Source organism: Rhinoderma darwinii, chromosome 7, assembly GCF_050947455.1.
Source record: "Rhinoderma darwinii isolate aRhiDar2 chromosome 7, aRhiDar2.hap1, whole genome shotgun sequence".
NCBI classification, from domain to species: domain Eukaryota; kingdom Metazoa; phylum Chordata; class Amphibia; order Anura; family Rhinodermatidae; genus Rhinoderma; species Rhinoderma darwinii.
In genome coordinates this window covers 114,678,349-114,750,437 of record NC_134693.1, presented here as the reverse complement: position 1 = coordinate 114,750,437, position 72,089 = coordinate 114,678,349, and positions in this window count along the sequence as shown.

Here is a 72,089-nt window from a genome sequence, read left to right as displayed (position 1 = left end):
TTATTTTTTTTGCAAGGTATTTGTGTTTTAATTAGAAAACTATGTATATTTTGTCATTTCTGTGTCATGACTTCATACATGCACACCATTCTTATTGTTACCATTGATATTTGTCACCTATTTAGAGGATAGGTGATAAATATCTGATTGGTCGGAGTCCATCCGCTGGGACCCCCACCGATACCAATTATGGGCTTTCCTGGCCATCCCTGTGTGCCCCATATGAATGCAGCGGTACTGCGCATGCTCGACCATCAACCCATTTATACTTATGAGGCTTACGAGCGCTATCTCCGGCAGCCCCATAGTAAGTGAATGGAGTGATGGCCGAGCATGCATAATACCGCTGCATTCAATGGGGTGCACAGGGACGACCAGGTGAGCCCGTTCTCAGGACCAGTGGGGGTCCTGATGGTCAGACCCCCACAGATCAGATATTTATCATCTATTCTTTGGATAGGTGCTAAACATCGATTATGGGAAAACCCCTTCAAGGCCTTATTCACACTAACATGTTCCTCGCCTGTGTGCTGTCCATTTTAACACTGACCGATACAAGTCAATGGACCTATTCACACATCTGTTTTACGGATCAGTTGCTAAAAAAATGCTGAAAAATTTAAACCAGGAAGTGCTTGCCGATGAGAAAAACAGACGATAAAAACGGATGAGACAATTGAAATGACACGGACGCAACACGGACAGTCATATAGATGAAAAACTTTCACATTTTTGCAGATGCAAAATCCAGTGGCTGCATGTTATAGAGCAGGGGGAGATGAGCAGATTAAGAAATATTTTTTAGCAAACCGACTAATGCCCCGAATGATACTAGTGGTCCTAGTGACTAATTAAAACTAAACCAGAATAAGAAACAAGTCACGACCAGGTGTTTGAAAAAATACAAATAATCTTTATTAAAGTCAATTAGACACATGGAGACAACATATAACACTTAGACATAATAAAATGCCATGGACCCTCGAACACAAACGGAATCCGAACGTAAAAGCAGAGTAGCCCCCCAGAAGTAAAAATGGTCTGACAAAACCTATATATAGCTAAAGTGCATACATACATATTGATAAGCAGGTACTAGGCATGGTACGCTTTGCACAGATGAACACACAAATAAGTATAGAGAATATATATAAGGTACAATCTAAGTAAAAACGACATGTAAAGTAGTATACCTACACCTGCGTATAAGAGGATAAATAGGAGATCAAGACCAGGAGGGGGACCTCTGCTTAACCCAACGCGCGTTTCGCTGGTGCTTCGTTGCTTCGGTGCTTCGTTTTAGCAAAATATTAAGTATAACATGTAATTTATTCATCTAAACCTCTGCTCATTCTGGGCTTAGGAGTCCAGTGGGCGGTCCTAATCACTGACAGCTGCTATCTCTGTATTCACACTGATAGTCTGTCAATCACTGAATAGGACCGCCCACTGGACTCCTAAGCCCAGATGAATACATTGCAAGTTATACTAAGGCCTCATTTACACGAGCGTAATATACGCGCGTGCGACGCGCGTGCTTTTCACGCGTGTCGTACGCACCTATATTACTCTATGGGGCTGTGCAGACGATGCGTGAATTTTGCGCTGCGCGAGTGCGTGGCGTAAAACTCACGACATGTTGTATAATCGTGCGTTTTTCGCGCATCACGCACCCATTGAAGTCAATGGGTGCGTGAAAACTACGCATGCCGCACGGAAGCACTTCCGTGCGAACTGCGTGATTCGCGCAAGAGCTGTCAAACTGAATGTAAACAGAAAAGCACCACGTGCTTTTCTGTTTACAAACATCCGAATGGAGTGTCTAAGACATGAGCGAACCGAACTTTACCGGGTTCGGCCGAACTCGTTTTGACCGAACCCGGCAGGAGACAGTCACTGTGCAGGGTGCTGAAAGAGTTAAACTGGTTCAGCACCCTGGACAGTGACTTCCGATTCCAATATACGTGAACGTGTCAAAAAAAAAAAAAGTTCTGACTTACCGATAACTCCCGGCTTCTTCCTCCAGTCTGACCTCCCGGGATGACAATTCAGTCCAAGTGACAGCTGCAGCCAATCACAAGCCAAGCACAGGCTGCAGCGGTCACATGGACTGCCGCGTCATCCATTGAGGTGGGGCCAGATGTCAAGAGAGGCGCGTCACCAAGGACGCGTCACCAAGGCAACGGCCGGGAAGTTCTCGGTAAGTACGAACCTCTTTTTTTTTAAACAGGTTACGCGATATTGTGTTCGGCATTCACTGTCGAGGGTGCTGAAAGAGTAACTGCCGATCAGTTAGCTCTTTCAGCACCTTGGACAGTGACGGGCGTCAACTAGCCTCATCTCTATGATGGCGGCTGCGCGAAAATCACGCAGCCGCGCATCATACACGGATGACACACGGAGCTGTCAAGTGCCTTTTGCGCACGCAAAACGCGGCGTTTTTTGCGAGCGCAAAACGCACACGCTCGTGTAAATGAGGCCTAAATCTTTTGCTACAAAAATATATATCAATCTGCTCACCTACTCCTGTTCTATAACATGCAGCCTGTCTTTAGATTGGACTGCACTTTTAACAAGACAGGTTCCCTTTAAAAAGGTTTTCTGCATTTTATATTAAACTTTCTAATGTTCTAAAATACAATAATAGTAATAGACTATGTAATATACTTACTTTACCAATACTCACCCCTCCCCGTTCCTTGTTTCCGTGGTCCCCAGCCAAACCTTGTTGATAATCTTTTACGATAACGTGTTAATACTTAGGACACAGCCTGTTTTGGCCTTCAGGACACAGCCTATTTTTTCAAATCTGACATGTGTCACTTTATGTGGTAATAACTCCGGAATGCTTTTACCTATCCAAGCGATTCTGAGATTGTTTTCTCGTGACATATTGTACTTTATGTTAGTGAAAAAATTTGGTCGATAAATTCAATATTTATTTGTGAAAAACTTCAAATTTTAGCAAAAATGTGCAAAAATTAGCATTTTTCTAAATTTAAATGTATTTGCTTGTGAAACAGATAGTAATACCACACAAAATAGTTACTAGTTACCATTTCCTATATGTCTACTTTATGTTTGCATCATTTTTTTTCACGTACTTTTATTTTTCTAGGACGTTACGAGGCTTAGAAATTTAGCAGCAATTTCTCATATTTTCAATAAAATTTCAAAAGGCTATTTTTTCAGGGACCAGTTCAGTTCTGAAGTGGCTTTGAGGGCCTTATATATTAGAAAGTCCCCATAAATCACCCCATTTTGAAAACTGTACCCCTCAAGGTATTCAAAACCACATTCAGAAAATATTTTAACCCTTTAGGCGTTTCACAGGAATTAAGGCAAAGTAGAGGTGAAATTTGCAAATTTCATTTTTTTTGCCGAAATTCATTTGTAATAAAATAAAATCTGTAACACAGAAGGTTTTACCAGGGAAACGCAACTCAATATTTATTGCCCAGATTCTGCAGATTTTAGAAATATCCAACATGTGGCCCTAGTGTCCTAATGGACTGAAGCACAGGCCTCAGAAGCAAAGGAGCAGCTAGTGGATTTCGGGGCCTCCTTTTTTTAGGAATATATTTTAGGCACCATGTCAGGTTTGAGGAGGTCTTGTGGTACCTAAACAGCCGAAACCCCCCCCCAAAGTGACCCCATTTTGGAAACTACACCCCTCAAGGCATTTTTCTAGGGGTATAGTTAGCATTTTGACCCCACAGTTTTTTTGCAGAATTTAGTGGAATTAGTCTGTGAAGATGAAAATCACCTATATTTCTGTGGAAACATAGAATTTTTTCATTTTTACAAGGAATAAAGGAGAAAAAGCCGCCCAACATTTGTAAAGCAATTTCTCCCGATTACGGCAATACCCCATATGTGGTCGTAAACTGATGTTTGGGCCCACAGCAGGGCTCAGAAGGGAGGGAGCGCCTTTTGGATTTTGGAAGCAGATTTTGCTGGATTGGTTTTCAGTGCCGTGTCGGGTTTGCAACGCCCCGGAGGGACCAAAACAGTGGAAACCCCCCAAAAGTCACCCTATTTTGGAATCTACACCCCTCAAGGAATTTTTCTAGGGGTATAGTGAGCATTTTGGCCCCTCAGGATGTTTTTTAGAGCTAGGGTGACCAAAAAACAGCGATTTTGGCGCTTTAAATTCTTTATTTATTACAGCGTTCACCGTGCTCAATAAATTACGTTTTAATTTATTCTGCCGGTCGGTACGATTACGCCGATACCATATGTGTATAGTTTTTTTTAAGTTTTGCAGCGTTTGCACAATAAAATGAAGTTTCTATAAAATAATTTATTTTCTGGGACACGCTATTCTGAGCCGTAACTTTTTTATTTTTTCGTCAAAAAAGCTGTGGGAGGTCTTGTTTTTTGCGGGACGGGTTGTAGTTTTTATTGGTACCATTTTGGGGTAAATGCAACTTTTTGATCACTTTTTATTCTATATCTTGGGAGGGGTGGTGACCAAAAAATAGCGATGCTGACAGTTTTCAGTTTATTTTGTTTGTGGCGTTCACCGTGCGGAAAAATTAACATTATAGTTTCATAGATTGGGTCGTTACGAACGCGGCGATACCAAATATGTGTACTTTTTTTTAACGTTTTCATTTTTTCCCTATAATAAATGATTTATTATAGGAAAACAAAACCTTTTATTTTTACACTTTTATAAAACATTTTTATTAACTTTTTTTTACTTTTTACACTTTATATTTTTGTTTATTAACTTTTTTTTTTACTTTTTACACTTTCTTTTTTTGACCTGCAGCTCTGATCGCTGCTAGAATACATTACACTACCTCGGTAGTGTAATGTATTCCAACTGTCAGTGTGACGTCACAGTCACTCTGACAGTTGGTCTACGAGGATCAGCAGAGGCTGATCCTCATAGGCTGACATACATGGCAGACCTGGGGGCCGTTGTCTGGCCCCCAGGTGCCATCACAAGCATCAGAAGCCCCCACGATTGCATGGGGGCTGCTGATGCGCTACAAACCCGCTACATGCGGAGATTGCAATCGAGCCCCGCATGTAACGGGTTAATTGCCGAAATCAGCGGCGATGAGCCGCTGATCGGCAACACTGGAGAGTGTCCGCTGTCGGGGACAGCTGATCTCCAAGTTCCCGATGCACACTGTCGCCGACAGTGTGCATCGGGAACGACACAGTGACTTCCTGTCACTCTGACAGGAAGCCTATCAGGACCAGCCGAAGGTTGGTCCTGATGGGCTTCTGTCCATGGCAGACCCGGAAGCCATTGTTTGGCTTCCGTTTGCCATACTAACTATCGGCAGACCCCGCGATTTCGGACGGGGGTCTGCAGATATGTTAGAAACCCCTAAAATTCGGCGATTGCACCCGATCGCCGAATTTAAGGGGTTAATGCGCCGAAATCAGCGGCAAAGGACCGCTGGCCGGCAAGAGGGGAGTGTCAGCTGTCGGCGACAGCTGACCTCCTGGTTCCCGGTGCACACTGTCGCCGACAGTGTGCACCGGGATTAACTCAGTAACTGTACGTCCTCGTTCGGGAAGTAACTTCCCGCAACGACGTACAGTTACGTCCTGGTGCGGATAGGGGTTAAATCCTCACAGTGGACTGTGAGTAGCCACCTTGGTCATCCCTACTGTACATGTCATCCCTATGATCAGGCATCGCACAGGATCGTTAACATGGAGAAGCAGGAGAATATTAAGATATATGTAAATGTCCCACTATTTTAAGATCTCTGTTACCTGTTAGCGAATAGAAACATTATTGACACAGGGGCAGGACTCAAAAGCAAGAGTGAGCTCTGATAGATTTAACAGGCAGAGTTCCCCCATTTCTGTTAGAAATGATTAGAACAGGTTTTTAGTCTCTGCATGTAAACATTCCATTCACTGACTACAAGTAGAGATTTTGAAAATGTTGTGGAATTTGAGGACAAAGTGTATTAAAAAGTTGCATACGTTTTAACAAATCGAATAAACTTTATTTACAGAAAACTAGAATATCTATTTTAAATTATTTTGTGTTCAGTCGATAGAACCTTAATATCAAGTACTGTAACTGACTGTGCTGGTCAATCTGAATACAGAACTGTACAAACTGTACGCTATACAGCCAGGCAGACAACCCTGCCAACATCATGCCACTTTTCTTACTTCAATGTTTGGTCTTATTGCGCCCTCTTGTGGTATAAGTTAATAACAACAGAAGTGACTTTGAAATGTTTGTTGAGGGCACTTATAAAAGCATTTTTGTGTTGTCACTTGTAATAAAATGTGAACTTGTTGAACACTGCGGCTGTATTCATAGTTTAGTGCACATTGAATATATACTGTATGTAGACATTTTCCTCAGATGTGTTTTTCGACATACTGGGAGCAGGGGTGTACGGACATAACATATGTGCTGCACAGGGCCGCAGCAGGTAAGGGGGCCCTCTGCCACCTTAAAAATAGCTTGTAGCATTCTACTATCTATTAAATTGCATGTAAGGGACTGAGCTAATGAGTAGCTCACAATTCCTATTCTGAATGGTCCCCGGTTATAAGTGGTGTACCCCAGGGTTCAGTGCTGGGACCACTATTATTCAACGTATTTATTAATGATATAGAGGATGGGATTAATAGCACTATTTCTATTTTTCCAGATGACACTAAGCTATGTAATATAGTTCAGTCTATGGAAGATGTTCATGAATTGCAAGCTGATTTAAACAAGTGTTTGGGCGTCCACTTGGCAGATGAAGTTTATTGTAGATAAATGTAAAGTTATGCACCTGGGTACGTACAACCTGCAAGCATCATATGTCCTAGGGGGAGCTACACTGGGGGAGTCACTTGTTGAGAAGGATCTGGGTGTACTTGTAAATCATAAACTAAATAACAGCATGCAATGTCAATCAGCTGCTTCAAAGGCCAGCAGGATATTGTCGTGTATTAAAAGAGGCATGGACTCGCGGGACAGGGATGTAATATTACCACTTTACAAAGCATTAGTGAGGCCTCATCTAGAATATGCAGTTCAGTTCTGGGCTCCAGTTCATAGAAAGGATGCCCTGGAGTTGGAAAAAATACAAAGAAGAGCAACGAAGCTAATAAGGGGCATGGAGAATCTAAATTATGAGGAAAGATTAAAAGAATTAAACCTATTTAGCCTTGAAAAGAGACGACTAAGGGGGTACATGATTAACTTATATAAATATATGAATGGCATGTACAAAAAATATGGCGAAATCCTGTTCCATGTAAAACCCCCTCAAAAAACAAGGGGGCACTCCCTCCGTCTGGAGAAAAAAAGGTTCAACCTGCAGAGGCGACAAGCCTTCTTTACTGTGAGAACTGTGAATCTATGGAATAGTCTCCCGCAGGAGCCGTCACAGCAGGGACAGTAGATGGCTTTAAAAAAGGCTTAGATGATTCCCTAGAACAAAAAAATATTAGCTCCTATGTGTAGAAATTTTTACCTTCCCTTTCCCATTCCTTGGTTGAGCTTGATGGACATGTGTCTTTTTTTCAACTGTACGAACTATGTAACTATGTAACTATGTAAATGTCACAATTACTGGTGGATCATTGGAGAGACATAAGGGGGCGCTCTATGATGTGATGCTTTGTAGATAGAATGCAACGGGCCCATATATTGTTTTTGCAAGGAGGCTCTCTTCTGTCTCTGTCTGCCACTGACTGGGGGATCTTATGGTACCTGAATAAACTTTTCCGCATAATAATAAGTTGCTTTGGCAGCAAAACATACATGAAAAAAAAACAAAAAGAAAAAATCCACCTGGTGTTATCCGGAGAGATAAAATTGAGAGATAAATTCCGTAGAGATAAAATTGATCGCCTATCTTCAAGATACACCATCAATTTCTGATCTGTAGGGGTGGGAATCTTGGCTCAGCTGTTTGAAGCGGCCGCAGTGCTGCCGAAGGCTGTAATACTGTGAACCACTGCTACAAGCGTGTCAGCATTTGACAGTCTGGAGTAGTGAAAGGAATAAAAAGGGAGCAGCACTCACACGAGAGCCGCTTAATACAGATGACGGCCTTCAATTTTATCTCTCCGGATAATCCCTTTAAGGGGAAAACAGGAGTTCCCCACTGTAATTATTCATAAGAGAGTGAATCATTTTTTGGTCCTTTTAGAATGAGCCCGAAAACCTTTTGGACTGTAGCACAGCACCACAAGCTGGAGATAACACTTCAAGATCTCCACAGTCTTATGTGAATCAATATGTGTCACTAACGTTCAATAGAAGTTCTGGCAACACTTAGGGTATGTGCACACACACTAATTACGTCCGTAATTGACGGACGTATTTTGGCCACAAGTACCGGACCGAACACAGTGCAGGGAGCCGGGCTCCTAGCATCATACTTATGTACGATGCTAGGAGTCCCTGCCTCGCTGCAGGACAACTGTCCCGTACTGAAAACATGATTACAGTACGGGACAGTTGTCCTGCAGCGAGGCAGGGACTCCTAGCATCGTACATAAGTATGATGCTAGGAGCCCGGCTCCCTGCACTGTGTTCGGTCCGGTACTTGTGGCCAAAATACGTCCGTCAATTACGGACGTAATTAGTGTGTGTGCACATACCCTTATTCTCATCCTAATCCTTGCCAGCATTTCTGCTCCAGCAGCGGGCAGAGGACAAGATGGCTGAATCTTCACAAAGCTGGGGCTTTAAGTTTGCTTATTTTTTTTAAACACTGCACATTTGAAGGGTTGGGAGAATTCATACCTTCCTGGTAGCGTTCCCTTTTAAGGGTCCACATACATGATAAAGACACACGCACAGGCCTTGTACAGCGGCACAGAGTCACTTCACTCCTGACCCATAGACATCGCATGTGCCGCCATATGGTGCCTTCGTGGAGCGCCGTATTCTCCCATACATGCTTCTAGCTGTAATACTTCATGTGATACGGATTCAAAATTGATCTGTGAGAAAAAACCTCTGTGTGCCTCCATGTAAAATTGAAGGTACACGGAAGTACAGTATGGACCTATAGAAGGCTACTGGCACTGAAGTACTGATCCACACAACATGGAATCATAATACAACTGTATGAATGAGGACCTAACATAGTATTGTTACTACTACTACCATTATTACATTTGTGCAAAATTTGTTTCTATTACTCTTAAAGGGGTTGTCCAGGAATAAATTTTATTTAAATTTTAACTTAGACATATTTAATAACATTTCTAATATAGTGTCTGCTTACCTGTGCCAGCGTCATCCTGTTCTGATTCACGTGACCGCACCCAGGGTAAATTTTTTATTTCCTGTGACATACCGTGTCTTTGCTCAGCCAGCACTTCCGATTGAGAAAGGCACGGCGCGTCATCAACTACATTTCCAGGCAGTGGGCCAGGCGGATGTTTCATGAGCTCTTCAGAGCTCCGCCTCCTCTGGTCCCGCCACCTGTAGACCTAGTTGATGACGCGTCGTGTCTTTACACAGCAGGAAGTGCAGGCTGAGCAAAGACACAGCGCGTCATCAATCATAGTACACACCCACCTCCCCCTCCTCCTCATGTCTCGTCGTCCACGCCTCCTCCTCCTCCTTCTTTACTCTTGGAGCTCCCTCACTGAAGTGCATGTGAGAAGGAGGAGGAGGAGCGGAATCCCTAATCCCCAGCTAAAGCGCTGCCGAAGCTGTGGCCGGGGATTACGCTCCAGGAGAAGTCCCTGACTTCACTGTCCATATATGGTCATACATGCTCAACCACCGCTCCACTCAAGCTCCTCCTTACTGCAGGGGGTGCTGTGTGGAGAATCTGGGGGGTTCGGGACTCCTGTTCTCACAATTGCTGGGACTCCCAGCGATCACAAAAATTGTCACCTATCCTGTGGATAGGGGATAATTTTTGATTCTGGCTAAACCCCTTTAAGGATGCAGCAAATTTTGGCCTTGAGAACAAACTTTCCTGACATTAAACATAGGCTGGGACGGATTCCTATTTATTATTATCGGATCTTATTAACATATATGTCATGAACTTTCATGACCTTTTCATGATGTATTTGTTAAAAGGATCCCATAATAGTCTATGAGTGACGGATGCCACTGTTAGGCATCCGTCAAGGCGCTCCGTCACCCATAGACTATTATGATATCTGTCCAACGTATATGTCATGAAAAACTATTGAAAAGCCCATGATGTATATGCCAGTGACATATGCCATACAGTGGCATACGTCACCCATTGGCTCCCATATAAAAAAACTTATACCGCGCATTTTACTTTTTTTTTGCGGGATCCAGTTGTATAGAATAGCAGTCTTCACAACTGGATACCATATCTCAAAAAAAGGTATACTGCCGTATACCAGAGAGACAGAGGCCAAAAGGACACTCTTTTGGCCTCTGTCAGGCTAATAAAACCCTATGAATATGTTTAGCGTCAACGTCAGTAGCTTACCTGGCTTACACCCTAATGAACAACACAAACATAATATACATCACAAATGGTGTGAAAGGGGCCTTATGGAATAACTTTATTCTGTCGGCCATTACTTTTAGGGTATGTTCACACACAGTGGTTTCAGATGTAATTTGGGCTGTTTACGCCTCGAATTCCGCCTGAAAAAACGGCAGCATTACGCTTCCAAACATCTGCCCAGTGGCGTAACTACCGCTGTAGCAGCCGTAGTGGCTGCTACGGGGCCTGCAGCATTAGGGGGCCCATGCCACCCGCCGGCATGGCGCCCCCAAGGCCGGAGGCTCTGCTAGCAGCCGCTATGGCTGCTACAGCGCGACGCCACTGAAGGGGTTGTTTCTACAAAAGATATGCATCCCCTATCCGCAGTATAGTGGATACATATGGGGATACATATGGGATCACTGGGACGCCCAGCGATAAAGAGAACGGGGGACTTTCGAAGTTCTCCATGACAAACCTCGGACTTCCGGGGTCTGTCGGCAGCTCCATAGAAATGAATTGTGCACCGGTCGCGCTTGTGCGCATGCGTGACCAGCGCACCTTTCATTTTTATTGAAATGCACAGTCCCCGGAAGTCCGAGGTTTCTTATGGAGAAATTCGGGGGACTTTCATTCCCCCATTCTCCTTATCGCTGCCAGTGATCACACATGTATCCCCTATCCTTTGGATGGGGATACATCTCTTTTGTAGGACCAACTATAGGCCGTTTTTTTTGGAGGGGGGTTGGGGGCTATATGGCATTACCTACAGAGGGGGTTTAGGGTTGTATGGCGTTATCTACAAGGGGAGGGCTGTATGGCGTTATCTACAGGGGGAGGGCTGTATGGTGTTATCTACAGGGGAGGGCTGTATGGCGTTATCTACAGGGGAGGGCTGTATGGCGTTATCTACAGGTGAGGGCTGTATGGCGTTAACTACAGGGGGGGGCTGTATGATGTTATCTACAGGTGGAGGACTGTATAGCATTATCTACAGGGGAGGGCTGTATGGCATTATCTACAGGGGGGGGCTGTATGGCGTTATCTACAGGGGGGCTGTATGGCCTTATCTACAGGGGGCTGTATGGCATTATCTACAGGGATGCTGTATGACGTTATCTACAGGAGAGGGCTGTAGGGGATTATTTACAGGGGGGCTGTATGACGTTATCTACAGGGGGGCTGTATGACATTATCTACAGGGGAGGGCTATATGGCGTTATCTACAGGGGGAGGGCTGTATGGCACTATCTACAGGGGAGGGCTGTATGGCATTATCTACAGGGGGAGGTCTTATGGCGTTATCTACAGGGGGAGGCCTTATGGCGTTATCTACAGGGGGAGGCCTTATGGCGTTATCTACAGGGGGAGGGCTTATGGCGTTATCTACAGGGGGCTGTATGGCATTATCTACAGGGATGCTGTATGACGTTATCTACAGGAGAGGGCTGTAGGGGATTATTTACAGGGGGGCTGTATGACGTTATCTACAGGGGGGCTGTATGACATTATCTACAGGGGAGGGCTGTATGGCGTTATCTACAGGGGGAGGGCTGTATGGCACTATCTACAGGGGAGGGCTGTATGGCATTATCTACAGGGGGAGGTCTTATGGCGTTATCTACAGGGGGAGGCCTTATGGCGTTATCTACAGGGGGAGGGCTTATGGCGTTATCTACAGGGGGCTGTATGGCATTATCTACAGGGGGGCTGTATGGCATTATCTACAGGGGGCTGTATGGCATTATCTACAGGGGGCTGTATGGTGTTATCTACAGGTGGTCTGTATGGCGTTATCTACAGGGGGGCTGTATGGCGTTATCTACAGGGGAGGGCTGTATGGCGTTATCTACAGGGGGCTGTATGGCATTATCTACCGGGGGCTGTATGGCGTTATGTAAACTACAGGGGGGCTGTATGGCATTATCTACAGGGAGGCTGTATGACGTTATCTACAGGAGAGGGCTGTATGGGGTTATCTACAGAGGGCTGTATGACGTTATCTACAGGGGGGCTGTATGATATTATCTACAGGGGGCTGTATGACGTTATCTACAGGGGGAGGGCTGTATGGCGTTATCTACAGGGGGAGGGCTGTATGGCGTTATCTACAGGGGGAGGGCTTATGGCGTTATCTACAGGGGGAGAGCTTATGGCGTTATCTACAGGGGGCTGTATGGCATTATCTACAGGGGGCTGTATGGCGTTATCTACAGGGGGCTGTATGGCGTTATCTACAGGGGGGCTGTAAGGCGTTATCTACAGGAGGCTGTGTATGGCGTTATCTACAGGGGGCTGTGTATGGCGCTATCTACAGTGGGGCTGTATGGTGCTATATATAGGGGGCGCTGTGTGGCGGAATCTATAGGGAGGCACTATCTACAAGGGCAAGTTGTGTGATACCCATGGGAGGGGGGCCCCAGTCAAAAGTTTGCTATGGGGCCCAGTCTTTCCTAGTTACGCCTCTGCATCTGCCCATTGCTTGCAATGGGATTTAGGGCATGACCACACGTGGCGGATTTCCTCCGCAACTGTCCGCATCAATGCCGCACAGAATCTGCGTTGCAGATCTGCACAAAATGTGCAGTAAATTGATGCAGACTAGCTGCTGCGGACTGCGGGAAAAGTGCTTCCCTTCTCCCTATCAGTGCAGGATAGAGAGAAGGGACAGCACTTTCCCTAGTGAAAGTAAACGAATTTAATACTTACCGGCCGTTGTCTTGGTGACGCGTCCCTCTTTCGGCATCCAGCCCGACCTCCCTGGATGACGCGCCAGTCCATGTGACCGCTGCAGCCTGTGCTTGGCCTGTGATTGGCTGCAGCCGTCACTTAGACTGAAACGTCATCCTGGGAGGCCGGACTGGAGACAGAAGCAGGGAGTTCTCGGTAAGTATGAACTTATATTTTTTTACAGGTTGCTGTATATTGTGATCGGTAGTCACTATCCAGGGTGCAGAAACAGTTACTGCCGATCGCTTAACTCTTTCAGCACCCTGGACAGTGACTATTTACAGACGTCTCCTAGCAACGCTCCCGTCATTACGGGAGCCCCATTGACTTCCTCAGTCTGGCTGTAGACCTAGAAATACATAGGTCCAGCCAGAATGAAGAAATGTCATGGCAAAAAAGCAAGACGCATCCGCAGCACACATAACATGTGCATGACAGCTGCGGACTTCATTGCGGAACTTAGAATCTCCATTGAAGTCAATGGAGAAATTCCGCCATGAGTCCGCCACTGCTCCGCAACAGACAGAGCATGCTGCGGACACCAAATTCCGCTCCGCAGCCTATGCTCCGCAGCGGAATTTTACGCCTCGTCTAAACGAACACTGCTAAATTAAAGTGTAAGTCAATGGACAAACGGCTCCGCTGCGGATTAACGCTGCGGAGTGTCCGCAGCGGAATTTAAGTGAAATTCCGCCACGTGTGAACCCAGCCTTACGGTATTCTATTCCCACGAGGCATAATTTTACGCGTCATTTTCAAAATACGGCGCGTAAAAAGACGCCGCATCAAAAGAAGTGCAGGTCATTTCTTTGGACGTTTTTGGAACCGTTTTTCATAGACTCCATAACAGCTCCAAAAACGGGCGTAAAATCCGCTGTGAAAAACACGAGTTGCTGCATAAAACATCTGAAAATCAGGAGCTGCTTTCGCTTGAAAACAGCTCCTTATTTTCAGATGTTTTTGAGTTTGCGTATGCTATTTTTAGGGAAACAAATGTGTTTATTCATTATTTTATTTGTCTGTCTTTATTTTTTGTAATTAATTTATTTAACTTTTTTGTACCACTAGGGGACTTTTAGTTATTAAAAGGGTTTTTCAGGATTTTAAAGTTGATGGTCTCTATTTAGGATAGGTCATTAATATTAGACCGGTGTGGGTCCAATTCTCAGCACTCCAGCCTATTCACATGGATTTCATATTTGTTTATACTTGCACACACCGTTACATTCATAACGGCTGTGCAAGGTATTGCAGCAATGTCCCATTTGCTTTGATGAGACAACAGGGCAATACCTTGCACAGCAGCTACGAAAGTAACGGCATGTGCAGGTATGAACTAAAATGAAATTCATGCAATGAAATTCAAATGGCATGAATGGATGGCTATACAGCGCAAAAATAGTCAGTGCATGAATAAGAGTAAAAGTAAATAAAAAATGTAAACAAATACAAATATAATATAACATATAAGTTCAGGTGTAACATACTCTCAATAATTAAATAGGTACTAGCCAATAATCTTTGTCGATGTCACGATGTCCAGGTGATACAGATTCCCATTAAATAAACTGATCTACTCACTGTTTATTTATTGGTCGCAGTGTGTGGCAGAGAACATGGCCGGTCTGTGTAAGCAGCGGCCACGAGACACCGGGGGCGGAAACATGTAGGGGGTGACCTGACGCGGTCACGTGTGTCAGCAGCCTGGCGCGTCTTGGGTGACGAGTCAGAGGCCGGTCAGTCACAGCCAATCAGAATGCGACACAGTGATAAGGGTATTGAGGATGTAACAGGAGGATATTAAGCCTATATAGGACATACAGATAATTATGCATTTAATGTAGAGAGAACAATATAAACCCAATATAAAAGGAGACCAGGTGGTTATACATATATGTTACACATATAGCATAAGGTCACATAACACAGTGCATGTGCCGACAGAGAATTCACAAGGTAAAATATAACATAAAATCACATAATACAGTGCATGGGCGGACAGAAAATTCCCACGATAAAATATTATACATAATATAGCATATTTGATTTGATCAGTGAAGCATATGATCTCAAGTCATATAAAATAATAAGAATATATATATCAAACCCTGCAAAATAACAATATGTGTGCAGAAGCCGATACATACGTGCCTTAATAAACAATACAGTACACAGACCCTGGATAATACGTGAAAAAATTAGCAACTGTTGAGCTACTATACTCGTAGTGTGTAAATAATGCGTAATGAAGACACATCAAAGAGCTGACCGTAAAACCAAATGTGAAAAAATGTGAAAAATATCTGTATGTGTATGAGAATGAATGGTGTGCAGTAACAAGTGAGTTACAAAGAGCATAAATATGCAGCTAGAGTAGGAGAAAGAGTTGGTGTGTTACAATAAATGAAAAATAATAAATATAAATAAAAATAGAAAATGTTATGAAGACCTGTCAAAAGTAAAAATGATAATAACATATCGATATATCGAGTACTATCAAGATAAAACCACCATCAAGAAATATTAAATGTAAAAAGAAATATACAACAATGTGCAAACTTGGACCCACTTTTTTCATGATGATCATCAGAAGTAAAAAATAGTAGTTAAAGATGGAGATCGTGACAAGCCAAAAGTTACACATTCCACATAATGGACAGAAATGTATGATTAACCCCTTAACACACCTTGGCGTAAGTGCACGTCAAGGTGCAGGTGGAGAAGTTTTGAGCACGCTCACGCGCTGAGCGCGCTCCATATCCCGCGGGTGTCAGCAGTGTATTACAGCTGACACCCGGCACTAACAGCCAGGAACAGTGATCCCGCTTTTCCTGCCCGTTTAACCCCTGGAATGCTGCCCTCAATCGCGACTTCAGCATCTGAGGTGTTATAGAGAGGGGGCGCCCCCTCCGACAGCTCATCAAAGGCCCCACAATGCGACAGAGGGGTTTGATGGTTGTCATGGCAGCACAAGGCCCCCAGGACTGCCTTCACTCTGCTTCTGTTAAATAAAGTTTTTAATAGTGAGATTTAAAAAAAAAAAAAAAACTAATTCAAAATTCTTTTCTCATTTTTCCTTTTATGTAAAGTAAAAGATAAAAAAAATAAACAAAATTGGTATCGCTGCGTCTATAAAACTCAGAACTGTTACAATATAGCATTATTTAATGCGCACGGTAAACTCCGTAAAAAGAAAAATATAAAACACGTCAGAATCACAGTTTTTTGGTCAACAAACTGGTGAAATTAATTTTTATAAAAAGCTATCAAAAAGTCGTATATATCATTAAAAAACACAGCTCATTATGTTATGGCTTTCAGAATATGGGAAAAAAAAAATTTCTAACAAATTGTTTTTTTTTTGTAAATCGAGTAAAACATTAAAAACCTATTTTGCTGTAATCATTCCAATTCCACCCCACTTAGATTTTTTTTTCCGTTTCCCAGTACATTATATGATACTTTAAAAGGTGCCAATATAAACAACAACTCCTCCCGCAAAGAACACTATATTGACGTAAAAATAAAAAACTTTATGGCTCATAGAATGCGGGGAGTGTAAAACAAAAATGAGGGCATATTTACAATAAGTACAAGTTCCACATCTAAACATGCCTTTTGGTCGATTTTCAAGCCAAGCTTGGTTGTCCTTCGTTTTCCTCCTAAATTTGGAACTAACCAGAATGTCTTTGAGGGTTGGGGCCCTTCCTGAGACCATTCTCGGTGTTGAACCAACTATGGTCTCAATTTTAGGATTAAGTGTCAGATGAGACCAATTCTTAAGAATCTTATCCTTTTCTGTCTGACCTCTCCTTTAGCCCTGTGATATCCTTGATTGATGATTGGGGCATTTACAGGTTATTTTGGTGACATCAATATAGTTTGGTTAGTCCCATCATTGGGACAAATATCGGCAATGGCTTTGTGCCTAAGGTAGTGGCCCTTCGGTTGGCTACTTCGGGTATGCGTTTTGTCTGCCTGTTTGGTTTGGTTGTGGGCTGTCTGTCGCCTTTCCCCCCCCTCGGGTTGATGGGGACCCGGTCCGGGATGGAATTTTTTGCTTGTCCTTGACTGGCTCCCTGTCACCTCGAGGGGTGGGTGGCTGTCTGCTGCCCCCTTCCATCCCTTTCGATTTGTCCTTACGTTGCTTTTGGATAGCCTTCGCGGCGGAATCCCTACCTTGGGGTACTGAGAGAAGTTGCATACTAGCCTCTTCCTCTAAAATGATTTATATAAATTAGCTTTGTGCCATTTTCTGTTCTCTGTCCTTTTTCTTGTATCTATTTAATTCTTTATCATTTTTCCGCTTTTCGTCCCTTTTCGTTTTCCTTCTTTTTTGGAGCATCTATCCACAAGCACCAATAGAGTCCTTACTATAAGTGTAACTATTATTGTCTTGTATTTGACTCGGTGGAAAGAAGACTCTGTTATGTATCGTCTTCAAACGTGAAGAAGTTCTGTATTATTCAGGAATACTATTATATCCTTGACTCTATAATATTTACATGCCAAGCGCTTGTTGCCTTTATCGACAGATCCTTCTGCGATCATCCACTACTGTTGTCTTCCATGGACATCCAGGCCTTTTGGAGTTCACGAGATTACCAGTGCGCTCTTTTTTTTCAAGAATGTACCAAACTGTTGATTTGGCCACTCCTAACATTTGTGCTCTCTCTCTCTCTGATGGATTTCTTCATTTTTTTCAACCTAACGATTGTCTGTTTCACTTGCATTGAGAGCTGCTTTGATCTCATGTTGTGGGTTCACAGCAACAGCTTAAAAATGCAAATGCCACACCTGGAATCAACTCCAGACCTTTTACCTGCTTAATTGATGATGGATTAACGAGGGAATAGCCCATGCAGCCCATTAAATAGCTTTTGATATAATGGTCCAATTACCTTTGTTCCCATGAAAAAGAGGCAGCTACATATTAAAGAGCTGTAATTCTTAAACCCTTCCTCAAATTAGGATGTGAATACCCTCAAATTAAAGCGGAGAGTCTGCACTTTAGGCCCATATTGATTATATAACTGTATATGAAATATGTTTTGGTAAACAGCTAAAATGCCAAAACTTGTGTCACTGTCCAATTAATTCTAGACCTAACTGTATCTGCATTTATACACTTAACATTTTATGCAGCATGTGATCAGGATTTTTATAAATCCTATATACTTGTACTAAACAGATTTCTATAACATGCGAACATAAAAATGTTTTTGTTTTTTTTCTTTGCTATCCCTCCTCTATCATCCCATAGGGCGTATGGGGGCGCAGTTTCAATTTTCGTCTTAGGCAGCAGAAAAGCTAGGTGCACCCCTGGCGCTACTGATACATAGAGAAGGGATCAGAAGCACAGGAATCAGCTATATAATGCAACCATCAGTGACCAGCTGCAGTAATGCTGCCTTTGTCCTATCCTCCTACCCGGGCCGGACCCATCTACACTGCAGCATCAGCCTACTACTAAACTGGACCACAATTGCACAGTAAGAATAAATATTTCCTAGTTACATCTACTTTTTTATGTAAACACATTAAAATGATTGTCCAGGATTAGAAACAGCACCACTCTTGCTTATGAGCCATGTATGTGATTTAAGTCTATCTTTTATACAGAGGTGCATGCTCTGCTCTTATTATTAATGTTGTAAGCATTATTTGATTTTGGAGGGGGGTGCGCTTTTTTGATGTTCACCCCATTAGCCAAATTCAGTAGGAACTGCCCTGCTTACAGCCTATTAGTTACGGCCATACTATTAGATCAGGTGGCTGCCCAGCACCTTTTAATTGTACTACACAAAGTAAATCCATGAAATATATGTAAACAATGAAGAGACTGCAGTGCTGGTACAGTTGTTGCGGCCCCTTCAAACAGCTGATCAGCAGGGGTGCCGAGTCAGCCCCCCATCAATCTAATATTGATGGCTTATCCTAAGGATAGGCTATCATTTTTAAAATCCTGGATTACCGCTTTAATTTTACTTTTAACAAATAATGCATTGGAATAATTCTGTATTCCAATGCATCAGTGGCTGTCAGTGTAAAAACTAATAGGCACCTATTAGGTGATGCCTATGACACAGCCTAATAGGCAACTACATATAGCAGCTATGGGTCCTTTTTTTGGCCACTGTCTGCCATATTTAACTATTGGTCTCTGCGATCCCATCATGGGGTTCGGCAATGGAAAGACAAAAGGAGCCTCTCCCTTTGTTTTAAATGCTTCGATGTTGTGGTCACTATATACTGACCATGGTACCTAAGGGGTAAACAGCCAAGATCCAAGTAATTTCAAATTTTAGTCATTGTTGCGGAAGCTGGCTGTCAGTCACAGCTGTCCACGTGTGGTTGATCACACGGGCGCAGCTTCTGTGCCCACGTTATCACTATGCCGTACAATTACATCGTTGGTCATTATAGTGGACCTGTCAGCCCTCCTAACATGTCTGTTTTGGTAAATACTTATATTCCACATTAAATAACCATTCTGGAGCATCTTTTTTAGAACTCTGTGTTGTACTATTCCCCTGTTATTCCTCCTACAAATGTATGAATAAATTGACACTTCTTCTGTCTCAAGACACGACTATTGGAAGTATTCAGTGGTCGGACCACGCTCCAATTACTCTGACGATTGCTGAATCGTATAGTACTCCTCCAGATTTCCTTTGGAGATGCAACTCTTTTCTCTTATCACATCCTACTTATAAAAAAGACATAGAAAGAGACCTTCACGAGTACTTTCAACAAAATGATACGCCAGATGTCGGGATCTCCTCCCTTTGGAACGCGCATAAAGCATACATCAGGGGTACTTTCATTCGAGTAGGCCACACTCTCCGGAAAGCACGGGTAGCAGAGATATCCTCAATATCGAATGAGATTCGCATTTTAGATACAAAAAACAAAATATCACCTTCGACCGAAGGGGCCTCTCAATTATTTCTCCTACGCCAACGCCTTCGTCTCTGCTTACTATCTGACTATGAGAAAAACTTAAGGAAAACCAAAGCTCGATATTACTCTCAAAACAATAAGGCAGGGAAGCTACTAGCCGCTCGTCTCAAAACGCAACATCAAAAAACTAGAATCCCTTACTTGATAGATCAGCATAATCACAAAAAAGTTCTTGATCCCAGAGACATTGTGGATCAATTCCGCAAATATTACTCATCCCTTTATAACCTAAAAGATGACCCTTTTATTGCTTGCCCCAATCCCCCGGAGATGCTCGACTTTCTCAGGAGGGCATCTTTGCCTAAATTGTCAGCAGAACAGCTGGACTCCCTAAATGCCCCAGTCACAACGCAAGAAACTATGCAAATTATTCGTTCCCTCCCACAAGGCAAATCCCCAGGCCCAGATGGCCTTTCAAACTCCTATTATAAAACCGTATCCAACATATTAGTTCCTTATTTGACAAAATTTTTTCAACACGCCATGGATACTGGTTCCTTTCCAAAAGAAAACCAGTCGGCCATTATTGTCACTCTCCCTAAACCAGGTAAAGAACCAGATGTGCCCCAAAATTTTAGACCAATTTCACTTCTGAATTCAGACTTAAAAATATATGCCAAATTAATTGTAACGCGGCTTTCCCCCCTCTTGACCACTTTGGTGAGCGCTGATCAGGTGGGCTTTGTTAAAGGAAGACAAGCGTCAGACAACACAAGAAAGATTTTAAACCTAATTCACCTTATTGAAAAGCGAGCTACACCAGCTTTGATGCTGGTCTTAGACGCCGAAAAGGCGTTTGACCGTATTAACTGGTCATACGCCTTTGCGACCCTTCAAGGGATGGGATTCAAGGACACAATATTGAGGGCCATTGGAGCTCTGTACTCGGCGCCTACAGCGAAAGTATACACTAATGGAATCTTATCCACGGAATTTAGTATATCTAATGGTACCCGACAAGGGTGTCCATTATCTCCAATAATTTTTATATTATCAATGGAACCGTTAGCTCAACACATTAAACTCTGCACGGAAATTCAGGGAATACAGTGTCGAGACAAATCACATACTATTTCGTTATATGCAGACGACATTATCCTATCCTTAACTGAGCCAGAATCTTCATTGGCTTCATCTTTGGATATTATTAATGCGTTCGGAAAAATCTCTTACTATAAATTAAATGCGAAAAAGTCACAAATACTTCCTTTCCACCTAGACTCCTCTACATTACATTTCCTTAAAACTAAATATTCTTTTGACTGGCAACCGAAGGGCATTCGGTATTTGGGTATAACTTTAACTTCCTCCTTTAGGGACCTTTATGAGGCTAATTATGAACCACTTTTAAAGACTATTCAAAATGACACAGAACGGCTTCTGAAATTTGAAACATCATGGCTTGGCAGGATTGCAGCATACAAAATGCTCTTACTACCCAAACTTCTATATCTATTTAGAACCTTACCTATAGCCCTACCTAAGAGATTCTTTCAGATAGCGCAAAAAACCCTCTCCCAATTTGTTTGGTCAAGACACCAACCAAGAATTTCCATGCACTTGCTCACTAAAGATAGAAAGATAGGCGGTCTGGGCATACCAGACATTCACAGTTACTATATTGCTACCCAAGTAGCACAAATATCTAGCTGGTGGGACATGGAAGAAGTTAAACAATGGGTACAAATAGAAGCCTCCTACACCTCGCCCCTGCCACTAAAATCAACTTTATTCTTGCAGTTCTGGGAACTACCATATCCCTGCCCATTATCCCCATTGACAAAAGCTACTTTGGAATGTTGGACTTACATTCAACGTAATACACCCCACCATGTTCCTTTACTTAAAAGATATATTCCCTTAGAATTCTTTATGCTGATAATTCCTAACCTATCTTTATTACCATGGATTGTAAAGGGTATCAAAAATGTTTCCTCATTGTTTGTGAACAATCAATTGGTGAGCTTTGAACATCTCAAATCTGAATTTTCTCTATCCAACTCAGATTTTTTCAAGTATTTACAAATAAAACACTGCATTATGAGTAACAACAATCTAGATGCTTTATGTAACTTTAAACTATTTGGCCACTTCTCCAGACGAGTTAAGGGTTTAAAGCCCATATACAATACGATTAATTCTCATTATTCATTCACTAAATTCCATCTGCTGAAGGCGTGGGAAAGAGATTTAGAGATGACATTTGATGATACAGACTGGTTGGCCTCCTTTAAACTTATACATGTAGCCCTCCCATGTATTCAACATGTAGAAACAGCAATTAAAACCTCTTTGAGATGGTACTTCACTCCTGACCGATTGCATCAGATGTACCCTGAATCAACGTCTGCATGTTGGAGGGGCTGTGGCAAAAAAGGCACCCTTTTTCACATCATGTGGCAATGTCCCAAAATAACAGGATTTTGGACACAGGTATTTGAGCTTTTGGTTCAAATATTTCAATGTCCAATCCCATGTGCTCCTCAACTAGCATTGTTATCTCTTGATCTAGATTCTTTCCCCTTTATCATGAGATGCTTGATCTGTAAAATTTTGGTACTGGCTAAGCTAGTGATTACACGACATTGGAAGAAGACAGATGCTCCCTCAATAGATGAACTCATACTCTCACTCAAAACGACATATGCATATGAGAGAATAATAGCCTTGGGTAATTCGTCATTCTCCAAATTTAGCCTATTATGGAACCCCTGGTTTAACAGTATATTCCATAAATAATAGTGAATGATACTCTGTATAGAAAATGAGCAAAGATACGCTGCTTTTTTCGGACCGTGCCTATGATAAGATCCCAAATGCATATCTAGTCAATGGTATATAGATATTGTCTATAATATAAAGTATTGCTGCAATGTTTTTTGTGTGTTCCCGGTTTTTTCCTGGTTACTGTTTATTATGCTGATATTTTCACTAAGTTCGCACTGATATTGAGATCATATGCTTTAATGAGAAATATGTGAAAGAACTTTATATACCAATGCATAATATGTTTATGTTTCATGATTTATGTAAAAACTCCAATAAAAACTATTGAAACGAAATTGACAACTGGGTGTTACCAATTGGGGCGGTGCCCCTACACTGTCTGACAGTGTCCAATCAGCACTCACTGTCTCAGACTGTGTAGGGACATGCCCCGTTGACAAGGGGAATAGTAACACCCATGTCAGCTTATTCATACTTTTCTAGGAGGAATAACAGGGGAACGGCACTACACAGAGTTCTACGAAAAGATGCTCCAAGATTGTTATTTTATGGAGAATAGAAATATGCATTAAAATTGACATGTCAGGAGAGGTGATAGGTCCTCTTTAACAGCAGGCTTCCTGTGATGTAAATGTACGGCGCAATGCGCCAACCGGTTTATCATCCCTGTTCTGTGACATCACTGTGTTCATTACCGGTGTTCTGCGATATCACATGTGCATTACCCATGTATTATGATCGTTATCCCTGTTCTGTGGCATCATTGTGCATATTATTCCCATACTGTGACATCACTGTGTGCAATAACTTTTTATTATGATTACACAGTGTTTATTACCCATGTACTGTGACTTCACTGTGTTTGTTATTCTGTTTTTTTTAACATTACTTTGTGCATTATCTGTGTAATATACTGTGACCATGATTACTGTACCATAATATCACTGTGTGTTTTAGTCCCTGCACTGTGATATCACTCTGACTATTGTTACTATATTGTTACTTCACTTTTGTCAATACCCCTGTGGTATCACTGTTTTTTTTATGCCTGTGCAGAGATCACTGAATATTATCCTTGTTCTGTGACATTACGGTGGTTATTACCCCTGTGGTGGGATATCTTTGTACGCATTATCCATGTTCTGTGACTGTTAGAACAATTCCTGTGAATAATGTCCGGTGACATCACGGCCATAAATTGCAGAAGTAGGAGGTCCACCTGGGATCTGGTGCCTGTCAGTTGCCCAACCGTTCATCTGCCACATAACAGAACACTATTAGGCCTTTTTCACACAGAGTTTTTTTCACGTGATTTTGGCGCGTTTTACACGTCGAAAAACGTGGCAAAAATGCACACATTAAAAAACGCATTGAAGTGCATGCGACGCAGTTTTTACTTGCGCGTGCTTAAAAAACGCATCGTGTAAAAAAAAAAAGCATCAGGTCAATTCTTGGCGTTGAAAACGTGTTGAAAACGCGCCTAATTCCCATAGTCAATGGGTGTTCTAATTACGCGCCCAAACAACGCACCCAAAACGCGTAAAAAAAAGTAAAAAAATGCATCAAAACGTGTCAAAGACGCCTGTACTTTAAAAAGCGCTTTGCAAAAATGCTAGCATTTTTTACGCATTTGCACGTCGTTTTTTTTAGCGCCGTGTGAACAAGGCCAAAGGTATGTACACATTGGGCGGATTAGCGGCGGATTTTACACAATGTATTTCATTACGGAAAATCTGCAGCATATTGCAGAAGCAGCAACATGGATGACATATAAAGAAATCTCATCCATGCGTTGCAAAAAATCACGAGGAAAAAAATCCAGTGGGGGAAATCGTACATACATTTTTTTATCCGCAGCATGTAAATTTATGCGGTGTAGCTGCTGCTCTTTTGTTGCATTATTTCCCCATTTACTTCAATGGAAAGGTAAAACTCACAACAAATAGCAAATGTTGCGATTTTTTGTGGCGGAAAAGCTGCAAGAATCGCAAATCTAAAAAGACAACAACCCTTTTCACTAATAAAAATGTCTATACTTACCCCGTGGCGTTGCCATAAGTCCTTGTTCCTGAAGCTGTTCGCCGTGAAGCCCGGCCTCCTAAGATGAAGTTTCATCTCATGTGACTGCTGCAGCTAATCACAGGCTGTAGCGGACACATGGATTGCAGCGTCATCGCAGGAGACCAGGGGGACGTGTCGCTATGGCAACACTAGTGAAGATAAGTATTTTTTCCCCTTGCTTAAATTCCGCAACAGCGATTCCTGCCAAAATTTGCACCATAATTTGGTGTGGTCTTTTGGCCAGAATTCCCTGCAGGTTCTAGGTTGGATATGCTGTGCACTTTTACCGATCTGTGTGAACATACCCTTAAAATTGTATGTAAATTTGAGGACTCTGTTACAGTTTTTTCATTAGGTCCTAGAAACATAATTCCCGTGCCTACTACTTAAAACCTATTGCTGACTTTACTGCCACATTCAGACAGCCATCTTGCAGAAGGGAGAGTTGCATGTCATCAATATGCATCATCAGCACTTCTGAATATTGGTTGGTATTCCAGATATACATGAGTAGGACATTCTGGAGTTGTCACCTGTTTCTTGCTGCACCTGTTACTAGGCAACAAAAATATGTGTTCTGCATAACGGAGTACATAAAAACATTATTCAGTATAAGGCTGAATGACAAAATGATGCCCATACTAACTGTTCTGTGGAGCAATTATATCACCCACTGAAGATCATAATTGTTTTGTTCAATATGTCACCGGTATAATCTTTGTACATAGCATCAATGATAATGCAGTGTTAGGCCTCATTTACACGAGCGTAATATACGCGCGTGCGACGCGCGTGCTTTTCACGCGTGTCGTACGCACCTATATTACTCTATGGGGCAGTGCAGACGATGCGTGAATTTTGCGCAGCGCGAGTGCGTTGCGTAAAACTCACGACATGTTCTATAATCGTGCGTTTTTCGCGCATCACGCACCCATTGAAGTCAATGGGTGCGTGAAAAACACGCATGACACACGGACGCTCCTGCGTTGCATGCACGAATTTCACGCATCACTTGTTATGTCCATGAAAAAGAGTTTATAAAGCTGGACAAAGCAAACAAAAACCAGGAAGTGCTTGCGTTTTCACTGCGAGTGGGCAAGCCTATTGACACAGAACTTTCCCTCCACTGACATCTGCTGCCATGCCGCGTGGGATTGACGTGGAGCGCCTCATCGCCCTGGTCCAGGGCCACGGTGCGATTTGGGACACTCGCGCGGAGGCGTACCACGACCGCACGGTCAAGGAGGACGCCTGGGAGGAGGTAGCGAGGGAGCTTTTTGACGAGGAGTGGGAGAGTGGCCGAACCCGGGACAGCAGTCGGTTGGGTGAGTACCATGTTTTTTCCTGCAATGCAATGTCATCCCTATTGAAGAACTGGGGCCCTGTATGTGTCTTCCGCGCATTTTCCCAATGACCTTTTGTGGAGCAGGCGCATCACCGTGTACCATGTCATTGGCAGGGCAGGGCCCCTCATTTTAGTGAGAGGGCACAGTTCTTATGGCGTTATATTTGTTTTTACTCCAACAGTCCAAGACATCAAAACACGGTGGCGGAGCTGCCGGGACCAATTCCGCCGAGAAATGGGGGAAAAGGGACGCAGCGGAGATGGCGGCTCGCGTAAGCGCCCCTACATGTACACAAAACAGTTGATGTTCCTGAAGGACATAATGGAGATGCGCACGTAAGAGATTCTGCTTTTGCATGTGTCTAATGTGTGTTCGCCCATGTCCTGTTTGCCATCGTGTTGTTGTGGGCATTGTTCTATATTCTGTTCTTACGCAATTTTCCCATTATAGAACCACCGACAATTTGGAGGATACAACTGAGGAGACGGACATCGGAGAGTCTCTGCCGGAACCTCCTGCTGCCCATGTCCTGCCCCTTAGCCCCGAGCCGACACCCCTGGACCCCGCCCCTGTCCAGTCTGCACGGGCCGTCGCCTCTCCGGCTGAGGAGCGCCCCGTGCGTGCCCCCACTCGCCGGCGCCGTGCTCCACAGGCCTCCACTGCTGGGCAAGTTGATAGCCGGGTCCTTGAATATCTACGCCGAGCCACGGATGAGGACGGGAACGACTCCTTTGGGCGCAGCATCGTTCCCCTACTCCGGCTGGTCCCCATGGATCGTATGGCCCGTCTGCAAGCGTCGATCATAACCTTGATCGACGCCTCCATACCGCCCCACAATCCAAACCACTGCTTCACGGCCATTGAGCAGTGGCGCGGATTAGCCATGCCGGCCACCACGCCCCAGATGCCGGCAACATACCATCCAGCCCCCCAGATGCCACGGCCGCACCCCTATATGCGCCCTATGGCTCCCCACTTCCCTGCCCCAACGTACCACGGACATCAGCACCACTATGCTGGCGAGGAACAACCTCCGCAGCTCCAGGTCCAGCATAGTGGTGCTGAAATGCCGGCGTATTCCTCCCCGGGCCACCACTACCAACACCTGTGAGTGTGTTGGTGTCGTGATATTTGGGCGGCCAATTTGTTTTTTATGAAGGGATGGCAACTCATCCTCTCATGTAGATTACACCATGTTGGTGTTCGTTTGTTTCTACAATATGTATGTGTATTTTCCTGACCACACCATGTTTCCGTTGTGTGAATTCCGAACACATTAAAAACATAGATGTTGATTGTTTCTATTGCGTGTTGTTTTTATTTTACACCCCTCAACACAATGTTTGACCCACATTTCTTTTGGCTATACCCTCTCACACTTCTGGCCTTTGGGCCCAATGCATGCACACGTGATATGAGGTTTTAGTTAATCTCTCGGGGTTTGACATTGTTTGCAAGAGGTGCGAACGTTTGGGTGCTGTCATGGGCCCCGAAGCACACTAAGTACACTTGCAATTGGACTTGCATAACTTTAGGCCGCCCATCATTCTATCTCCAGAAAGCATGTTGCCAAATGTCAAAAGTCCTGCTCAAACCCCGACAGATGTAAGCTCGCAACCCGCGTCAAGGGTCCTCATGTTTTGCGAGTCCCTAACCCAACACGAACCCCAAAAACTTCAAAAAACCCTGGCCACATGTGACGTGTGTAGTGAAGCCTCCAAATAACAGACAACCCTTCAAAGGTAATCACGCCCCCACGGTGCGGCTCCTGATGGGCACTCGAAATATGCCGCCAAAGTATCCCGCACTCGAAGGCCGGATGAGAGAGATCGGCTGAGAGGAATAACCGGGACAGTGTGGCTGCTGCCTGCATGTGTTAGGATATATTCTGCATCAAAGGTAGCATCATTAATGCGGCAGAAGTTATGCAGAACGACACACGCTTGTATAACACGTGTGACATTCTGCATGGACAATTGCATTGTCGTCAGAAAGACACGCCACCTGTTCGACATAATGCCAAAGGCACATTCCACACATCGACGAGCTCGGCCTAGGCGGAGATTGAACATGCGCCGACGGTCATCCAAGCCCCTTCTCCCAAAAGGACGCATGACTTGCCTTGTCAGGGCAAACCCCTCATCCGCCACGATGACATACGGGATTGGGGGTCCGCTGGAGCCCGGGAGGATGGAAGGTTCCGGCACCGCCAGTCGATTATTCACGAGTCGCTTCCCCATTCTTGATGAACGGAATATGCGGGCATCTGCCGAGCTTCCATACGAGCCGATGTCAACAATAGTGAAACAATAATTTGTGTCCGCCAAGGCTAACAATACCATGGAAAAAAACTGCTTGTAGTTATAGTTTTGCGAGCCACTGCGTGGGGGCTTTCTCACACGAATGTGTTTGCCGTCTAGGGCACCAATGCAATTTGAAAATTCACTTGCTCTAAGAAATCCCTCTGAAATACTTAGCCACTGTTCTGTCGTGGGCTGAGGCATGACCGTGGTCTTTAACCTCTGCCACAACACGACACAGGTGGATGTGACAATGAACGAAATGGTGGTCACTCCCAAAAGAAATTCAAAATGTAACGAATGATAACTATTGCCTGTGGCCAGAAATCTAGAAAACAAAGAGAAAGAAAAAGAAAGCCACAACACATGTTAGGGGGGGCTGGTAAAGCAGACAGCGACATTGACTAAGTAATAGCAGCTGCACACATACCTCAAGGTCACAAGCAGACGTTCCTCGGGCGAAATGCAGCATCTCATGTTGGTATTCTTGTAGGTGAGACCAGAGCGAATCTGCTCAAGCAGAAGGTCAAATGTGGCCACAGACATGCGGCAGAAGGCTCAAAATTTTTCAGGATGCCGTCGTAAGTCCTCATACAGGCTATGGAAATGACCTTGCTTCCTACGTTGGACCACAAGTGGATGAACCCAAATGCGACATCTTACAGGCGTCTGGTGCTGCAGCATGTGTCGACGCTCCCCAAAACGACGTGAGATCATCCAGGCAAGAAGCACAAGTTCCAGCGACTGAGAAGGCATAAGTGTGCCGTGCAAAGCCAATTCCAACTACAATGGAGAAACACACACTGGGGTTTCTGCAGAGGCGGAAATAAGGTGCAAAACCGGCTTCTCCCAGCAAGCAGGGTTTGGGCCAGCTGGCCTATTTGTAGGCTGGCCTCGCATTAATCCCCTCTGCGTTTTTTACGCGCGTTGCAAACGCTAGTCGTGCGCGCGTTTAAAACGCAACAACGCTGCGTATACGCAGTGCAAACGCAGTGCCAACGCGCGCAATACGTTGCGTTTTTTCCGCGCGCAAAACGCACACGCTCGTGTAAATGAGGCCTTAGTCAATGAAATTTCTGGACATTACGTTCCCAAAAATGATTTTTAAAAAAACACAGTGATTGTTGTTTTTATGAATAACCATTTACGTTTCAAAAGATTTTTCGGTTATAATTTGCTCATTAAACGTAATGACATGAAAAAGTGTAATTAGCGTGTATTGAAATTTAATGGGAGAGTGCCAGTGTATACAGAGCGTATTTTTCTACCAATGTGCTAATGAAATGTGACTTCAATTTAACTAGCTAAGTAAATCCACTTATATACCTAATATACAGACTGACTTATATTATTTTCTGTTTAACCCCTTAATGACCAGCCTATTTTAAACCTTAATGACCAAGCCATTTTTTACGTTTTTCCATCGTCGCATTCCAAGAGCTATAACCTTTTTATTTTTGCGTCGACATAGCTGTATAAGGTCTTGTTTTTTGCGTGACAAGTTGTATTTTTTAATAGCACCATTTTGGGGGACATATTATTTATTGATTAACTTTTATTAACTTTTATTTGGGGGGAAATAGAAAAAAAACTGAAATTTCGCCACTCTTTTTCGCGTCTTAAATCTACGCCGTTTACCGTGTGATATAAATAACACAATAACTTTATTCAGCGGGTTGTTACGATTGCAATGATACCAAATTTGTATAGTTTTTGTATGTTTTACTACTTTTACACAGTAAAAACGCTTTTTTTTCAAAATTATTTGTTTTTCTGTCTCCATATTTGAAGAGCCGTAACGTTTTTTTTTTTTCGCCGATGCGGTTGTATGAGGGCTTTTTTTTTGCGGGAAGGCTTGTAGTTTTTATTGGTACCATTTTGGAGTAGATGCGACTTTTTGATCACTTTTTATCACATTTTTTTAAAGTCAGTATTCACAGAAAACAGCATGATCTAGCAGGCATTCACTCCAGGCAGACCGACCTGGGGGCCTTTGTTAGACCCCCGGCTGCCATTGGAGACACAGAGACTCGGCAATCGTATCGCCAGGTGTCGGTGGGAGAGAGAGGGAGCTCTCTCCCTCTCTCCAAAACAACTCAGATGCGGTGCTCGCTATTGTGCACCGCATCTGAGGGGTTAAACGGGTGAGATCAATACTGATATCGATCTCACCCGGCAGAGCAGGGACGCTTCCAGCCCTCAGCTGCCTCTGGCAGCTGAGAGCAGGGAGATTTGACAGCTCCCTGCTCTGTTTACTTATTCCGATGGCGCGACGTAAAAAGTCTATGGCATCGGAATAAGGCCCGTTAGTGACCGACGTAGAAACACGATGGGCCGGTCACTAACGGGTTAAAGCTGAAGTGTAGCATCCATAATGCACAGTCCTATGCAGTAGCGGATTAAGTAGACCATAGGCCCTGGGCTGTTCCACAAGCTTGGGCCCCCCCCCTCTCCACCACCGCCCTGCCACGTCGTGTCTATATTAAACACCACCTCGCTGTGTGAGCATTGACAAATGGGTGTTATGATTCCCCTTCTCAAAGAGCTGTGTCCCTACATATTGACAGTCTCCAACCATCGCTGACAGTATCACACTGAGTATCACACATCCTCTTGACGATGGGAATGGTAACACACCTTTGTCTATTAGTCCTGGGTACACAAAGGCTTTATGTGGAATACAAGGATTTCCTATAACAGACATGTCAGGAAAGGGGACAGATCCTCTATAGATCCAGTGACTCACAAGTGATGTCTTCTCTGATGGGAGTCGTTCTCTTTTCTTCTCTTCGCCATCTGACACAGACCGTTATGGCGACTTCTCCTGATGACTCCAGAGTTTCCTGATGAGAAATCTTTGCCCCACGATTCTGCAGCCATTTTTAGCGTCTATAGCAACACAAAAATTCAGAAACTAAACACCCTAAATTGTTTTATAACCCAGACCCCTAAGCAAATTAAGACCCCAGGCCCATACATTAACTCAGACCAATTATTTTAGGCCCAAGGGGTAACTAAACTTTTGAAAAACATTTGGCGTGTCATAGTGATATGTCAGAAGTTTTGATCGATGGGGGTCCGAGCACTGAGACCCCCACCAATCGCTAAAACAAAGTGGCAGAATTGCTTGGGTGAGCACCGTTCCACTTCATCTCTGATCGCCTTTCCTCGGAGCAGTGTACGGACTCATAGACTATCTATTGTGCCTGTACACTGCTTGCACGGCTATCAGATGAAAGACGATCAGAAACAAAGTGGCAGAGCACTCACCTGAGCACTTCTGCCACTTTGTTTTAGCGATTGGTGGGGGTCTCAGTGCTCGGAATTCCACCGATCAGAACTTTTGACATGCCACCATGACATGTCAATTTAAAAAAAAAGTTTAGTTACCATTTAAGCAGTCAGGCACCCCTCTACTTCAGTAAAATAACTCCTGAGGGCTATATGGGGGGATTATACTACAAAGGGGATCAGTGCGTCTGACTGACTGCTGAGTGCTCTATGGGAGGGTCTGAGCCTCTGACTCTTATGGCTCTGGGGGGGAAGAAGTTGTCCCCCCATAGAGACTTTAGCAGTCATTCAGACGCGATGACCCCCCCCCCCCCTTGCAGTATAATAACTACTGAGGGCTCTATGGAGGAGATTATATTGCAAGGGGGGTTCTGAGCATCTGACTGACTGCACAGCGCTCTATGGGTGGGAAATTATTTCACACACAAAAATTTAGAAACTAAACACCCTATATACAATTTACAGTAACACTACACACTATATATTCAAACCACACACACACTATATACAATTATCACTAACACCACACACTATATATTCAAACCACACACTATATACACACACTACACGCATACTTAAAATATATATACACTAGACTTACATTATACACACACTAGATACACACACTACACGCACATACTTACACTATATAGACTTACATTATACACACTATAAACTCTATACACACAGCACACACTATATAGACTTACACTATATACACTATACATACACTATATATACTTACACTATATACACACATACTATATAGACTTACATCATATACACAGACAATACAGTGCCCACCAAAAGTTCCGGAACACCCTCATAACTTTTGAACGGCTCGAGGTAGAGAGTTGAAATTTATTTTCGTTCATAAAATCTACCATTTAACACCGAAACAAACACCCCCACCCCCTTGGGGGGCGGTGGGGTGGGCGGGCGCTGAGATATTTAACTTTAAAGTTATCATCTTCATTATCGGCTACCGCCGTTGTTAGCATTACCCAAAATGTACCGCGCGGGTAAAATTATAAATGTGTGTGGGCGCATGTGCATGAGCTTGAGAATATCACATCAAGGTGACTTTAAATTACGTGTTATTACAATCGCCCTCGGCGATACAAAATGGACCTTGTCTACGATTGTAACATGATTTCATGTGTACACATTTCAGTAGTCGCTTGTAAATTTCATAGGGCGCTAATTCGGAGAGTCATTTTCATTTTTGTACATTTCTATTGTCATATCACAAAATGCATTTGACCGAAACGGAAAGGATCACTTTATTGATGATGAGAGGGTATGGCGAAGAAAAAATAAGATCCTATCGAGAGTGATCCATTCCATTTCGGTCAAATGCATTTTGCGCAAATGCAATGCGCTCTCTGAAATTCACAAGCGACTACCGAAATGTGTACACATGAAATCATGTTACAATCGTAGACAAGGTCCATTTTGTATCGCCGAGGCCGATTGGAATAATACGTCATTTAAAGTCACCTTGATGTGACATTCCCAAGCTCATGCACACACACGCACCCACACACATTTATGATTTTACCCGTGCGGCACATTTTGGGTAATGCTAACACCGTGAAAAAAAAATTGATTGCGGCATTGTTTTCATATTGAAAAGAGCTTTCAAATGAGCCCCCACTCGACCCTCCGTGCCATTTAAAATTTTGCTGCCCCCGCCCACTCTACCACCCCCAAGGGGGTAGGGGTGTTTCTTTTTGCGTTAACTGGTAGATTTTATGACCCCATTAAATCCAACCAAATTTCAACCTTCTACCTTGAGCCATTCAAAAGTTATGAGGGTGTTCCGAAACTTTTGGTGGGCACTGTATAGACTTACATTATACACACTATAAACACACCACACACTATATAGATTTACATTATACACACACACACTATATAGACATTATTCACACTATACACACACACTATATAGACTTACATTATACACACTATAAACACACTATAGACTTACATTATACACACAGCACACACTATATAGACTTACACTATAAACACTATATACACACAGAACACACTATATAGACTATCACTATATACACTATACCCACACTACACACAATATAGACTTACACTATACACACACTATATAGACTTAAACTATACACACTACACACTATATAGACTTACACTATATACACACTATATAGACTTACACTATATACACTATACACACACTACTCACTATATAGACTTACACTATGTACACTATACACACACTATACACTATATAGACTTACACTATATACACACTATATAGACTTATACTATATACACTATACACACTACTCACTATATAGACTTACACTATATACACACTACACACTATATAGACTTACACTATATACACTATACACACTATACACTATATAGACTTACACTATATACATACTACATAGACTTACACTATATACACTATACACACACTACTCGCTATAGACTTACACTACATACACACTATATAGATTCACACTATATACACTATACACACTACTCACTATAGTCTTACACTATATACACTATACACACACTACTCACTATATAGATTTACACTATATACTCTACACACATTATATAGACTTACACTATATACACTATATACACACTATATAGACTTACACTATATACACTATACACACTATGCACACACTACTCACTATATAGATTTACACTATATACTCTATACACACACTATATAGACTTACACTATACACACACACACACTATATAGACTTACACTATACACACACTACTCACTATATAGACTTACACTATATACACTATACACACACTACCCACTATATAGACTTACACTATGTTCACTATACACACACACACACACAACACTTACCAGAGCCTCTTCCTCTGCGGTGCTTGTGCTTGGGTACAGCCTCCATTACCTTAATCATGTGACTGTGATGTCACCACAGGTCCTACACCCGTTAGTTGCAGTGTTGCCGTTATCGAGCAGCTGCTAGAGGTGTAGACAGGAGGGACAGTGCACAGCAGCACAGAGGAGCAGACTGTCAGGGAGGAGACTCCAGCACCTCCCATCACTATGTCTGCTCTCTACAGCTGATGTGCTGTGCCGCTGGCCCCCTGTTCCCTGGCCGCAATTGACTCCCCCTGCACATACCCCCCACCTCTTCATCAGCAGGTGTGACCGATGACCGCAAGAATGCGGCAGGTAGCAGCCCTGCATAGTTGTTTTTTTTAACTCATGTGCGGTTTGGGCGGCCATGGGCCCCCTGAGAGCCTCGGGCCGCCCGAACCGCCCATATGAGGATCCGCCACTGGTCCTATACACGGCCAATTCTAGCTTTTCTGCTGCCTTAGTCGAAAATAAAAATGGTGCTCCCCAAATTTTGATTAACATCCCCCTGGCTGTTCTACATCTTTAGCAGCCTCCTCCAAGTCTTGCAGATGGGCCGTTGACTTGTACTCCCATGGCATGCGCTGTACGGTGTGTGCCCAAGTAGTACAAGGCAATAGCATCTGATAAAGTTGGAGGAGAATATTAATAATGTATAACATCCAGGGGGATGTCAATCAAACATTGAAAGGTGGGTTTGGAGGGAGGACTCTGTGACTCTTCAGGATAGCGGCACCGCCCCATGACCCTTTGATGAGTAATTTATCGATTTTGCTGCATCTGAAAAAAACATACAGGGCACCAGAACCAAGCTTAGTAACATATGTACAGCACCAGTAACATATATGTATATATAGTGTGTGATGTGTACGTGTTCATGTGTGCCTATGACTTTCAATGGAATTGCTGCAGAAATTTTCTGCAGCAATTCTGTTGTGTGTGTGGACAAACCCTAAATCCGCAGTATAAGGGTTTCTCCACACGTATTGGAATTGCTACAGAAAATTTCTGCAGCAACTAGCAGAAATTCTGCTGAGGAAAAACAGCACCATTTGTTTAGTTTTTCTGCTGCATAAAATGGTGCGGATTTTGCTGCGTTTTTCACAATGCTGGGGGATGGTGACATCTCTGAAAAACTCAGCAATTCCGTCCACTTTCCGTAGCAGGAACTTACATGCTGTGGTACGAAAAATACGTAATGCAGGTAAATTTCAGGGACGTAGCTAGGGGGGGGGGCAGGCGGGGCATGTGCCCCGGGCGCAACTTAGAGGAGGGCGACAACAATCAGTGTCGGGGGCCTGCCTTCTAGGTGAGCTTCTGGCCTCAGGCGCAGGGCACAGCAGCTAAGAACTGCTGCCGACTGTAACAGCAGCTGTAGTCTGTGCTGCTAACAAATCTCCCCCTCCAGCCCCCCTTCCTACTCTTTACACCTCTCCTCGGGCTGCTTCTATTATCATTCGGGACTTGAGGGAGGAGGAGGGCAGACTGTCTGCGGCACTGTGTTGGGCCATCAAGCTGCAGAACTCCCTTCACAATTATACTACATAAACGGTAAGTGCATGTGTGTTTACAACGTGTACTTTATATGTGTATAATGTGTGCATGTAATGTGCATATTTGTGATGTGTACATGTGTGTGTGTGTATATATATATATATATATATATATAGTGCATGTGATGTGTACATGTGTATATATAGTGTGTGATGTGTTCATGTGTGTATATATAGTGTATGTGATGTGTACATGTGTATATATAGTGTATGTGATGTGTACATGTGTATATATATATATATATATATATATATATAGTGTGTGATGTGTTCACGTGTGTATATAGTGTGTGATGTGTTCATGTGTGTGTATATATAGTGTGTGATGTGTTCATGTGTGTATATATAGTGTGTGCTGTGTTCATGTGTGTATATATAGTGTATGTAATGTGTACATGTGTATATATAGTGTGTGATGTGTTCATGTGTGTATATATAGTGTGTGATGTGTACATGTGTATATATAGTGTGTGATGTGTACATGTGTATATATAGTGTGTTATGTGTACATGTGTGTGTATATATATAGTGTGTTATGTGTTCATGTGTGTATATAGTGTGTGATGAGTTCATGTGTTTATATATAGTGTGTGATGTGTTCATGTGTGTATATATAGTGTGTGATGTGTTCATGTGTATATATAGTGTGTGATATGTTCATGTGTGTATATATAGTGTGTGATGTGTTCATGTGTGTGTGTGTATATATAGTGTGATGTGTACGTGTTCATGTGTGCCTATGACTTTCAATAGAATTGCTGCAGAAATTTTCTGCAGCAATTCTGTTGTGTGTGTGGACAAATCCTAAATCCGAAGTATTATGGCATGCCCCCACGTGGCGGATTTCCTCCGCAACTGTCCGCATCAATGCCGCACCTAATCCGGGTTGCGGATTACAGCTGCGGATCTGCCCAAAATGTGCAGTAAATTGATGCGGACTAGCTGCTGCGGACTGCGGGAAAAGTGCTTCCCTTCTCCCTATCAGTGCAGGATAGAGAGAAGGGACAGCACTTTCCCTAGTGAAAGTAAACGAATTTCATACTTACCGGCCGTTGTCTTGGTGACGCGTCCCTCTTTCGGCATCCAGCCCTACCTCCCTGGATGATGCGGCAGTCCATGTGACCGCTGCAGCCTGTGATTGGCTGCAGCCGTCACTTAGACTGAAACGTCATCCTGGGAAGCTGGACTGGAGACAGAAGCAGGGAGTTCTCGGTAAGTATGAACTTCTATTTTTTTACAGGTTGCTGTATATTGGGATCGGTAATCACTATCCAGGGTGCAGAAACAGTTACTGCCGATCGCTTAACTCTTTCAGCACCCTGGACAGTGACTATTTACTGACGTCTCCTAGCAACGCTCCCGTAATTCCGGGAGCCCCATTGACTTCCTCAGTCTGGCTGTAGACCTAGAAATACATAGGTCCAGCCAGAATGAAGAAATGTCATGTTAAAAAAGCAAGACGCATCCGCAGCACACATAACATGTGCATGACAGCTGCGGACTTCATTGCGGAATTTAGAATCTCCATTGAAGTCAATGGAGAAATTCCGCCATGAGTCCGCAACCAGTCCGCCACTGCTCCGCAACAGACAGAGCATGCTGCGGACACCAAATTCCGCTCCGCAGCCTATGCTCCGCAGCGGAATTTTACGCATCGTCTAAACGAACACTTCTAAATTTAAGTGGAAGTCAATGGAGAAACGGCTCCGCTGCGGATTAACGCTGCGGAGTGTCCGCAGTGGAATTCAAGTGAAATTCCGCCACGTGTGAACCCAGCCTAAGGCTGGATTCACACGACCATATTACGTCCGTAATGGACGGAACGTATTTCGGCCGCTAATCCCGGACCGAACACACAGCAGGGAGCCGGGCTCCTAGCATCATAGTTATGTACAATGCTAGGAGTCCCTGCCTCGCTGCAGGACAACTGTCCCGTACTGTAATCATGTTTTCAGTACGGGACAGTTGTCCTGCAGCGAGGCAGGGACTCCTAGCGTCGTACATCACTATGATGCTAGGAGCCCGGCTCCCTGCACTGTGTTCGGTCCGGGATTTCCGGCCGAAATACGTTCCGTCCATTACGGACGTAACATGGTCGTGTGAATCCAGCCTAAGGGTTTCTCCACACGTGTGGTGTGTGATGTGTACGTGTTCATGTGTGCCTATGACTTTCAATGGAATTGCTGCAGAAATTTTCTGCAGCAATTCTGTTGTGTGTGTGGACAAACCCTAAATCCGCAGTATAAGGGTTTCTCCACACGTATTGGAATTGCTACAGAAAATTTCTGCAGCAACTAGCAGAAATTCTGCTGAGGAAAAACAGCACCATTTGTTTTGTTTCTTGCTGCATAAAATGGTGCGGATTTTGCTGCGTTTTTCACAATGCTGGGGGATGGTGACATCTCTAAAAAACTCAGCAATTCCGTCCACTTTCCGCAGCAGGAATTTACATGCTGTGGTACGAAAAAAAACGTAACGCAGGTAAATTTCTGGTCAGCGTGTGGATGGGATTTGATAAGTATCACCCACTTTGCTGCTACTGTATTCTGTATTAAATATGCAGCAATTCCGTTACGTGTGGACAAACCCAAATGCAATAGCAACAGAATGGGTGAGATTTGAACAAATCTCACCCACACGATGAGCGGGAAAAAGGCTCGGTAATTGACCTGCGGTCCGTTTTTTTAATCCGCAGCATGTTAATTATATTTGCGTAAATGCTGCTTATTTGTTTCAGGCTTTCCCCATTTAATTAAAGGGGGACGTAAAACTTGCAACAAATAGCAGATGTTGTGATTAATTTGCGGCAGAAATGCAGCGATTCCGCTGCAAAAAACGCAACTCAGGAAAAATTTTAATCTTATACTTACCTAGAATTCTGTTTCTTTTTCCGGGCCGGCCTTCTGGGACGACGTTTCAGCCCATGTGACCGCTGCAGTCAATCGCAGGCTGCAGCAGTCACATGGGATAAAACATCATACCAGTGCTGCAGGATGTAGGAGGGAAGCGTCGCCATGGTAAGTATCCATTTTTTTTTCTGCTCAGTTTTCCGCAGCGGTCATTCCTGGCCGAAAAACTGCACCACAAGGCAGTGCTTTTACACAGCGTATCTGCCTTGTGTGAACATACCCATACAGTATATACATATAGTAGCTGCTGTCTTACAATGATACAGCTGCAAACCACATCAACATGCTGGATTCCTACGAGTCAGCGCAGTTTTCAAATGATTGTTAATGTCCATGGAGTTTTTTGCAGACATTAACAATCATTTAAAAACTGCACCGACTTTTGGTAAAACTGCATGTGCTGCGTGTTTTACTGGACAATGGTTGTTACGATCTGATTGTTTGCATTAAAGGTTATGTACACCTTTGAAAGGGATTTTTTTTTAAATGTCAGTCAGTGTGTTTTGTGCAACTTTATAATTAGTTTTTATTAAAAAATCTTTTTGAGATACAGCTGCTCTGTATCCTGTATTCAGAGCAGCTGTATCTTACGCTGAATCCTAAACTTGTCAGGTCTGTGGGACTGATCGGTTCTGTGTCAGCTGGTCCTGTGTGTCTATGACACGCTGGATCCACCTGTAATACATCACATCTAAGTTAGATGTGATAGATTACAGGTGGATACAGTTGACTACTTTATTGATACCGCCAATAAAATGGAAACCTTGTAAAACGGAGACAAACAGAAACCATTAGCAACGGAAGTGTTACCATTGAAATGTTAACGGAAAGCTATGGTTTCCGTTTGGTTTCCGTTCGTGGGTTCCCCTGACGGAAAGGTCTGATGGAACCCATGAACGGAACCACGACGCAGGTGAGAATGAAGCCTAATTATTACTGTATGATCTTAACAGATGGTGGAGGGTACTCTTTTTTGGGGTATAAGCAACTCCCAGTATATGATTAACATTATTCAGGTCATACTGGAAGCTGCTAACCTGACTTTTCAAATGATCTCTGTACTGAAATTTATTTGTACTGAGCTTTGTTCTGATGTTGTATTCATGTACTAAGCTTTGTTCTGGTGCCGTATATATATATATATATATATATATATAATGAGCCTTCTTCTGGCACTGTATATATGTACTGAGCTTTGTTTTGGCGCTGTATATGTGTACTGAGCTTTGTTCTGGTGCTGTATATATGTAATGAGCTTTGTTCTGGTGCTGTATATATGTAATGAGCTTTGTTCTGGTGCTGCATATATGTAATGAGCTTGGTTCTGGTGCTGTGTATAGAACTATATATTGCTTGTAAAATTTATAAATGTTTTTATGCTCAAGTTACATAAAAAAAAATGTGGAAATGAAATGACACATTATTGATTGGTAGAGAAAACAAACATGGCGAGGGGGAAGGAGCTGTCGGGAAAGAGGTTTGGGGGGGCGCCAAACTGAATCTTTGCCCCGGGTGCTGGAGAACCTAGCTACGCCTCTGCCTATGTAACACCACAGATAACACACAGTGATAACTCTGAGTACACATTATGTAGTAGACATTACCTGCAGTCTTATGTAATACCACAGATAACACAGTGATAACTTTCTGAGTACAGCTAATGTAGTAGATGCATACACAGAAATATATACACATATATACACATATATAGGCACTTAGACCCACAAATACACACACAGACACACAAACTAGAACTTATACACATACAAACACAGAGATATATATATATACCCACAGACAAATATACACACACAGAGACATATCGAGGCACAAACAGCAGACAGATTAAGCACTCACCATCTCCTTCCTCACAGGCTTCTTGCAGGGCGGGCTGTGGACTGAGATTCCTCCTCTCCTCTTACTTCTTCTGCTCGTGCCTCCTCCGTGCGGGCCCTCAGTCTGAGACACACCAACTGTTCTTGGATTGGCTACAGATGCTCATGTGAGCAGTTCTGTCCAATCCATAAACTGAGGGCGTGTCTTAGAAGCGCTGGGGTAGCCAGCCCCATTAGTCGCTCTGGTCATAAAGTCTAAATAAACAATCCTGCAGCCACCCCCTCCCCCCCTCCTGGAGGCCCTAGGCACATAACCCCCATTGCCTAGTGGCAAATACGGGCCTGTCCATCACCCTACAGGGCACATTGGGGCACCATTTCGCTGTTCTCCTCAGGTAGCAGAAAAGTTAGGTGCACCCCTGCATTAGGGACATGTCTACTGGGGTCTTCACCATTCACCCTCTGCACAGGCCAGGTAAAATCACAACATATCAACTGTTGTCTATCGGGTGCAAGAGGTGGGATCCCCAATATTAGCTACCTTCATCCAGCCCTGCCTATTCTATTGAAAGATCTCTTTGCAACTAATGAACAGCCTTGAGGTTTTCTTTCCCCTTCCAAAATGATTGCTTTGTCTTCTCCAACAAGAAAACAAATAAACCCGTACATCAAAAGGCAAGCACAAGGGATAAGGGCATATTTATTGTATAAGACGTTCCTCACCTTCAAACCAGCATCATCTTTGCTCATGTCAGTGTCTACATAACCTGCTGTATAAAGGTCTCCTACCTCCTTTGCTTATGTCTTCTGAAATAGTCTCTCTGGTCATCCATCAAACATGAATCCTGAGTCAGTCTGTGCAAAGTGAGAAATGTGTATATTTCTTGACAAAATAAATGTATAGATCTTGAAAGTTTGCAATAAGGATAAGCGAAGGTTTAATTGTAACATCCTTGACACGCTAAGACACTGTGAGAGGCGGTATGTATTCTGGACCGCGTTCAACTCAACTTCCTTATGATCTCTCAGAAAACGATCATCAGTCTTAACAGGTTGAATAACTCAATTTAGTTGTGTAATTTCACAGTCTAGAGAGATTAGTCCTGAGCGATGTGAATGTGCCACATTTCACTTGTCGTTAACCTATCATAGTCTGCAATCAGGATTTAGTTACTTGTGGTCTAATCAGCGAGGAACACCGACAATGACTGACAATATTATTTTAGTAATGTATTTGGTACTTTGCCAGGTATCACACAAGCCACTATAAGATAAATAAACTCAATTGACTCATTCAGGGAGAGTTATGATAACAATGAACTTCATCCCCCAGTCTCATATCAAAGGGATTCATTAAACTGCACACAATGGTAAGGAAATAAACCAATGGGTGGTAGGAAAAAATAATAATAATAAAGATCTCTGTATGAATTCTAAAAGAGGCTCTGTCACCAGATTATAAGTGCCCTATCTCCTACATAATCTGATCGGCGCTGTAATGTAGATAAAACAGTGGTTTTTATTTTGAAAAACGATCATTTTTGAGCAAGTTATGAACAAATTCAGATTTATGCTAATTAGTTTCTTAATGCCCAAGTGGGCGTTGTAAAGAGAAGTGTATGACGCTGACCAAACAGCGTCATACACTTCTCTCCACTCATGTCCATTTGCACTCACAGCACAGCGCGATCTCGCGAGATCACGCTGTGCTGTCACATACACCCACATTAACTTTACTGAAGTGTCTTGAGAGTGAATAGACATTGCCTCCAGCCAGGATGCGATGTCTATTCACACTCCCGACACTTCGGGTGCAATAAAAAAATAAAATAAAAAATAAATAAAGTGGAGTGCTTCTTTAAGTCTAGGAAGAAATAGCTTATAACTCCTTCTTGCATCCCCAAGCCCACTGGGCATTAGCGATGGCAAGGATCAGAGATATGTTTTGGGGATGTTTCCTTGACATACACTAATGGTGCACTCACACGTGGCATACTTGCATTGTATTTTCGCACCGTTAAAATAAACTGCGGAATAATAAACTGTATGCCTCTGAGAAAAATATTCCGCAACTCAGACAGATTTCTCTAGTTCTTGCTTTGCGGAATATTTTTCCCAAAGGTATACATTGTAGGCATACAAGTCTTCTGCAGCATATGTTTACATTGCTGAAACACAATGCCACACGTTAGCGCACACTTAGTCTCCCAGTGCCACTGTGTTTGAAGGTCACTGTTCCACATGGAAAATGCATTTGAGCGCAAGTACCATCTCCCAACAAGACAATGGAGAAAATGTACTAAGCAAAATGTGCCAACATGCTATTAATAATTAGGGCACAAATTTAATAGGTTGCGTGTGCCAAATTTGTCATGTGATTGTTTTATACTTTTTACACCTTAAAGAACCACTCCAGCAGTTTTTGTTTTTGTTTAGTTTTTTTGTTGTTGTTGTTTTTTTTGCCTTTATAGTGCAGCATAAACTATTATGAAAGAATAATGTAAAGACTCTTGTGTATGCCTTGTGTATACCAATTTTAGTTGATTGCCCAATTATGGGTTTTTACCTTATTGGTTCCTATAATGCAGCCTACATTTCCCATCATGCCTCTGGCTTTGTAGAGGAGCGGAGTTGCATCACATTGCATTTGCTCTGCTCCTATTTAAAGAGGATCTGTAGTTTATTAAAGCCCTATCTCCTAACTAATCTAATAGGCGCTATGACGCTGATAACTACAGTATAATTTTTTTTCAAAAACTTTTATTATTTGCAAATTTATGCACATTTTTCTTAATATAATAATTTGGCTATACTTGCCAAATAGGAAGTGACTCTTTCTTTTCACTCTGGGCGGTGTAATGTTTTTCATCAGTATGCTGTCCGTTTTAACAACGGACAGCACACTGACCCATACAAGTCAATAGGGCTGATTACACATCTGTTTTTTTCACGGAGTGTGTGTCCGTTGCGAGAAACTTACAAGATATCCTATTCTGGTCCGTTTTTGCGGACCGGATTCGCCTGTTAATGTCTATGGGTGGGTAAATCAATAGACAGTAAATGGACGTCATCCTTATGTTATCTATTTTTCACGGATATCACTTGCTAAAGAAATATATAAAAAAAAGAAAAGTGAAACCAGGAAATGCTTGCAGAAGAGAAAAACGGACTAGATAAATGGATGACAGATGTAAACCCCTAGTGACGCAACACAGACTTTCATATGCATAAAAATCGGACACACTCGTGTGAAAAAAAGTCTAACACTTCTAAAAGTGTTTTGAGAAAGGGGCATAGCTAAACGGAGTTGTAAAATAAACAAAATTTAATAAAGATCTGTGCCACTTTTTAGTGCAAATTATTGGTGTACATGTACACCAGCCATGAAGTGGCGTAAGTAGGAGAAACACGCCTAACAAGCTTAGAAAGTTGCTTAAAACTTATTATATAAAATATATAATAAATTATGGATACATTTGGGGGAATATGTGTTCTGTTAGAAGGCACTGTATAATTTCATTGCCGAGCACGTTATTTACTGCCACGGTCATCAGAGTCCTTTGGTCTCAATCCAATGAATTTACATGGGTAAAGGGCCTGTGCATAGCATAAACCTACCATCATCCAATCCACAAGACCCATGTGCTGCTTTATAGTTTGCATAGGGACAACAAATCTCACAGGGCAGGTAAACGGTTAGATGGTACTAATGTAATGTATTACCACCTCCAAGGTATCTCAGAGAAAATTACCAGAGCAGAAACTCCACATTTACATATATTAACACAGAGGAAAAGGAGTCAAACACTACTATTGAAAAAGTAGAAAATATCAATTTTATTATGACGATAATAAAAGAAGGTATATATAAGAGGGGTAGAGAGGTAACGATATCACAGCATAGAGCATTATTACCTGTGGATGTCGTCATGTGGCCAAAGAAAGTTTGCGCCTCGACGCGCGTTTCGCAGTTACAGCTTTTTCAAGGGGTACCCCTTAATGCTCTATGCTGTGATATTGTTACCTCTCTACTCCTCTTATATATACTTTCTTTGGGGAGCCTTTGACACACAGTGTCTATAAGGCTAGCTACGCCTAGTTACCATGCCAGGTTTCCATCTTCTTAGTCTGTGACTTTACTCCCCATATACTCTTGGGTCTAGTAGTTTTGAGAATGTATACTGCCAACACTTAGTAATCTAGATAGTTATGCAGTATGCATTTATACCATCAGTATTTTGGTTTGTTCATATCACAGTAATTGCCTATTTTACCAATGTAAATAACAGGGATTGTATATATCTATATATACCTATATTAACTTATGTGGTGTCTACATTATTCTATACATGGCCGCTGTACAGATCTGATTATGGTTCCTCTGTAGTTTTACATATGTCCTCATTTTTGTCATAATAAAATTGATATTTTCTACTTTTTCAATAGTAGTGTTTGACTCCTTTTCCTCTGTGTTTATATATTTTGCATAGGATAGCATACCAGAGGAACACATCCATAATTAAAAACATATCTGCCAGTACTTGTGCTGTTCTGAATCTAATACTATATTAAATAGGTGTTCCTAATAAAGCAGAAACACGTGGCACACTCTACTCAGCGTGCCAGGCGTTTTCTACTTTGGAGTTTTCATATGAAAAGCACTTGTGATCAGTGGCGTAACTACTGCTGTAGCAGCTATAGCAGCTACTACGGGGCCCGCTGCATGAGGGGGCCCGTGCCACCTGCCAGCACGGCCCCCCCCCCATGCCGGTGGCTCCGCTAGCAGCCACCTCAGGACGCAGATACAAATTAATAGTATGGGCTGCAGGCCACTTTAGGCCATATTTTTTTTTGGGCGGCTATGTGGCAATATACACGGGGGGATTGCTGTGTAGCACTATATACAAGGGGGGATTGCTGTGTAGCACTATGTACACGGGGGAGCTGTGTGGCACTATATACAAGGGGGGCTGTGTGGCACTATATACAAGGGGGATTGCTGTGTAGCACTACATACAAGGGGGAGCTGTGTGGCACTATATACAAGGTGGGGCTGTGTGGCACTATATACATGGGGAGGGCTGTGAGGCACTACATACGAGGGGGAATTGCTGTGTAGCACTATATACACGGGGGGTGTTGCTGTGTAGCACTATACACACGGGGGGAGCTGTGTGGCACTATATAAAAGGGAGGGTTGTATGGCACTATATACAAAGGGAGGGCTTTGTGGCACTATGTACAAGGGGGGGTTGCTGTATAGCACTATATACCAGGGGGGAGCTGTGTGGCACTATATACAAGGTGGGAGCTGTGTAGCACTATATACAAGGGGGGCTGTGTGGCGCTATATACAAGGGAGGGCTGTGTGGCACTATATACAAAGGGAGGGCTGTGTGGCACTATATACAATGGTGGATTTCTGTGTAGAACTATATATAAGAGAGGGGAGATGTGTGGCACTATATACAAGGGTAGGGCTGTGTGGTACTATATACAAGGGGGGCTGTGTGGCACTATATACTAGGGGGGCTGTGTGGCACTATATACAAGCAGGGTCTGTGTGGCACTATATACAAGGGGGCTGTGTGGCACTATTTACAAGAAAGGGGCTCTGTGGCCCTATATACAAGGGTGGCAATGTGGCGGGATATACAAGGGGGGCTGTGTGGCCCTATATACAAGGCGGGCTGTGTGGCACTAATTACAAGAGGGGGAGGACTGTGTGGCGCTATCTACAGGGGGCTGTGCATGGCACTAACTACAGGAGGTCTGTGTGGCGCTATCTATAGGGGACCTTTGTGTGATGCCATCTACAGTGGGGCTGTGTGGCGCTATCTACAGGGAGGGCTGTATGGCGCTATCCATAGGGGGGCTGTGTGGCGCTATCTACAGCAGGGTGTGTTTGGCGCTATCTACAGGGGGTGTGTGGTGCTTTCTACAGGGGGCTGTGTGGAGCTATCTATAGGTAGGGCTGTGTGTGATGCTGTCTACAGGGGGATGTGTGTGGCGCTATCTTTAGGGGGTGTATCTATGGTGCTATCTACAGGGGATGCGTGTGTGGCGCTATCTATAGTGGTGTGTGTGATGCTATCTACAGGGTCTGTGTGTGACGCTATTCACAGGGGCTGTGTGTTTGGCGCTATCTACAGGGGGTATGACGCTATCTATAGGGGGTGTCGCTATCTACAGGGGCTTTGTTTGTAACGCTATCTACAGGAGCTGTGTGTATCGCAATCTACAGGGGCTGTGTGTGGCGCAATCTACATGGGGGCTGTGTGTATGTGGTGCTTTACTTTACATTGTTTGACGCAATTATATTCAGGGGCACAGTGTTTGGTACTATTTTATTCAGGGGTGCAGTGTGTGGTGCTATTATACTTAGAGACACAGTGTGTGGCACCATGATAATTTTATCTTAGTTTATAGGTGTGGAAATGTTGGAAAAATGAGGAGCCAAAGACATCTGAGTGGCAAATGGGGGGAAGCGCTGTGTAGCACTATATACTAGCGAGGGGGGGAGCCTTGTGTAGCACTATATACAAGGGAGGGGGCTGTGTAGCACTATATACAAGGGGGAAGCCCTATGTAGCACTATATACAAGGGAGGGGGCTATTTAGCACTATATACAAGGGGGAAAGCACTGTGTAGCACTTTATACTATGGGAAAGCTCTGTGTAACACTGTATACAATGGTGGAAGCGCTGTGTGACACAGTATACAAGGGGGGAAGCTCTGTGTGGCACTGTATACAAGGGGGGAAGCTCTGTGTGGCACTGTATACAAGGGGGGAAGCTCTGTGTGGCACTATATACAAGGGGTAGCACTGTGTGGCAATATATACAATGGTGGAAGCGCTGTGTGGCACTATATACAAGGTGGGGAGGAGCACTGTGTGGCACTATCTATAGGGGGCTGTGTGTGATTCTATCTATAGGGGGCTGTGTGTGGCGCTGTCTACAGGAGGCTGTGTGTGGTGCTGTCTATAGGGGATGTGTGTGTTGCTGTCTACTTGGTGTCTGTGTGGCGCTATCTACATGGGGCTGTGTGTGGGTGATATTTACATTGGGGAGTGTGTGTATGTGGTGCTTTACTTTACAGTGTTTGACGCAATTATATTCAGGGGCACAGTGTTTGATACTATTTTATTCAGGGGCGCAGTGCATGGTGCTATTATACTTAGAGGCACAGTATGAGGCACCATGATAATTTTATCTTAGGTTATAGGTGTGGAAATGTTGGAAAAGTGAGGAGCCAAAGACATCTGAGCGGCAAATTCTGCAGAAATGGGCCGGGAGAAGTCGTCATGAAGTCTGGACCGAATGGAGAAGAAAATAGGAAAAAAAACTACTAGAATCTAAAAAAAGTCGTCACCTGTGAGTCACAGGATTTATAGAGAATCTGTCACCCCTCCTGATATGTTTATTATAGGAAATCCTTCTATTTCACAAAAAGTCTTTGTGCAGTCCTAGGACGCAGATACTATTGAACACTATGGCAGAGCAGGGCGGTATCTCCCTGCTCTGTAATAGGCTACAGGCCACGTTCGGCCTGCAACCAATCAGGCGCAGGGATCCGTGCGCAGACCTGCGATATATGGCACTATTTACAGGGCGCTGTATGGCACTATCAGGGGGGCTGTATAGCACTGTCTACAGGGGGGGGGCCTGCATGGCATAGTCTACACTGGAGGGGCTGTATGGAACAGTCTACAGGGGGGCTTTATGGCACGATCTACAGGGGGATGTATGGCACAATCTACAGGGGAGCACTATCTACAAGGGGGGGGTGTGTGTGGCACCCAGAGGTGTGGAGAGGGGCCCAGTCAAAAGTTTGCTATGGGGCCCAGTGTTTCCTAGTTGCGCTCCTGCTTGTTATTTTATGTTTGTGAGTATATGAAATAAAATTTACTTTTTCCTTTTAAACTGTCAGAAGTTGTCTGCACTATATTGTCTTTTTCAATCAAAATACAGGGAAACTGCACACAGTATATTTGTGATGAACATACAACTGTGAATATAACCTGTTTATATTGAAAAGCTGCATGACATGAGTGGACCCTTCCATAGCTTATAAAATCCATTTTCCTCCCTGTGTATACGGGTGGCGAGTGATTTGGAGTTTTATTGTCTCATCTAGATTTACAGTGTGTAGCCACGAAGTTACATATTTGATATCTGTTTTTAAGTTGGGGAAATTGGGGCTTTCCCTTTCTCTCAATTTCGGCTTAAATGGGGACAGTGAGTTGAATTTCCAGTCTGCACCAAAGACTTTCTTCTGCTACTGTGATTCTATGCTGCCCTACCGCTCTTCAATGATGCCTCCCAGATTTCCGTTCCCCTGGCCCAATTAAATCACCTCAAGTGGCATATTTCAAAGGAAATTGCCTTCCAGACCTTTGCCTGAACCTCATGTTAGTATACCTTGACTCATTTGATTTTGCAATCTTCTGTGTCGATTAATTCCGGTTACAACTTAGCTACTTTTAAACCTTTTCTTCTTTGCCCTTTGGATTTATGCCTGGTACCTTTCTTATCATACCTTCTGTTTTCAACCTTGGCTCCATTTCCTGACTATGTGGAGCCATACAACAACATGTGACCCCCCCCCCCCCCCCAAACAAAGTATGTAGTCCATAAGTGTAGAAAATAATCATGTACCTTCGTGGTGTAGCTAAAAGGATTGCAGCGGTCGCATTTGCGACTGGGCCACTAAACCAGATACCCCCTCACTACAATAACGGTGACAGGACTGCTAGCTGCAAAGGACCACTCTGCTGCCTAACACAGCCTGACATGCAGCAGTGTGGATTCCCCCAACTCCTCCTCCCAGAGTATATGCTCTAAAACGGTGGATGCAGGGGAGAAGGACTCGAAAGAACCCACACTGGCGCACTGTGTCAGGCAGCAGAGCGGTAAAGTAATGAAGTTTGTCCTCATGTTTAACTGGTGCAGTCAGTGCACAGCACTGCTACTCATGTCTTTGGTTTTAAGGGGGAGCGGCCCCCCACAGTCTGTCTCTGATTACTGTGGGGGCACAGAGAGGTATAATTACTTTGAAGGCACTATTACTTTGTGGGGGCGCAGAGGGATATTATTACTTTGGGAGCACTATTACTTTGTAGGGGGCACAGAGGGCTATTTTTACTTTGGGGCACAGAGGTGCCACTTTTAACTTGTGGAGGCACAGACAGGTATTATTACCTTGGAGGCACAGAGGGGGCACTATTACTTTGTGGGGGCACAGAGTGGTATTATTAATTTTGGGGCACATTGAAGTATTATTACTTAGAGGGCATTATTACTATTTGGTGCACAAAAGGGGCACTATTACCTTGTGGGGGACACAAAGCGGTATTATTACTATGGGGCCATAAAAGGGTCTTATTACTATGTTGTAGCACAAAGGATTGCACTATTACTGTGGAAAACATTGTAGGTATGAGGCGTGGCTTGGACATGGCGCTGACCAGACGTGCTGCTTGAGAGCTCCGCTCCTGCACTCCTCTAACCCGATCATAAGCTCATTAAAAAGCACTTATCTACTTGTCTAATGGTCAGGAAATCCAAGGCCTCCACGGGGACTCCTTATTGCACCCGGCAGATGTCTGCAGCCGGCTCCATCAAGCGATTTTTGACCGACGTTGCTGCGGGAACATCTTCTAAGATGGCGCCGATGGCGGAGAGACGAGATGGCACCGGGACCTTGCTTCCAGAGGGGATATCATCTGCATCTGGCGCTGCTGCTGCATCAGGTACCGTTAGTACCTTCTCCTCGCGATCTGGTTCAAATGGGCAGATTCCCTCCCGGATTGATGGGGAAACACAGAGCTCTTCTGGGGCTGTGATGGCGCTGCCTGCGCGGGACGGCTCGCCACGTGGCGCCTGTCATGGCGGCCGGGTCTCTCCATCTTCCTCCCCTCATGTGCTGGGGCCTGCATTGCTGCCTTCTACCTCTCCTACTGTCCTAGGGGATGATTTATTGAGTCTGAGACGACAGTTATCAGCATTACCTACTAAGCAGGACATGGAGCATTATGTTAACCGTCTTGAGACAACGTACAAGTCGGAAATACAGTCTCTAACCACCAATGTATCCCAACTGTCCGATCAAGTACAGCGTATGGAAAGCGATGTTTCCGTTATCTCACAACAATGAGTTTCTCATGCCGACAGATTGGATCAACACTCTCATCAGATTCATGCGTTATTTAACCTTGCAGAGGATCACGAGAATCGGAATCGCCGCAATAATATTCGGCTTCGGGGCATTCCTGAGGATATCTCTCCAGGTCAGCTCATCCCTGCATTACAGTCTCTTTTCAACACCTTATTGGGGCGCCCTGCTGATGACCCTCTGGAGCTGGATGGAGCCCACAGGACTCTGGGCCCTAGGAACCCCGATCCTGATAGGCCCAGAGATGTGCTATGCCGGGTCCATTTCTTTTCTCTCAAGGAGCAGATAATGAGGAAGGCCCGAGATAAAGGCGAGGTTTTATTACAGGGGGTCAAGATCCAGCTGCTGTCTGATTTATCCAGGATGACTCTGGATAAGCGCAGAGTGCTTCGTCCTTTGCTGGACGTCTTGAGAGAACACGAGATCTCTTATTCCTGGGGTCACCCCTTCCAGCTGCAAGTTCGGAGGGACGGGACACTTCTGATTGTTCGGGACCCAGGGGATGTACCGGACTTCTGCGCTGCTCTTCGTTTGCCTCGAGTCTCCATACCTGATTGGCCGTATGTTCCCGTTCCAACGCCGCGGTCGCGCAGGCGAGGTCGTTCTCCTGCTTCTCCTAGGCGGCATAACGAGGGTCGCCCCGCTGTACCGATATGATATCCTTCTAATGTCTTCTTGCGGGCTGTTGCCGGAGTTTGGTGCAACGTCTCTTGTGTTCCTCATTTGAAGCAATTGCATTCTGTGTCTCTTATAGTCTTTGCTGTCGGGGTCTGCTTTTCATTATAAGTGATTGCTGCTGGAGATCTGATAGTTCATTGGTGTAGGTTGATTTCTGTTAATGCTCTACAAATGTGAATGTTTAATAATTTCTATATATTTCATGTGTTGCTAACCTGTGTATGCACTTATGATGACGGTAAATGTATCCAGGAGTGTTCTCTATTGAGGTTTCCTTAGGTCATTACTACTGCTGCATACCTTTGTCTCACTACTATGGGATAGCATACTAAGTGCCTTGGTTTTCCTTTCTTTTCTTTTATGTTATATTATTATTTGATGTATTGCAATATTGCCGGGTGGGGGGTGCGGGGCACTGGCTAGTCCTTGTCCTGACACTTCTCCTCTTAGGGACTCACTGGTTGACTCCGGCGTCTATTTAATTGTTTCTCCTTGAGTAGCTCAAGGAGTTGGTGATTATTTCACCAGGTCGTTTGTCTGTGTTGTCGTGTCTCCCCTTCTTGTCTGTCTTGTTCTATCCACTGCTACTTTAGCGCATTTTATTTGTGTGCTCCTCTGGTGGGAGGTAGTGATGGCGCAATTGAAAATCTGTACCTTTAATGCTAGGGAGCTTAATGTCCCAGAAAAACGCTCGCAAATTCTATATAACATGCACAAAGAGCGAGTACATATTTTGCTCCTACAGGAGACTCACTTCCAGGTGGGCCATACGCCACAATTTACAAACCGATATTTTCCGACTTGGTTTCACAGTGCCAACCCGGAATCCAAGTCCAAAGGGGCTAGTATATGTCTCCACAAGTCACTTTCTCATAAACTCATTGATGTTTTGGTTGACCCAGGGGGTCGATATGTGTTTCTCAAATTGTCCATACGTAATAAGATTTTTACCCTGGCAAACTTATACCTCCCCAATCAGGACCAGGCCAGAGTGGGGTGTTTGTTTTTGAAGAAATTAAAAGAGTTCACCGAGGGTGTTTTAATTGTGGGAGTAGACCTTAATCTGACATTTGATTCCAGGCTTGATACCTCCTCGGGCAGGTCTACTGTTCCTAAATCACACTTGGGGGCACTAAAGACTGTGATGCATTCCATGCAATTGATTGACGTGTGGAGGATTCTGCACCCTCAGGTAAGAGAGTATACTTACTTCTCCTCATTGCATAACATGTATAGTCGGATAGACGCTTTTTTGATTAGTCACCATTTGCTTACCTGGCATCCTACTACTAATGTGGGTCCCATGATCTGGTCAGATCATGCCCCGGTGTTTCTGACGCTTACGTTTCCTGATTCGGTCCCGAATTTTCAGTCTTGGAAACTTAATGATAATTTATTACGGGATACAGTGTGTGTGTCGGCCCTTAAGGACTCGCTTTCCGGTTTTTTCGAGGTCCATGAGCACGACCCTACCCCCTTGCCACTCCAGTGGGAGGCACTGAAATGTGTCATTAGAGGAGTCCTGATACAACATGGGGCACGTTTGAAGCGAGAGAAAGGGGTAACTATTACTCGTCTCCTGAATCAGATTCGGGACTTGGAATTATGTAATAAACGGATTCCATCTTCACAGGTTTTTGCAGATCTTACTACAGCGAGAGAATCCTTACGCTTCCTCATAGATCAGTCCCACGCTCGGTTCAGGGATCGGATGAGGAAGCACTCCTACGAATTTGCGGACAAGTGTGGTAGGTCTTTGGCGCGTATATTACATCCCCGTACACAAGCGTCCTACATCCCTAAAATTCTATCTCCCTCGGGCAGTGAGGTTCATGACCCGGCGGGTATTACTGATTGCTTTAGGCATTATTACTCGGCCTTATATAATATCAAAGGTCAATTTCATGATATGCAGGCTGAGGCGTTGCGGGATAAAATTGATCATTATGTGCACAATACTGCGTTGCCATCTTTGGAAGTTGGGGAGGCCTCGGGGCTCGAGGAAGATTTTGTAGAATTAGAAGTGGAGCATGCCATTGGAGACTCACCCTTGGGCAAGAGTCCAGGGCCCGATGGATTTAACAATAAATTCTATAAAACTTTTAAGACTCAACTGGCTCCCTTCTTGACGAAAGTCTTTAACTCTGTGTCTTCCTTGTGTCCCTTTGCGCCCCAGTCCCTCGAGGCTCACATTACCCTCTTACCAAAGCCAGGCAAGGATCCAACATCTTGCGCTAACTTCAGACCCATTTCATTAATTAATGTAGATGTAAAACTCTTTGCGAAGCTGCTTGCCTCTCGTTTGTCGCCGTTGTTGCCGGGTTTGGTATTGGATGATCAGATGGGGTTCGTACGCGGCCGGGAAGCGCGGGATAACACTAACAAAACTCTCCTTTTAACTTCATACTGCAAATCCCGAAAGATACCGATGTGCTTACTCTCGGTGGATGCCGAAAAGGCTTTTGACAGGGTGCACTGGGTGTTCCTCCGCAGTGTCCTGGCGCAGGTTGGCCTTGGCACTACTATGGTAGATAGGATAATGGCGTTATACCATAGACCTACGGCTCGGGTCCGTGTTAATGGACTTCTATCTGATTCCTTACCTATTGCTAATGGCACGAGACAGGGGTGTCCACTCTCGCCGCTGCTTTATGTTCTGGTCATGGAACACCTGGCCGTGGCACTGCGGAGCAATCCTAATGTTCAAGGTGTGCGTGTTGGATCACAACATCATAAATTGGCGCTTTATGCAGACGATCTCCTTGTGTACATTACAACTCCCATGATTTCTTTGCCATCTTTGACTGAGGAATTTGAGCGGTTTGGTCATCTAAGTAATTTTAAAGTTAATTACTCTAAATCTGAGGCCTTGAATATATCTCTTGATGCTCCTCTGGCTGCCCATCTCGCTCAGGTTTTCCCATTCAAATGGCAAACTACGTCCATAAAATATCTAGGGGTGCATGTTCCCACGCAACAGGCAGATCTGTTCGCCTTGAATTACACGCCTATTCTGCAACGTACTCTGAAGGAATTGGCAGAGTATGGTGGGAATCGTATTTGTCATGGTTTGGGCGTATCAACGCGGTCAAAATGGATATTTTGCCCAAATTTTTATACCTATTCCAGACCGTCCCTATTGTAGTACCATCTGGTTTTTTTAAGACCCTACACAGGGCCATAACTATATTTTTATGGGGCTCTTCTAGGCCTCGTATTCGTTTTGCTGTCCTTAGTCATCCAAAAGTAGAGGGGGGCACGGGTCTTCCAGACTTTAAACGTTACCATCAAGCTGCATTGATCATGAGGGTAGTGGATTGGTTCCGCTCGGAAACAGGTAAGCAATGGGTGCGCATTGAAAGAGATATGTCTCCTCTTGCATTAACTTCTCTGCCGTGGTTGACTGTCCAGCAGCGCCACATGCTATCTTTGCCCTTTCTCACACGTCAGTTTCTTGCAGTCTGGGAGCGAGTCTTTGGTGCTGCGGGCCTTGTTCATCGCCCGGGTCCTCTGACTCCTCTCTTTGACAACCCCTCCTTCCCTCCGGCGGTGGGTGTTGATACATTCCTCTGTTGGGAGAGAGGAGAGGGTGGATATCTGGCTAAGACCCTTGCTCCTGACGGTGCCATCTTATCAATGAATGATGTCTCTGAGGCCTGCCCGGGGAGACGATCAACCTGGTGGTCATACCTACAGTTACGTTCCTATCTTTCTTCCCTTGGAGACTGTCTGGTGTGTTTACAGGACAAGACTCCTTAGGAACATTATTTATCTTTATCTACTGCTCCCTCTCATGTCTTGTCCTATTTACATGGGATTCTTTTACCTAAATTCTCTTTCTCTCAACTGTCTTTCACTATTGCATGGGACGAGGAAATGGGGGTTCAACATTCGGAAGAGGAATGGGGTACTTCATTCCTTTTAGCTCACAAACTGCCAATGTCTTGTTTTGCTCAAGAAAAAAACTACAAAATACTCACCCGTTGGTATCGTTGTCCTGCTTTGTTGCATAGGATATTTCCTGAGGTGTCTGCTGATTGTTGGAGGTGTGGGGAGGCTCCTGGAACCATGTTGCATATTTGGTGGGATTGTCCGAGGATACGTCCCTTTTGGGGAAAGATTTTTGACTTGGGTAATAAGCTCTGTCACACTGAGGTTCCGACCTCGGCTTCTATTGGATTACTCTCCATGGTTCCTGGATCACTCCCACACCTCAAAAGGGGTGTCTTTAGGCATTTCCTGACTGCGGCGAGAATGGTGATACCTAGGCATTGGAAGTCTCACACTGTCCCTTCTTTGACGTAATGGGTACCTGAGGTGAACGGGATTATGAGGATGGAGGAATTGCTGTCTGCGGACAGGGGCAAGTCTGTGCTCTTCGTCCAAACTTGGGCAGTGTGGTCTGGATTCCGGGGTGGTACTGATCTACCTCTCTGGCTGGATGGAAGGTTCTGAGCAGCATATATGTTCTTATTCCATGCGCTATGTCTGTTTGTATTTCCCTTTGTTGTCTGGTGTCTTGTGTTGGTGTTATATTATATGTGTGGCACTTATACGTACCAAATTTTACTTCATTGGGGCTTGGTCCCCATGTTTATTGCACTATCTTTATGTGAACATGGTACAGTTAGTACCACTGTATTTCGATTCATAATTGCTTTAGAGGGCTGGGAGGTTATCTCCCATTGATGTTCATGCATCTCATATACTGTTCATACTGTGAAAAATTTATATTTTGTACTGCGTGAAAATTGGGTACAAGATACAACTAAGGGACCATTTGCTAAACTAACATGGGTAGACACAACAACGCTCAGGCACAGGAAGGAGGGCAGGACAGATTTAAATAGGACAGGGTGCACAGTGATAGGCTAGGGAAGGTTATAGTGGTGGTCATGTGCCCTTTAAGAGGTCACCTGGGCACGCACCGTATGGGAGCGAGCAGCGGGCCGGAGAAGTACATGCCGGCGTCCCTGGGGATGAGGAGGAGAATGCAGGCACAGAAGTAATAGGGAAAGCCGGATAGCGGCGATCGGCAGCCGCCAAGGTTACAGTTGGGGGCGGACGCAGTTGTCAATCATTGGCCAGGAGGCAGGGTTTAAGGATGGAGGGAGTCGCCCTGGTGACTTGTTACAGGTCATTTCCATAGCGGGTGGGAAAACTTCTAATACGGATTGCACAGGTATATTGGCGATTCTACAAAAACAAAAACAGCCTAGCACACTATTTAACAACTACTATTGAAAGGTACTGGCGTTTTCTTGTGGGTAAATGCACGTGACAGGTTTCCTTTAAGAATAAGAGTGAAAGGGTTGTTTAGACTTGGCCAGGGGCGTTGCTAAAGGCTCATGGGCCCCGATGCAAAAGTTCTCATTGCTCCCCCCCCCCCTGAAAACTTGTCATGGCCGACGGTCCGCAGCTTTCAGCTGCATCGCTGGGTCTCCTAAGTTACCCAACAATGCAGCACTAGCAGCCAGGGGCGTCACTAAGGACTTAAAATGTCAGGGGAAATAGCCCCAATACATATGTGTCCACCCCAAAAAAATGTGTGTGTGTATATATATATATAGGAGACAGCATAGCATATCTATAGCACTACGACCCTATAAACTATGGATAGGATTAGATACATTGGCTCAGCAGACAGTATCACACATGATAGGATTAGATACAGTGGCCCAGCAGACAGTTTCACACATGATGGGATTAGATACACAGCTCAGCAGACAGTATCACACATTATAGGATTAGATACAGTGGCTCAGCAGTCAGTATCACACATGATAGGATTAGATACTCAGCTCAGCAGACAGTATCACACATGATAGATTAGATACAGTGGCTCAGCAGACAGTATCACACATGATGGGATTAGATACAGTGGCTCAGCAGTCAGTATTACACATGATAGGATTAGAGATAGGGCCCAGCAGACAGTATCACACATGATTGGATTAGATACAGCAGCCCAGCAGACAGTATCACACATGATAGGATTAGATACAGTGGCTCAGCAGACAGTATAACACATGATGGGATTAGATACAGTAGCTCAGCAGACAGCATCACACATGATAAGATTAGATACAGTGGTTCAGCAGACAGTATCACACATGATTGGATTAGATATAGGGCCCTGCTAGCTGAGATTGCGGCTCCAGCGCTGGACCCAGGAAAGGTAAGAATAATAATTGTTTTGCTTCTTTATGTGTTACTAATTATTTTTGTGTGTTTGTGTTTTTTTACAGGTTCGGTTGTTGGACTACTTCGGATTTGAGGACTACTTCAATGACAGTGTTTTTTTATTCTCAATAAAATGGTTAATGGGGCTTGTGTTTTTTTATTTCAATAAAATATTTTTTCTATGTGCTTGGATTTTTTTTAAACTTTATTATTACCGCCTTAGTAATGGCCGCTGCCTGATTGACAACCTCCATTACTAAGGCGGGGCTTAATGTTAGCAGGTGCAGAGGCTAACACTAACCCCCATTATTATCCCGGTACCCACTGCCTCCAGGGGTACTGGGAAAAGCCGGGTACGAACCAGTACCCGACCATCCGTAGTGACAGTCAGGCACCGGGGCGGCCGCAGGCTGGTAGTACTAGGCTGGGGAAGGCCAAAAACAGTGGCCCCTACCACCCTGGTAATGCTGCCTGCTGCTGCTGTGTTGTATCTGGCTGGTTATGAAAATTGGGGGGGACCCCACATCGTTCTTTCCAATTATTTTTTATTTAATTTTTTTTAAATGACCTGGGGTCCCTCCCATTTTTCATAACCAGCCAGATACAATAAAGCAGCAGCAGGCAGCATTACCAGGATGGGAAGGGCCACTGTTTCTGGCCTTTCCCAGCCTGATAGTACCAGCCTGCGGCCGCCCCATTGCCCGACCATCACTACAGATGGTCAAGTACTGGATGGTACCCGGCTCTTCCCAGCACCCCTAGTGGCGGTGGGTACTGGGCTAATAAAGGGGGTTAGTGTTAGCCTCTGCACCAGCTAACACTAAGCCCCACCTTAGCAATAGACGCTGTCAATCAGTCGGCGGCCATTACTAAGGCGGTAGTAATATAGTTTAAAAAAAAACACAAAGACATAGAAAAAATATTTTATTGAAATAAAAAAAACCCACACAACCCTCGATAACCATTTTATTGATAATAAAAAAAAGCCATCATTGAAGTAGTCCTGGAATCCGACATAGTGCAACAACCGAACCTGTAAGAAAACACACACAAAAAAAAAAGATTAGTAACACATGTGTTAGACTTAGATACAGGGCCCATGTGTGATACAGTCTGTGGGACCCTGTATCTAAGCCTACCACAAAGTAGGCTTAGATACAGGGTCCAGCAGACAGTAATCTTATACAGTATAAGATTACTGTGTGCTGGGGCCCTGTATCTAAACCTACCGTGTGGTAGGCATATATACAAGGTCCATCAGACAGGATCACACATGGGCTATGTATCTAAGCCTACCATATGATTAGTTTAGATACAGGGCCCAGCAGACAGCATCACCCAATCTGTGATCCTGTCTCATGGGCCTTCTAAGCCTGCCACATCGTATGCTTAAAGGGGTTGTCCAGTCCCTAAACATTGATGGCCTATTGTCACGTAGGGTTCGTGGACCCACTGGGCCGTACCACCTTGGCGGTGTGGCAGCTGGCCAACAGGGCGCAAGTCAGAGTCTATAGTTTATATAGGGTACATGTGGCAGCTCGGACAGTAGCAAGGCAGGCTTGGCAGGAACTAGGCAGCAGGTAGATGTCAGGCATGGAGAAGCAGGACAGTCGTGGTATACAGCACAGCACGGCTACAGCTACAGCTAAGCACGGCACTAGATCAGGATACAGGAACAGGAACCACTGGGAGCAGGAAACACTAGGGGACCATTTGCAAGACAGACTAGGAATACAACAACAAAGCTCAGGCGTGGGAGGATGGGGCTGGGACCTTCTTATAGCCCAGAGTACTCTGGACCAATTAGCTCAATCACAAACATGCTTGCGCTCTGGCTTCTCAAGTCTGGACTGAGCTCATGAGCGCACCCTGGTGGTCACTGTGGAGCAGGACGGCCGTGTGTGCAAACATCTCTTGAGAGGGCGTCGACTGGATGGAAGGAGTTTGTGGTCAGGGAGGTTACACCTATCCGCAGGATAGGCCATCAATAGCTGATGTGTCGGGGTCCAACTCCCGGGAGCCGGCCAATCAGCTGTTTTGAAGTGGCCGCAGCACTCATACGAGAGCTGCTTTCCCTTCATTTTCCTTGCTCGCTCACACTGTGAATCGCCGACACGGATTCACAGTGTGAGCAAGTGACCAGAATGAAGGGGAAGCAGCTCTCGTACGAGTGCTGCGGCCCCTTCTCTTCAGCCTCGGCGGAAGTTCTTTCCTGACTCTATCCAGGATCAGGAAGCTGTGTGCGGCGCATAGCGTTGTGATATCATGCGCTGCGCACAGCGCTGTGACGTCAGGACCTCGGCTTCGCTCCAGAACTAGGAAGGTAAGTACTGTCAGTTACTATAGAAACAGGGGCCCGCGGCCCAAGTTACTATAGTAACATTTTATTGATGTGGTGCGGGGGGCCGCGGGCCCCCTGGCTTCGGGGCCCGGTCGCAATTGTGACCGCTGCGACCCCTATAGCTACGCCACTGGACTTGGCCCTCTGGTATAGTCAGAGCCAAACAAATTGCAGCATAGAGTTTTGTAACAAGTTAATGTGAATTATCTAACACTGTAGAGGCTTGTAGAGAGCAAATTGTAGAGAAGTATTACTTCTGCACAATTGGAACATACTGTAGTTCATTTATACATATATAAATTACTTTTGACTTTACTAAACAGCTTAACTGAAAGTACAATTTTTCTCTAGAGTACTTTTGGAACAAGAGATATCTGTGTCAAAATGACCTAATGGCTACCCAATTTGTTCTGTTCTAGTTGTAGTGATGATATTTGTCCACTAGGAGGAGCTACAACACCCACACAAACAAGAAGATCTTGCCAAGAGTTCTGTACTGTATTTCTTCAACAATGGGATTTAAAGGATAATTAAACAGGCCATATATATATATATATATACAGAAATACAAAAATAGGCAGCACACCATAGGTGAAGTGAAAAAAAGGGTACTTTATTGGCCCCAAGTGCGACGTTTCAGCTGAAGAACAACTGAAAAGATGCTGGAAGTGTGCCTGACGCCATCTGTCAAGCATGGTGGAGGTAATGTGATGGTCTGGGGTTGCTTTGGTGCTGGTAAAGTGGGAGATTTGTACAAGGTAAAAGGGATTTTGAATAAGGAAGGCTATCACTCCATTTTACAACGCCATGCCATACCCTGTGGACAGCGCTTGATTGGAGCCAATTTCATCCTACAACAGGACAATGACCCAAAGCACACCTCCAAATTATGCAAGAACTATTTAGGGAAGAAGCCGGCAGCTGGTATTCTATCTGTAATGGAGTGGCCAGCGCAGTCACCAGATCTCAACCCCATAGAGCTGTTGTGGGAGCAGCTTGACCGTATGGTACGCAAGAAGTGCCCATCAAGCCAATCCAACTTGTGGGAGGGGCTTCTGGAAGCATGGGGTGAAATTTCTCCCGATTACCTCAGCAAATTAACAGCTAGAATGCCAAAGGTCTGCAATGCAGTAATTGCTGCAAATGGAACATTCTTTGACGAAAGCAAAGTTTGGAGGAGAAAATTATTATTTCAAATAAAAATCATTATTTCTAACCTTGTCAATGTCTTGACTATATTTTCACGTCATTTTGCAACTCATTTAATAAATATAAGTGTGAGTTTTCATGGAAAACACAAAATTGTCTGGGTGACACCAAACTTTTGAACGGTAATGTGTGTGTGTGTGTATATATATATATATATATATATATATATATATATATATATATACACACACACACACACACACACATATATATTTATATTATGATGGAGGATATTATATTATCACACAATAGAACCTGGGACAGTGATCATGCTTTTAAATGGCACTGTGTAAGGAGTATATGACCAAAGGGTAGAAACATGATATCCATGTTGATTATGGCGGAAATTTTGATGAAATCCAGCAAATACAACTCCTGCAATAATGGTTCATGCCGTAAAGTGCCAAAACCCCTCACAACTCAGAGCTGTTGGGTCCCCATCACAGCTTACATACTGATCTCATTACTGAGACTGTACTATTCTGCACTGTGTGGACAGTTATGCTGCCCTCTAATGGTCATATCCTTCAAAATTAGTTACATCTCATTGACATTACTACTTTAAATTACAGTAGGAGTGTCCAAGTCCCCAAGGCAGTGGGAACTATCAGGGCTTGGCGGAAAAGGAAAGGGGACACTCATGACAATTCCTAGAATCGGCACTCTCAATGGCTACAGCACATTTCATAGCAATAGTCCATGTGACTCAAGATATGTGGGGGGGCTTTCTTAAAGGGGTCATGCACACGACTGCTGTTTTCTTCAGTGTCCTATTTGTATTTTTTACGGATAGCATAATGAACAATTAACTTCTATGGGGCCATGAACACATTCGTTCTTTTTGCGGATCCGTGTGTCCGTTCCGCAAGTGATAGAACAGGTCTTGTTTTTGACCGTTTTGTGGTCCATCTCACCCATGCTAGTCTATTGGTACCCAAAAAAAATGGACAGCACACAGAAGCCACTAGGATCCGCGTTTTACAGTCTGCAAAATAGAAATGGTCATGTGCATAATGCCTAAAAGGTATTAAATATAGAAAAAAACGGATAGTCCGCTTTAAACAACAACAACCCTACAATAAATCATAAAAATATCACTGACTATATCTCTTCTCTACATATAATAAAAGTGTAAACTTTGCGTGTTTGTAGATTGAAAATATTTGCGAATAAAAATAATTGGGGGGATGAAGGATAAGTGATAGAATGCATTAAGATCATTTCTGGAATTTTTGTCTGTTTGTGCACGCATCACGTAAAAACGACTGACCCAATTCGCATGGAGTTTTTAGAAAAACATAGGGGTCAACTTGAAGTAACACTTAGTTTTTATTTCATCGCAATCGGTTCACTCAATCAGAAGATATGCAAATTTAATGTTTTCAAAAATTCATTTACATTGCATTAGTACAACAACAAACACATGGAAACCATGGCAACCAATCACATTTTTACTTTCATTTTGTATTGTCTTGGAAAAATAGACACCAGTAGGTTGCTGTGGGCAACTGCTCCAAATTTCATCTGTACTCATTGTTATATAAGGGAGAGGTTGCAAACAATGGATGCGGCTGCTACGGGGCCCACAGCTTGAGGGGGCCTGTGCGGTCAGCCGAAAGCCCCACCCATATGCTCGGTGGCGCGGCTAGCAGCCGTTATGGCTGCTACAGCGGTAGTGCTGCTACTATGGGGCCCGCGCAGCTGAGCCTCCAACAAGTATGGGCCGGGGGACACAGGCCCTCTCATGCCTGTAGGCGTAGCTAGCACCGGTGCTAGCGATAGCAAAATACATGCATTAGCGCTGAATGGCCGGGCATGCCCGACCAATCAGTGCCTTACAATCACGCGGATTGGCTAGCGGCGCGATTACTTCATCGCGCCGCTTTCATGCTTGAAAGGCGCTGATTGATGGGGCAAGTCATTCTGCCCCGCCAATCAGCGTCATTGGACAACGCTCGTTCAGCTCCTGCAGACCCGCTCAGAAGGGAGCAGATCTGCATTGCCAGCGAACAGCGTGGGAACAGGATCATGTGAGTATGTAAAGTTGTTTTCTTCTCATAAAACTGTTAATGGCATTATCTATAGTGGGGGCTCTAGCTACAGGGGGTTCGCATATATGTGGGCCACTATATACAGGGGGGTCTATATGGGCAGAGGCGTAGCTAGGTTCTCCAGCACCCGGGGCAAAGATTCCGTTTGGCGCCCCCCCTCAACATCTCCTTCCCCCTCGCCGTGTTTGTATTCTATATACAACACCAGCACAAATACAGCTCAATTTAGTGCAACCCCTGCCGTATAGGTTTGTACGGCGTAAAACTACAGCTCCCAGCATGGCCCGAACAATGATAAGGATATGCTGGGAGATGCCGTTTCACAAAAAAAAAATCCTATCATAATCATACCACCCATCATCTCGCTGCAGATCATACAGTGACTACATTACTGATTAGAGGCAGAATGAACATTTACATTAAGTGACTCACCGGTGACGTCTCAGATTCTAGTTCTTTCTCTCCATCCGGTCCAGACCTCTATGACGACTTCACCCGGTCACAGCTCATTTCTGCAGTTTGCCGCTCAGATGTCTTCAGCTTCTCACTTTTCCAACATTTCTGCACCTATAAATAAATATAAAGTTATCATTATACCACACACTACGCCCCTAAATATAATAGCGCTATACACTGCACCTCTAATTATAATAGCACCATACACCGTGTCCCACACACACACACTGTGCCCCCTGTAGATAGTGCCTGCCATAGAGCCCCCTGTAGATAGTGCCTGCCATAGAGCCCCTGTAGATAGTGCCCCCATATAGACCACCCCTGTATATAGTGTCCCACAAATAACTCCCCCTATAATGCTCTACCGATAGCCCACCCCTGTATATAGCCCCCTGTAGATATAGCCCACCCCTGTATATAGAGCTCTACAGATAGCCCACCCCTGTATATAGCCCCCTGTAGATATAGCCCACCCCTGTATATAGAGCTCTACAGATAGCCCAGCCATGTATGTAGCCCCCCTGTAGATATAGCCCACCCCAGTATATAGTGCTCCACATATAGTCCACCCCTGTATATAGTGTTTCACATATAGCCCCCCCCCCCTTGTACATATAGTCCACCCCTGTATATAGTGCTCCACTAGATAGTCCACCCCTGTATATAGTGCTCCACAGATAGCCCACCCCTGTATATACTATATACAAGGGTGGGCTATCTGTGGAGCACTATATACAGGGGTGGGCTATCTGTGGAACACTATATACAGGGGTGCACTATATGTACAAGGGGTGGGCTTTCTGTGGAGCACTATAGGGGGAGCTATTTGTGGGATGCTATATACAGGGGTGGGCTATATCTACAGGGGGACTATATACAGGGGTGGGCTATCTACAGGGGGACCATATCTACAGGGGGACCATATCTACAGGGCTGGGCTATACACAGGGCTGGGCTGTACACAGGGCTGGGTTATACACAGGGGGGCTATATCTACAGGGGGCTATATCTACAGGGGTGGCGATATACAGGGGGAATATATCTACAGGGGGCTATATCTACAGGGCTGGGCTATATCTACAGGGCTGGGCTATATACAGGGCGACTATATCTACATGGGGGGCTATATACTGGGGTGGGCTACCTATGGAGCACCATATACAGGGGTGGGCTATATCTACAGGGGGCTATATACTATATAGCCCACCCCTGTATATGGTGCTCTATAGATAGCCCACCCCAGTATATAGCCCCCCTGTAGATATAGTCGCCCTGTATATAGCCCAGCCCTGTATATATAGCCCAGCCCTGTAGATATAGCCCAGCCCTGTAGATATAGCCCAGCCCTGTAGATATATTCCCCCTGTATATAGGGGGACACAGGTACAATTATAGTGCAGGAGGAGGTGGCGCTGGCGCCCCCCTCTGAGCTGCGCCCGGGGCAAGTGCCCCGCCTGCCCCCCCCTAGCTACGCCCCTGATATGGGGATGTGGGGCATTAGCTACAGGGGTGGTCTGCATGTGGGGATGTGGGGCACAATCTACAGGGTGGTCTATATGTGAGCCACTATATACAGGGGGGTCTATATGTGGGTCACTATCTACAGGGGGGGTCTATATGTGCGGCACAATCTACAGGGTGGTATATGTGAGACACTATACAGGGGTGGGCTATATGTAGAGCACTATCTATAGGGGAGCTATTTTTTAGGGCACTTTCTATAGGGTTGGGCTATATGTGGGACACTATATACAGGGGTGGGTTACCTGTGGGGCACTAGCAACAGAACTGGAGAAAGATGTCATGGCCGGTAGAAATCCATCATAGATGTTCTTGACCGGAGGGAGAAGAAAAGAACTAGAATCTGAGACGTCACCGGTGAGTCACTTAATGTAAATGTTTATTCTGCCTCTAATCAGCACTGTAGTCACTGTATGATCTGCAGCGAGATGATTATGATATGATTTTTTTTTGTGAAACAGCATCTCCCAGCATATCCTCACCATTGTTCGAGCCATGCTGGGAGCTGTAGTTTTACGCCGTACAAACCTATACGGCAGGGGTTGCACTAAATTGAGCTGTATTTGTTCTGGTGTTGTATATATGTACTGGTCTTGGTTCTGATGCTGTATGTAAGTAATGAGCTTAGTTCTGGTGCTGTATATACACGTATGAGATTGGTTTTGGTGCTGTGTATATATATATATATGTAATGAGTTTTGTTCTGGTGCTGTATATATGTACTGAGCTTGGTTCTGGGGATGTATTTATGTTCTGAGGTTGGTTCTGGTGCTGTATTTATGTACTGAGATTTGTTCTGGTGCTGTATTTATGTACTGAGATTGGTTCTAGAGCTGTATTTATGTTATGAGGTTGGTTCTAGTGTTGTATTTATGCACGGAGGTTGGTTCTGGTGCTGTATATATGTATGGGCTTGGTTCTAGTGCTGTGTTTATGTACTGGGCTTGGTTCTAGTGCTGTGTTTATGTACTGAGCTTTGTTCTAGTGCTGTATATATGTACTGCGCTTGGTTCTGGTTCTGTATATATGTCAGAGTTTGGTTCTGGATCTGTAATTATATAGGATATATTAATAATAACAAAATTGCAGGGCAGATGGAACAGTTCTCAATTCATTGTATATTTAATGGGAATCTGTCTGGTAGTTTTAACTCCTTGAACCGCCACCATGCGGTTATACATGACCTGACTATATTTCCAAACATTCCCTTGTATGTTTTTTTCAGATGCAGCAAAATTCTTAAAATCCACTTTTAAAACGGTGCACACTATATGCTAATTACTCATTAGAGGGACATGGGGCGGTGCCGCTATCCTGAAGATTCACATAGTCCTGCCTCCAAACGCACCTTTCCATGTTTGAGTGACATCTCCCTGGCTGATACAACTTTCTCGGATGCGCCACTGCCTTGCAACTCCACCAATCTTTATGCACACATCCCTGGTGGTTCTACTGCTAACATTGTTTACAGGGAAGCATTGTCGTAGTGAACCTGACTACTGGAAGAAAACTATTTTTAATTGAAGTTTGTTTTTTTTCACTTTGTTTTGAGTATGGTCCAATTCTAGGAGTATACTTATAAAAAACGTCATCGGTAAATTTTTCAGTGGCCTGCGTGTACGAAGTCTCGGGCACAGTTAGTATAATATATAACCTTTAATATTCGAGATGCTTGTACTGGATGTGAGCTATGAACATCTGGTATGAGGCGCCTCCGTAATGCATTAATGTATGTTTGGGAGGAAATTAGGGGAACTACCATTTGTAGCAGAAGACTTTCCAGCAACAACATAACATTCATATATAAAATGAACAGTAAAATGAAAGGGGCTTTTTTTGCAGTTTAATATTTGTCTGCACAAACCTGCATCCAAAAGCAACAACAGCAGCTGCTGTGTGCAAATCCATAGTAATGTGAAAGGTCCTGGCACTGGAGGCAAATGTGATGCCCACAGCCTGGCAGAACCTGCCACGTACACAGGACAGAAAGAGGATCAAAAGAAAGAATTAGTAGCCATGCACAAATACATTCAAGGGCAATAACAGGGCAGAGGAAGCTAGTAAATATCCTTCCTCAGCATGGGCACACGTTTATCGACCTGGATATTTCCTCCTGCGAACTTGGTTTTATTCCCAGAACTCACTGAGCAAGCTGCACTCACATTAGTCTCACTGTATAACGAAACATTAGGATCCTCACGACATCCTATTCCATTTGGCTGCTTTTGCAAAATGCCAAACTGGTGAAATCACTGTTGTTCAAATCAGTTGCTAATTCCAAGTATAAGGGGATCATATTCTGAGACTAAGCCCTAAAACATCTAAGTAGACCAGCCATGGAGTCCTTACTATATCATATTTACTTTATATACAGGTAATCACAAAAAGTGGGGTTTCCGCGGAGAACCCCTCCTTACGGGAGAACTTTTTCTTGAGTAGGCATTCAATTCACGTTGCAGAGCCAAGGGCAACAAGTGCAGGGAGTTTGTATGTTCTGCCTGTGTCCTAATTGTTTTCCTTCGGGTCTTTTGGTTTTACCCCTGCACTCCACAAAACAGTCTTAAAAAAAAATATTATCATTTTTTGTGCACATATGCTATCTCACCAGCAAAATGCTAGCAGCGTCCTTTATTACTTTCCAGCTCAGTTGCATCTATACATTTTGAACCCTTTTATTATGGGCAGCTGAGTCATGTGATCCCAGGCTGACCACCGGAATAGACCATGCTCTCATGTGTAGACAGGAGGTCATTTCCACTGTGTGGATGACTTCCTGTGAACTACAGGCAGGGCCAGCCTTAGGGGTGTGCAAGCTGTGTGAGCACACAGGGCACTGCACCTTCCAGGCCTGTAGGGGGCACCACTGGGCTCTGCCTCTACTCTGTGCTCTGCTCCTCGTTATACACACTGAGTAAACAGGAGCCGATGAGCAAGAAAAGAGGAGGAAGCTCCGCCCACAGCCTGTCCTGCACGAAGCCTGTGATCCTCTCAGCAAGGAGAGGTGGTGAGTATCTGTGTGTATATATATATGTGTGTGTGTGTGTGTGTGTGTATACAGTATGTGTCTGTGTGTATACAGTATGTGTCTCTGTGTATACAGTATGAGTCTCTGTGTATACAGTATGTGTCTGTGTGTATACAGTATGCGTCTCTGTGTTTGTATGTGTATGTGTGTGTGTTTGTATGTGTCACTGCGTGTGTTTATGTCTCAATGTAAAAGTGTGTGTTCAATATTAAAGTAGAACGGATAAAACAAAGACATCTGTGCCGCCCCTTATATACCCTACTGTCCCTTATATACCCTGCTGCCCCTTATATGTGTGTGAGTGTGTGTGTGTGTGTGTGTGTGTGTGTGTGTGTGTGTGTGTGTGTGTGTGTGTGTGTGTACGTCTATATATTTAGCTGTATGTATATGTTCCAGAATGTGCGTATGTATATTTGCCTGTATGTCTAAATATCTGTCTTTATGTATGTACAGTATATATGTTCCAGTATGTGCGTGTCTATATATGTGGTTAATTTTTGATTTGCGTAAGGGCGGCAATAAAGAGTCCCGCACGGGGCGCCATCCAACCTAAGGTGGCCCTGACTACAGGATTACATCATCACCTATCAAATCCCTCTTTGAGGCTCTGAGGCAGTGGTCCCCAAACTTTTTTGCACCATGGACCGATTTGTTGCAAGAAAATTTTTCCGTGGACCGGCAGGGCGGGGGTTTGAGTCAGTACACACATTACGTAAATACGGCGTATACCTGTATTATAATACCTGTATTATGCTGCGGAATATCCGCAGCATAATACAGTAGCATCAAAGTGGATGAGATAAAACACGTCCCATCCACACTCTGCGTAGATACTGAGCGGAGCAGAATTTGCAGAATTTTATTCAGCAAGTCAATTGTGTTTGCGTAAATGCTGCTTATTTGTTGCGGGATTTCCCCATTGTATTCAATGGGGAGGTAAAATCCACAACAAATAGTAGCAGGGGCGTAGCTAAAGGCTCATGGGCCCTGGTGCTAGAATTCAGCTTGGGCGCCCCTACCCCTCCCCAACACCACCGGACCCCTGCCCACGCCTATGCCCAGCCGCCTTGCCCAACAGTCCCCATGGATGCCTCCACAGTAGGATACCTCCTTAGCTGCCTCTACGGTATAATGCCCCCCATAGCTTCCCACACACAGTATAATGCCCCTATAGTATAATGCTCCCCATAGCTGCCCCCTCACAGTATAATACCCCCAAAGTATAATGCTCCCCATAGCTGCCCCCACACAGTATTATGCTCCCCATAGCTTCCCCCACACAGTATAATGCCCCCCATAGCTGCCCCCACACAGTATAATGCCCCCCATAGCTGCCCCCGCAGTATAATGCCCCCCATACAGTATAATGCCTCCCATACAGTATAAGACCCCCCTTAGCTGCCCCATACAGTAAAATGCTCTTATAGCTGCCACTATATCAGCGCCCCTCCCATACCCAGTATAATGCCCCCATATGTGCCTAATAAAAAATAATAACATAATTACTTACCTATCCCAGTTCCCATGACGGGTGGAGGATCCTTCTCCTCTGGTCTGTGCTATGAGTACTTGGCGCAGACAGGCGCGATTGCGTCACAACATCGCGCCTGCCTGCACCGAGCCACTCATGGCATAGTGAATGCTGGGGCAAAGAGCCATCAGTCTTGCTCCAGCATTCAATTCAACTATATCGGCATCCTAAGGATGCAGATACAGTTGGAACTGGGACCAGCGGCGGTCTGATGGAATGAAACATCATCCCAGGAGGCTGGCCTGCATGACGTTAGAGGGCCGGCCTCCTGGGATGAAATTTCATCCCATGTGACTGCCGCTGCAGCCAATCACAGGCTGCAGCGGTCTCCTGGGCTGAAGCGTCATCCCAGGAGGCCTGCTCAGCAGTTTTCCGCAACGGACATTCCTGCCGAAAAAACTGCATCACAGTTTGGTGCGGTTTTTCATCCAAAATTCCCTGTGGCCACCGGGGCGGATACCAGACACCGCGGCCCTGTACCAAATGATGGTAATAGTATGGTAATGACTGTATTGGTCCGCAGCCCGGTGGTTGGGGATCGCCACTCTGAGGCACCTCATCTCCCCACCCAGCTCCACCCTCCTTGCTCCTCTGTTGTCCCTCCATGCATATAGTGCTGCTGAAGAGATCATTTCTGCCCTATCTAAGGGGGCAGGGTACAGTGATATAATAGGTGAGTCTATACAATGATTAGCTGTACAGTTATAAACCTCCCCTGACTCGCACAGACTGTCCATACACACAGTATAATGCTACCCATAGCTGCCCCCTACACCAGGGGTCTCAAGCACGTGGCCCGCATGCGGCCGCTGGGGCTGTCATCTGCGACCCGCGGGACACAGAGCCGCTAGTATAGGCTCTGCTCTGAGTCTCTGGAATTCCCTGACATCGCTGTCCTCATATGAACAGCGATGTCTGGGGCTTCCCCAGAGCCGGAGTCCCGGGCAGAGCGCTAGTACAGGCTCTGCTCCGGGACTCTGTGGAATTCCCTGACATCGCTGCCCAAATAATTGACAGTGTGTCAGGGTCTTCCCGAGAGCGGAGTCCCGGGCAGAGCGCCAGTATCGGCTCGGCTTCGGGACTCTGTGGAATTCCCTGACATCGCTGCCCATATATGGACAGTGTGTCAGGGTCTTCCCCAGAGCAGAGTCCCGGGCAGAGCGCTATTATCGGCTCTTCTCCGGGACTCTGGGGAAGCCTCTGACATCGCTGTCCATACATCGAAAATGATGTCAGGGGCTTCCCCAGAGCAGGAGTCCCAGTGATGCCAGGAGCACAGCTGGAGTCCCAGTCTACAGGGGGCACTGCTGTGGCAGCATCTACAGGGGGCACTGCTGTGGTGGCATCTACAGGGGGCACTGCTGTGGTGGCATCTACAGGGGACACTGCTGTGGCGGCATCTACAGGGGGCACTGCTGTGGCGGCATCTACAGGGGGCACTGCTGGGGCAGCATCTACAGGGGGCACTGCTGTTGCGGCATCTACAGGGGGCACTGCTGTGGCGGCATCTACAGGGGGCTCTGCTGTGGCGGCATCTACAGGGGGCACTGCTGTGGCGGCATCTACAGGGGGCACTGCTGTGGCGGCATCTACAGGGGGCACTGCTGTGGCGGCGTCTACAGGGGGCACTGCTGTGGCGGCATCTACAGGGGGCACTGCTGTGGCAGCATCTATAGAGGGCACTGCTGTGGCAGCATCTACACAGGGCTCTGCGGCAGCATCCACCGAGGGCACTGTGGCACTATCTAAAAAGGGGCTGCCCAATCTTGACATGTGTGCTAACTGAGCCGCCGGACTGCATTTAGTAACACTTAAACTGGAAAGCTGGATTGTTGAAATAAGCACGTGGAGAAATCTCTCAAAT